Source organism: Anabrus simplex, chromosome X (assembly GCF_040414725.1).
Source record: "Anabrus simplex isolate iqAnaSimp1 chromosome X, ASM4041472v1, whole genome shotgun sequence".
Taxonomy (NCBI): Eukaryota; Metazoa; Arthropoda; class Insecta; order Orthoptera; family Tettigoniidae; genus Anabrus; species Anabrus simplex.
This window is the reverse complement of record NC_090279.1, coordinates 136,671,804-136,743,892: the sequence shown is the minus strand read 5'-3', so window position 1 is coordinate 136,743,892 and position 72,089 is coordinate 136,671,804. Positions and strand designations below refer to the sequence as shown.

The 72,089-nt window shown below is 40.0% G+C and overlaps 1 protein-coding gene across 1 annotated transcript; it reads left to right on the top strand.

The window, feature by feature from the left end:
* Positions 1-22,799: 22,799 nt before the first annotated feature.
* Positions 22,800-56,382, top strand: LOC137503048 (uncharacterized). The gene is made up of 4 exons (XM_068230456.1): positions 22,800-22,860; positions 23,759-23,888; positions 31,525-31,620; positions 55,947-56,382. The coding sequence occupies exons 2-4, from the start codon at positions 23,823-23,825 to the stop codon at positions 56,118-56,120; spliced, it is 336 nt and encodes a 111-aa protein (XP_068086557.1). The 5' UTR covers positions 22,800-22,860; positions 23,759-23,822; the 3' UTR covers positions 56,121-56,382.
* Positions 56,383-72,089: the final 15,707 nt, after the last annotated feature.

Genomic DNA, 72,089 nt, shown 5'->3' with positions numbered 1-72,089 from the left:
GTACACACCAACTTTCACTGAGAAGCTCTCCGAGACGTTGACAACGCAACATACACAACCTCTGGAGTTCGTGTATAACATCTTGATCCAAATTATAAGCATTTCTGGTACACCATGGTCACGAGTGCAGACCAGATCACACGGTGTGGAACACGGCCGAAAGTCATTTCAATATCAAGGAAGGCAATGTAGACTGCCTGCTGATGCTCTCAGTGCTCTTCAATTAGCATTCTGGCTTAATGAAGATGCACTGGTTAGCAATAATGCTGACGATTTCACCCAGTAAATAATGAAGGATACTTTCAAAGATCTTCTCATGTACAATTGGGGGCAAATTGGACGGTAATTTGCCCATTCTCCTGGATCGTCATTTTGCTTAAAATAGGTACAAGGGTGTTTGTAGCCCAATGACTGGGAACAGAGCCAGAGTAAACTCTGTCACTGAACAAGCTTGTCTGCCAGTTGATAACGAGTTCTTTAAATTGCTACAACTTCCAGAAGTATGCTGGATGGTCATCTGGTCCTGGCGCTCTTTGATTTCATACTCCTAATGGCAATGTCGTCTTCCTTTCATATGATGCATAAGATGGGATTACCATCTAGAATAGGGTGATGTGGGAATTCAATGCAGGAAATCTCTACAAATGTTTTACCAATGTTAGAGGATTTCTTGTTTGTCATGTAATCACTGGTCTTCTTTGCCTCGAATGCACACAGAGTGCTCAATACGTAAGTCAATTTTGGTCAGCTAGAAAATAGTTCTTTTCTCCTTCCTTTCAGTTCAGTGGTGTACAGTGTTTATCGGAACTATACAGACAAAAACAAGTATGCCCTTCGTGTTATGTTAGGAATAACGGTTCAATCAAGCTGGAGGGGAAAATGATTCTTTTTGAGAAAATGAGGTTAAAGTGTTACTTCCGGGTGCACGATTCAAACTGATGAGCTACTGCGGTATTTCACGGAAGACAAGGGTAGGAAGGGGCTGTGGAGTGTATGATGCAATTTCTTCATACGACTTCGATAGGATTGTCTCTAACAGGCAATATCCACAGTTCATTTATTAAATAGCCATAACTGCACATACAGTTAAAGAACACACTGTATTTAAGACACACTTGTCAGTCAAGGAAAGCACCAGATTGTTTCACCTCTCGTCTGTTTTTCGTAGTAATATTCGATATTAATTAACATGCTCGAAGGAGCAACGTTGACGCGTCGCGATTGTGTATCCTTCACTCACAACATTTTCTTTAAATAACGATATTTTTCGTGGCGCGACCTCTAGAGATCTTTTGCCACTACTTGCACCATATGATATGAAACCGCGTGTAATTGGAATTGCGGAAGTGTAGAGTGTTGAATGTGAGGAAAGAAACGTTCAGGACGACACAAACACCCAGTCCCCACGCCTGGGCTGTTAATCATTTACAATTAAAAATTCCTGACCCGGCCGGGAATCGAACCCGGGGTCGCCGGGTGACAGGCGGGCGCTTTGCATCCTACACCGCGGTTGCGGTCTTCACTCACAACATTGCAATTTCAATGAAATACTGAACGAAGGAATCAATACACCCAGTGGTTTGATTACAGTAGATGTTGAATTTGGCCCCCTCCTACTTTGGTGCATATTCTCAGTGGTGTAGTAGTGAGTGACTTTGGACTCTGTCCAGGATGTGTAATGTGTGGCGAACGGCTTTGAAAGCTGCCTGTTTTCTTGGTACAAGTATGTCTTCTCTTCCTATGGGGTTCACATAGTAGTCAATTTGTGTAGAAAAAATTGTACACTCCTACCGACGCCCAGAAGCGACTATGCGAAATGAACTTGTGCATTTGCATCGAGTATTACCTCTGCCTCCCAATTTTCATTTCCCCTCCCTTCCCTCTTCTGACGCACAGCGGCTGGCTCTCTGGCATAGCAAATACAGCAAGTTCGTCAATTTGATCTGCACGCCCTGAAGTAACAAGGTCACTTCATTTCTTCAAAATGAAACATTTCCCCGGCAATCTGACTGCACCATCATTCTCAACATCACATGAAGAGCATGTCTGCTTCCTTTGTAGGTATAGTTCTGATACATCTTGTACGCAGGTCATTAGAGTGAGCGCACCTCGATTCAACGACAGATTTCTTAGCCACACGTTCGGCAAAGACAATTATTTCCCTGTGTTCTGGAGTCTTTTGTGGAACCCAGTTTACATACAGTATGTCTTTGTCTTTTCCTACACCTTTTCTTGGATTGGAATCATCCATAAAAACGTTTGATTTTCAATACAGTACGAACTAGGTTATGTTGTACCCAAGTTTATTGTGAAGGTTGCAGTGAGAGATCTGTAGAATGTGTCCACATGTTGTCAATTGCATTCAGGGCAACGAGAGGAACATTTATGCTCTCTGCTAGGGTCTCCTTCTAGTGTTTAAGCTTCCACCATTTGATCTTCTCGGGGGCATTTATCCCTTCACCTCTACGATGCATTAAATCAGCTATGACTACCTATGACTACACATATGGCATGACATTCATACCCTTTCTTAGTCGGAGATCACGGTGCCGAACGATAAGGTCAGTTTGGTTTTTGCAATCACAAGTGCAGGTGATGAGGTGACTGATGCACTTTTGAAGAACGTATTATCAGAAACCAAGTCATTTGCCTCAGTGAAATCTAAAATGTGAGTTCCTCCATCATATCAGATACCATAGGCATTACCGCCATGGCAGCTATAACAATTCTTAGTGTGACCAACATGCGCATTAATATCACCACAGAGAAGTGGGAACTCATCTCTGGGACACGCTGAGACACGATCTCCTAGGTCCTGCCAATGCTGTTCCTTATCTACGTCATCACAGCCAGACTGTTACGGAGAAAACACACGTTCGAGAGTATGCAATGTCGACTGTAATTGACATAAGGCTGTCTGAATAGCGCCGAACCTCAGCAAATCATTCTTGCAGACTTGTGCAAACAATCAAGTCATCACCATTCTGCTGGATGTACCCTGGTAGATAAGTTCGTAGACATATCTGATATCATGAGTTATCTGACCTTTCCAAAGCAGGCAACTTACTATCTAATTTACATTATGTACATGATGCCTTCCAAATTCTGTCGTCGGGCGTGACCTAGGACGTCTCATCATCAGTGACTCCAAGAATAACACGTGACGTCCTAAATCTATCGTCGGGCGTCAAAGTGGGTCGTACCACGTCTCCCTTAACATATCAGGCGAACAACAATTTCAAACAAACTCTGATATTCAACACTAAATCTGGTCAGACAAATACCACACGACGGAACCAACGTCTCTATTATCAAAGGAATGCAAGTCGGAATACAGTAAATATCTACCTCTCGAAAAATACAGTAAGTGTCTACCTCATTATAATATGTGAATTCAAAAATAAATAGACGTGACGAACGATTCTCCACCTCGAGCACAATCTCAGCCTGTGCACTGAAGTGTTAGGGAAGCAAATGAAAATTCCCAACACACGTTTACCCTTTTAGTGGATGCCTTCAAAATAATAATAATCATCACCACCGCATTCGAAATTCTCAGATCGCCTATCATCAATTCCAACCATCTTATCAATGACTTCTCCAGTGAACAAATTCAATATAACCCAACCGTGTGTCCAAAGTGCTCTTCGATCCTGGAGATCGCACATTTTCTTAACGAAAGTCACTGGATGTTTACTACCCAGACCTTAACATTTACTAGAGTCGTTTTCACTTGGAATCGTTCTATAAATTTACAAGGCTTCACACCATGGTCGTCTCAAATTCGGATTGATTGCGGAAAACAATACAGCCTGTCTTAACACAGCCTGTTTCCTAAATACTTCCTCTACAAAAATACAGCTTGCCTCAACACACTTTCTCATCGCTTTATTCCAGCGGTATCACTTCTCTCTCATCTCCACGTACATAGAAATCCATCGCTCTCAATCCCTTTTCCTTCACGACCCTTTTTCATACTTCGATCCCCTGGTGAAAACGACAACCATTATTAAACACATCTCTTACTTTACTATTATTACAACTTTCGAACCTCGAGAGTCCAAGAGCACACATCGACCTTTCGCAACACTGGTATACACGATGTCTCAAAATTTCCTTCCCATTAATAACTGTGACTCTAACAAATTTTATTGACATTATCTAAATATGCTTACGATCCTTGTAAATATAACTGGTTAAATGCAATTTAACAGAGAAGAATTTCCTTATCCCGCGGTAAACATTATTATTATTATTATTATTATTATTATTATTATTATTATTATTATTATTATTATCGACAAACATTTATGAATGCAACTGACACCTGAGATTACGATATTCGCCACGACAAATTTACACTTATAACGTTCACAAATCCGCACTTTGAATGATATCTCATCTCAACACAAAAATTTAAGCATCGCATTTTACCGTTCTTGACATGAATTTTACACGCTGAAATTTTCACACGCTGACCAAAATTTACAACGCCTTTCGCCTGATAAATACGAATATCAACCCGACAAGCATCTGGAAAATTTGTTTAGTACAGACAGTAACTAACTAACTACAACATAATATAAATTAGACAGACCTGCACAATGGTGACATTCTCAGCATTCTGGTTACATCATCACCAGCAACCTCGTACTTAGCCACTCATTTTCACAGATAACATTTTCATCTTCAAAATATCACTCATCCAAACACTACCCTTCACACACACGATATTAAAATTACCATATAAATAATGCACTTTCTCTGTAACTTGCACCACGAACTTCCCTCGTCCTGCAGTCGACTACAACTGTCTGATGCTTTCTCAGAGTGGTTTCTCTCTCCGTTGTTTCAATAAGAACAGGTGTTCAACCGATAAAGGGAGCAGAACTCCTCTGCGTAGCTTCCCCCAGACCCTCTTCACTTACAAGAGTACATGAAATGATAAAATATAAAATCTGCTGTGTATATTATCCAGCCTACACCTTCTCAGTTCGTCTGCAAACGTTCAGAACTTCTCCAATCACTTTCTCTCCTTAACCAAATATATGGACCTTAGCCACGAACATGTATTTAGATATTTGTCGGTCAATCTGGCGCGAATTTCTAATGACGACGGGCACAAGCTCCCGCGGCTCGAAGTTCCAGATCGACACTGAAAAATCTACGGTGGGGGGTTTCTTTTATAATTTCCGGAAGGACGCTATCCCCTTTATGAGGCTTGGTTGTGTAATCTGCCAATTTTGCTTCTAATAACCCGATTTTGATAAGATTTGTCCCAGGACTCCGGACAGACTTGCACTTATGTTAGGTGTTAATTTTATAAATTTTCTACACTCACAACAGGAGAAATAAATTGTTTCTGCCCGTGCGTTTCGCGCGTTTTCTTCTGCCCATGACCTTGGCACGTGTAACTGGCTCGCTGGTCTCACGCTACCATGTACTTGGGCTTAACTGCACTTTAAAGTTTTCCCTGGTGTCACTACCTTCACAGAGGGTGTATGAATAATTTTGCTTATTAATTTCTTCATTTACTATATTGTCAAAATCCCTCGTTGTGCAGAATTCCATTAATTTAAAGAATGGTCGGGCACTCGAGTCCCACCGAGGTGTCCCGGCAATTCACGAGCTCGCCGTGAGGAAGATCCTTTCCACGCGACATCAGGCTCTTGGGAGCGCAAAAATGGCTGCCCTCAAACATACAGTAGTTTCTGAATACCAAATAAATATTTGAGAAAAATAAAAAATTTTCTCACCGTAGAATTATGGGTTCATAATCCACCTAGAACGACGAAATGTTTACCCAAAAAGGGGAAATATTTGAACAGATATATTCCTTCAAAATTCTGAATTGTACATGGGAATTTTGACACAAATGAACCATGATTCTACGTAAAATTTCCTAGCCGATCTCACTCTTGACGTAGGGCTCTGTTACTTTCACGTATTTCCCTGTTTTCTTCTTCCAACAATAGAATTGCGTTACAGATGTCATCAACAAAGTCTTCTCTTAAGAATGAACATTGTAAACATTTAGCGTCTTCCTCTTCTTTACTCCCGCTGCTTGCCTGTCCTTGGAGTGGTGCCTCTACATGTCTTCCTCTCGACGTGACGATCATATTCACGGGTTGTACTTCTTCTTCTCCTTCTTCGGTAACCATTTCCCCAGCTGGTAAGGCTGCGTCATCCTGTAATGGGATTCTTTCTTCGGCTCTATGATAAACCTTTAAGTTGGCTGCATTGAATATAGCTTCGCTGCTGCCATCCAGACTCTGAATTCTATAGGAATTATTCCTGAAACTTTTGACCACCTTGAAAGGCCCAACATACAAGGGAGCAAATTTAGCATATATGTTTTCCTGCGGTTTTGACATCATGGGTCTCCTAACAAGCACCAATTCGCCTTCCTCTAAGGGACGGTGGAATCTCCGGTTCCTCACCCTGCGCAGCCGGCGGTCTGCCTGCCGACGTAGATGTTCTGCCGTACTTTGAATGCATAATTCCTGTGACGGGCGGGGATCGATGGGACACTGGATGACACCATGCCAGGATCTCACAGGATACCTATTGAAGTGCACGATAGAGGGAATCCTCCCAATAGATTCGTGTATGGTGTTATTTACACAAGTTACTATCAGGGGTAGCACATCAACCCACTTGACATGTTCTTGGGCGCAATAAATTCTACAGAATTTTGCAATTACTTGCATTACTCTTTCGCTAGGATTTCCCTCAGGGTGTCTCACGCTGCTCAGGATGTGATGAATTTCCATATTCTGAAGGGCAGTTTTGAACTGTGCAGAGGTGAACTGGGGACAGTGATCTGTCAGGAGGAATTTCGGTGTGCCCATTTCCGGAATGATATTTCGGGAAATACATCTCAAAACTAGCTTGGTGTTAGCTTTTTGCATGGGAAACAGAGTCGTATACTTGGAGAAAACATCGATGGTTACCAGCACGAACTTGTTCCCCCGCTTTCCTTTCACGAGCGGCCCATAAATATCCATCGCGAACAGCTCTTTAGGTTGTGAAGGTAAGAGAGGAATAGGCGCCTGCCTGATCAGATAAGGGTTTGCCTTAACCCGTTGACATGTATCGCAGGTGATGATGATGTCTCTGACATTTTCCCTCAAATTCACCCAGGTGAACGTTTCTTGAATGGTTGACACAACCTTATCAATCCCTCCATGACCAATAACCCTGTGTACGTGCCAGATTAATCCCTTTCGAAGCTGCGGTGGTACCAAAATTCGGGATTTCACGTGATCGCTGTCCACGAATTTTACCAACATGTTATTCACGTACAAGTAGTTATTTGACAATTTCTGGATGGCAAAGTACCTTGGATCGTCAGCCGGAAGTGTCCCTCGGAGGAAAGAAATCATTTTTCCGCAGAAAGGATCTCTCAATTGCAAGTCTCCCAGTTGTCTCAACTCTGATAGGAAATCGTGGTCTTCCTGGACTAAGTCCAAATGATTCACGGCGTGTTCTTCCTCATTAGGATTTCGGCTTAACAGGTCTGCCAAGATGTTCGATTTTCCGGAACAGTGCTCAATTTCGAAGTCAAATTGTTGTATGAACAGGGCCCACCTAGCCACTCGTTCACTAGCGACAGCTGTTTTCATTATAAAGGTCAGCGCCTTATGGTCGGTTTTAATGATTATGTGAAAACCATAAATCATTTTCCTCCAATGTTGCAATGCCTGAACAATAGCCAACATTTCCAATTCGGTCACGCTGTATTTGACTTCGTGTGATCTCAACTTTCGGCTGTAGAAAGATAAATAATTTCTATTATGAGGCTGGTCCAAACATTCCTGATATAGGAGTGCCCCGATTCCTACGGTCGATGCATCAGTCTGTACGATAAAGGGTTTCTCGAAATCCGGATACCCTAGCTTAACGCTGTTTAGCAAGAGCTCTTTGGTCTTCCTGAAGGCCTCCTCGTGCTCGGGACTCCATTTCCACCTGTTCTTCTTGTGAAGCAAGCTCTGAAGTGGGGCTACAACCTCCGTGTAATTCATGCAATGGTGCGAAAAAAACTTGCACATTCCAAGGAATTGCCTGACATTCTTAATTTTGAGCGGTCTTGGGAACTTGTCTATGGCTTGGAGCTTCACCGGGTTAGGACGAACTCCTTCACCATCAATGACATGGCCGAGAAATAGGACTTCCTTTTGACAAAAATGTGATTTCTTCAAGTTGATTTTGAAACCTGATGCCCTCAAATTCTCCAGTAGTTTCCTCAAATCCCTGATATTTTCCTCAAAACTGGATGAAGCTAGCAAGATGTCATCGACATACCGAGTTGTAGCGGCTTTAACTTCATCGGTTAGACATCGATCTAGGGCGCGTATGAGAGCTGCACCGGCATTTTTCAACCCGAAGGGGAGACGGTTGAAAACATACGTCTGTTGGTCAAAAATGAAGCCAGTAAACAATTTAGACTTGAGTTCCAAACCAATATGATGATATGAGGATGTCAAATCTACGCTAATAAAACGTGATTTTCCTCTAAAACGTTTAATAACCTCTTTAATAGGAGGGGCATGGTCATGCTCGGGGACTAAGCGCTCGTTGAGAGCACGTGCGTCCAAACACACGCGCAGAGACCCGTCCGGTTTTTGAACCCCGACCAACGGATTCAGATATGGAGTGGGCTGCTTGGAAATTAGCCCGTTCTCCTCCATTTCCTTAATAATTTTTGCAGCTTGAGCATAATACTTGTCCGGTATAGGGTACGGTCTCCTCTTAAACGGTGTCCAATCCGTAACAGCTAGTGCATATGTGAAATTAGGGATTAGACCCGGTTTGGAATCGAACACAGATATAAATTCCATTAAGAGAGCTCTAAGTTTTTCCTTCTCCTCTACAGTACCAGGGCATTCCGCGACCTTTAACCCAATTAAGGCCTCGTAACCGGTGTCAACCTCAGCTTCCAAAACGTCATGCAACTCTTCATGATGAATCCCTTCGTCATCTACACTGTCAATTTCACCAGCGACTCCCTCTAATGAATTTACGCAGTCTACACATTGGGCCTCCTCTTCGCCATATTCTAATGTTCTATCTTCTCCCAATTCCTCGTTGAGTGTAACGACTTCTGCTCCCTCTTCTTTCCTGAACTTTATCTGGTTCCTGCTCAAATCAATAACTGCGTTGGTCTCACGGATAAAATCAGCCCCTAAAATTACATTGTAGTGCATTTTGGACATGACTACGAATGCATGAGCGAAAGTGGAATTTCCAATTTGTACGTCCAAATAAGTTTGTACCTTACAAACAGCAATTTTGTCAGGAATGACCCCTCGAATTTTTACATTTGACACCGGAATAATTGGCAATTTATTTCGTTGTCTCAAATCGTCAAAAAGAGCTTGGGAGATGATGCTGATACTGGCCCCGGTATCTACCAAACTTTTGACATGAAAATTACAGATGCGGACATTTATTAAAGGCAGTTTCTTTACTTGATTGCTCTCCTGTTTTAAATGGTCTTCCACCAAGTCATCAGAGGTAATGATCCACGAATCTATCTGTGCGACCACCCACTCATCTGACGTCTCTCCTTCAGAATCTGGGATGAAAGACTCTGAAAAACTTCCTACTGGGAATTTGAAGTTTTTTTTCTATCAAGAGTCGACATTGACTCTTGCTCGAAATTCGGCGCAAACGGGTTCAGACCGGAGTTTCGCTGGTCTTGCCTATGTGCCTTCTGGAATTCCAGACTTTCAGCCCCGAAACAATCGGTGTTGACGTCCTGGCGCTGTATAGCCCCCTGCCATTTTTCCCTTTCATGGTCCTTCCTTAACCCTTCGGTGTACTGAGCACGTTCGCGGTACCTTTCATCATCATCACGGCGGAGGTTCTGGGTTCGATTATTTCCCCAGTCCCTGCGGTTATTATGTCCATTTCTGAAATTCCTCTGGTTTTCTCTGTCCCCATCGTATCGCCTCCAGTAAGGGTTCCTCCTTTGTGGATAATTCCAATTACCCCTACGCCTTTTCCAATCCTCATTTCGTGGATGCGAGGGTTCCCAGTTATTGCGAAACTCACGCCTCCTCTCAGTCGGCTGTGGTTTCCCCTGCTCAGGTGCCTCTTGACTTCCCTCTGGAACCTGGCTAACAGTGTTTACATGTTGCTCGTGCGATCGTCCCCCTCTGGGTGCTATTTGATTATGGGTATGATCCAGTTGCCTAAGGATCATTTCTGCCTGCATGGGGGTCTCTACCTTTGATGCAATGAGCATCCTTTGTACTTCGGGAGGTAGCTGCTTTTGGATGGCCTGTACCAACTCTTGCTCCGAGGGTGGCGCCTCAAGTTCTCTGAACTTTACCATTTGTGCAATAAAGTACTCACTGAATTTAGTAGGGCCTATTGCAGTATAACGACGTGAGTATAGCTCTAATCTGAGACTCTGCTGAATTTCCGTACTCCAAAATTTATTTAGAAACGCCCTCTGGAATTCATCAAAGGTATCGAAGTGGTATCGGAAGCCTTTGAACCATAAAAGTGGTGCCCCCTCTAAATATCTTTCAGCTACCCTCAACTGACGTTCCTCAGGAATCTTGGCGTCCCGGATGTACTCCCTGAGATCCTTAAGAAATCCCTTCGGTGTGGTATGTGGACCTCCATTAAATTTCTTAGGCTGGTCCTCATGTAACTTGATCATGTTAATAACGTTTGTGACCCCTGAGCCTTGAGATCGACTGGTATCTACATTTGAGCTCTGACCGTTATTATTCACATGACTGATATTTGGCATTTGACCACTGAGGTCAGAGTTAACAGCTGTCGAGGTTTGACTCAAAACTTTGTCCACCTTGGACTGCATATCTACCACGCTGCTAATCCAACTGCTCACTTCGCTCTTAATGAACCCAACTTTCTTGTCTGTCTCTTCCTGGGCTGACGTGATTTCCCTTAAGTCCTGTTCTATACTAATTTGCCTGTCGTTGAATTCCCGGGTGCGTTCATTTTTCATTTCAACTAACTCCTCTTGAATTTCTTTAATTAAAACTTCGGAGTCCTCATTAGCCACTTGGAGTTTACTAATTGCTTCCTCATTAATTTGCAACAGTTTCTTCTCCATGGTTTCGGTTTTCGACAATACTTGACTCTCCAATTCCACACTAATTTTATCTACCTTGTTGTTCAATGACTGAATGTCCGCAGATAATATTTGACGTTGTTCTTCTATTATGGTTAGCGTTTTCCCCCTTTCCTTATCACTGGAGATCCGCATCTCTACGACCTGTTGTGTAATGTCGTCCTTAAATTCAACCTGACTGTCGATCAGCTGCTTGTGCGCTGCCTGGCTTTCCAGTAAATGCTTGTCAAGTTCCTTTCCCATCTCATCCTGACTATCACATAACCTACTGTACATGTCGTGGCTTTCGTCAAAACGCTTGTCCATATCGGTTTTTAAACTGTCATGGATTTTAGAAAACTGTTTGTCGAAATCGTTCTTTAAACTGACCTGCACTTCCGCAAATTGTTTATCAATCTCATTCCTAATTTCCACTTGGCTATCATCAAAACGCTGGTTGAGTTTACCTATCTCACCCCTAACTTCCTCTTTAAGTTCGGTGCAAATAGTGTATGTCTCCTGAACTACGTTCTTCAATCCAGCCTTCAACTCATCACTAGACTCTTTACACCTAGCCTGGGTATCCTCGATACTACTCTGTAACTCCTCGATCTTACCATCCAAACTTTCATTATGAGCCTTCATGTCCTCTCTCAAATTCTCACTCTGGACTTTCGTGTCCTCCCTCAAACTATTCAAACTGTCACTCTGAACTCTCACATCCTCCCTCAAATTCTCATTCTGGACTTTCGTGTCCTCCATCTTACTATCAAAACTTTCTAACATTTGCCCTTTCGTATCCTCCATCTTACTATCCAAACCGTCTATCTTACTATTCAAGTTCTCATTCTGGACTTTCATGTCCTCTATCATCTGCATCAACTTCTCCAAGGTCGGCTGACCTTCCATCTCACAATACCACAAAGAATACAATAATGAGTACGCTGGCTGTTGATGCAACCAGAATACTCCAAACTACCAAGGAAAGAATTCACTATCTACTGCGTTTTCACATACAAACGCTATTATAATTTAATACCGAAACTGACAACATTCCAACAGTTGTCTTATAAAATTTGGTTTACATGGCTGGTATCACAAAATTGTTTAATAAACAGAAAATCCTGAAGTTAATAAGTTATTCTGGATAAATATCCCAAATAGTTTCGCTTCCGTAAATTAATTAGACAAAGAACATGTTAACGCATAAACTTTGAATGTAATTCAGCATTACCACTTCCAAAATTTATATTGGCAACATGACATAAGCTTCAATAAAGCTTTAAGTATTGATTTCCTAGAATGCATTGTGACTGTTATTATCATTATTATCTACCAAGTAGTTACGCTCCTCGTTAAACGTGATAATATCTAGCACTCTCATTGTGCATAATTCGTTTAACTGTGGCTCAGCCATAGTTCTTACCCGCTTGTATTATTTATAATGTGGCTTAGGCCTCAACATTATTTTATATTTCCTAATATTTATTTTCAATGGATAATTTCATTATCGTTATCGTGGCATCGTATCGTTATCGTGACTTTGGGCTCCTCATCGTTATCGTGACATTAAGGCCCCACAGTTGATGGCGCCACTTCTTACTAAACCCTTGAACTTACCAATCCATCGTTGGTCGGCCACGGCTGCTACAGTAGAACAATTTAGAACTCTAAAATCATGGGTCGTTGCGGGAATAAATTCGGTCACGATCTTAACCAAACGATGGGGTTCAGAAGAAAGCCTAACTACTTGAAATGAGGAGCAAAAATGTGCTTACTAACTTTTATTAAACTGAAATAGCACGATAACATAATTAATTTAATAGGCATTCTTGCGGAAAAAAATATAAATTATTGGTTTTGAATGTTCCAAACACAGTCACATTACATAACGTCAATTTGTTTCTTACAATGCCGAAGATTTACTTCAGAGAAGCTATTATGTTAGTGGACAGCGAAACTGAAAAACTGAAAAGGGGAAGACCTGAAAACCGGGCACCTATTATTCCAAACGAGAACTGAGAGTTAATCCACACGATCCGTGGAAAATCTGACTTTCAACAAGTAGAACGCCTGATTTCCTCTCAATTAAGGTTATCCACCAGTCAAATACCCTTCACGGATACGGAACATCCGCCGAATGGACCCTTAATCGAACCAAACTGACTATCAGTTGCTTTGGATAGGTTGCGAAATATTATGGGAAAGCATGGTGTTCACTACAAGTTAACAGCATCATTCACAATTGAAATAAAATTCCACCATGTATTTGTCATTCATGACACCCTTAAGTGATAAGATAATCCCGATGCTAACTGTGCATCACCCCAAACAGCTGTTCGGAAGGAACCAACAACAACAACAGGATCCGGGAGGATCTTACGTTAGATCGTTCTAAAGGAACAAAACTGCGAAATGCAGGAAACAATTACTAATCATGCATTTAGAAGAAATGCCAAACACTCAAGTTAATCAAAAAGTGAAAGTCACTTGAAAATATTATTATTGAACCGATTTTCAGGTTAGAAATGGGTTTATTATGCCTAATAAAATTACCAGTCCACGCTAAAATTTACTACAATTTTAAGGAATTCTTTCCCTTGAAAACAATGCTACCAGTACAGATCTCTCTATCTACTGTCTGTCCCAACACACTACTTATAACGTGATTACTTACTTACTTTAATTATGAATAAGAATGAAAATACGACAAGATTAAAAATAAAATAAAATACTGGCTGACGAATCGAAACCGCATTCGCAACTCAAGTCTCACACTAATACCCTAAGTGTCAATATGCACACTATCAAACGAGAACGGACGTTAAAACGAGAAAACAATAGAGTCCGTAAAAATAAATTAACATCTCGAAGTCATTAACGCTTAACACGCACGACGAATTACAGTAAAAACATTTAATCTATGTCGAGCCGATATCCAACACTTGGACAGCCCTCACTTCTCTGATAGCAGTCCCGTTATCTCAATGGAGAGCTCCGCATTGACCCTCGTCATAAAATCATATCGTATTGTAAATGCTACCTTTCCCCAGGCCGCTTCAAGAAACAAAACAAAAGAAAAACATCTAAACTGAGACTTGAGTGTGTACAGCTACCATCCCAGACCTATCGTCGGGCTCACTTGAAATCTGTACACCCTAACCCTAATCATTATGTACATGATGCCTTCCAAATTCTGTCGTCGGGCGTGACCTAGGACGTCTCATCATCAGTGACTCCAAGAATAACACGTGACGTCCTAAATCTATCGTCGGGCGTCAAAGTGGGTCGTACCACGTCTCCCTTAACATATCAGGCGAACAACAATTTCAAACAAACTCTGATATTCAACACTAAATCTGGTCAGACAAATACCACACGACGGAACCAACGTCTCTATTATCAAAGGAATGCAAGTCGGAATACAGTAAATATCTACCTCTCGAAAAATACAGTAAGTGTCTACCTCATTATAATATGTGAATTCAAAAATAAATAGACGTGACGAACGATTCTCCACCTCGAGCACAATCTCAGCCTGTGCACTGAAGTGTTAGGGAAGCAAATGAAAATTCCCAACACACGTTTACCCTTTTAGTGGATGCCTTCAAAATAATAATAATCATCACCACCGCATTCGAAATTCTCAGATCGCCTATCATCAATTCCAACCATCTTATCAATGACTTCTCCAGTGAACAAATTCAATATAACCCAACCGTGTGTCCAAAGTGCTCTTCGATCCTGGAGATCGCACATTTTCTTAACGAAAGTCACTGGATGTTTACTACCCAGACCTTAACATTTACTAGAGTCGTTTTCACTTGGAATCGTTCTATAAATTTACAAGGCTTCACACCATGGTCGTCTCAAATTCGGATTGATTGCGGAAAACAATACAGCCTGTCTTAACACAGCCTGTTTTCTAAATACTTCCTCTACAAAAATACAGCTTGCCTCAACACACTTTCTCATCGCTTTATTCCAGCGGTATCACTTCTCTCTCATCTCCACGTACATAGAAATCCATCGCTCTCAATCCCTTTTCCTTCACGACCCTTTTTCATCCTTCGATCCCCTGGTGAAAACGACAACCATTATTAAACACATCTCTTACTTTACTATTATTACAACTTTCGAACCTCGAGAGTCCAAGAGCACACATCGACCTTTCGCAACACTGGTATACACGATGTCTCAAAATTTCCTTCCCATTAATAACTGTGACTCTAACAAATTTTATTGACATTATCTAAATATGCTTACGATCCTTGTAAATATAACTGGTTAAATGCAATTTAACAGAGAAGAATTTCCTTATCCCGCGGTAAACATTATTATTATTATTATTATTATTATTATTATTATTATTATTATTATTATTATTATTATTATCGACAAACATTTATGAATGCAACTGACACCTGAGATTACGATATTCGCCACGACAAATTTACACTTATAACGTTCACAAATCCGCACTTTGAATGATATCTCATCTCAACACAAAAATTTAAGCATCGCATTTTACCGTTCTTGACATGAATTTTACACGCTGAAATTTTCACACGCTGACCAAAATTTACAACGCCTTTCGCCTGATAAATACGAATATCAACCCGACAAGCATCTGGAAAATTTGTTTAGTACAGACAGTAACTAACTAACTACAACATAATATAAATTAGACAGACCTGCACAATGGTGACATTCTCAGCATTCTGGTTACATCATCACCAGCAACCTCGTACTTAGCCACTCATTTTCACAGATAACATTTTCATCTTCAAAATATCACTCATCCAAACACTACCCTTCACACACACGATATTAAAATTACCATATAAATAATGCACTTTCTCTGTAACTTGCACCACGAACTTCCCTCGTCCTGCAGTCGACTACAACTGTCTGATGCTTTCTCAGAGTGGTTTCTCTCTCCGTTGTTTCAATAAGAACAGGTGTTCAACCGATAAAGGGAGCAGAACTCCTCTGCGTAGCTTCCCCCAGACCCTCTTCACTTACAAGAGTACATGAAATGATAAAATATAAAATCTGCTGTGTATATTATCCAGCCTACACCTTCTCAGTTCGTCTGCAAACGTTCAGAACTTCTCCAATCACTTTCTCTCCTTAACCAAATATATGGACCTTAGCCACGAACATGTATTTAGATATTTGTCGGTCAATCTGGCGCGAATTTCTAATGACGACGGGCACAAGCTCCCGCGGCTCCAAGTTCCAGATCGACACTGAAAAATCTACGGTGGGGGGTTTCTTTTATAATTTCCGGAAGGACGCTATCCCCTCTATGAGGCTTGGTTGTGTAATCTGCCAATTTTGCTTCTAATAACCCGATTTTGATAAGATTTGTCCCAGGACTCCGGACAGACTTGCACTTATGTTAGGTGTTAATTTTATAAATTTTCTACACTCACAACAGGAGAAATAAATTGTTTCTGCCCGTGCGTTTCGCGCGTTTTCTTCTGCCCATGACCATGGCACGTGTAACTGGCTCGCTGGTCTCACGCTACCATGTACTTGGGCTTAACTGCACTTTAAAGTTTTCCCTGGTGTCACTACCTTCACAGAGGGTGTATGAATAATTTTGCTTATTAATTTCTTCATTTACTATATTGTCAAAATCCCTCGTTGTGCAGAATTCCATTAATTTAAAGAATGGTCGGGCACTCGAGTCCCACCGAGGTGTCCCGGCAATTCACGAGCTCGCCGTGAGGAAGAACCTTTCCACGCGACATCAGGCTCTTGGGAGCGCAAAAATGGCTGCCCTCAAACATACAGTAGTTTCTGAATACCAAATAAATATTTGAGAAAAATAAAAAATTTTCTCACCGTAGAATTACGGGTTCAATATCAAGGCTCTATTGTCATTACCTACAAGTCACAAAGATATAGCATCAGACCTTAGGAAGTTGAACAACCACTTAGTAAGCAATTTAAACGGTTTTCAGAATCTCAACCCTTCAGTGCCTTTACACGAAGCCTTACTCCAGCAGCTGATGATAGACAAGTTAGATCCCGCTACCCGTAAAGAGTTCGAAATGAAAGTTCCAAGCAATGATTTTCTGAGACTCGCTGAGGTATCCACCACTTCATAATCACAAGTGTTAGAATTGATGATGACAACACGGGAACAGAGGGGGAGCGCGGCAAATCCAGCTAAGCACCAGTATGTGAGAAACAATGAAAGCCAAATTCGAGTTAACTCATTCGTATCTACAAGGGGGAAGTGTGACTTTTGTGACTTAGATCATCCGTTACATCGGTGCGAAGGATTTCTGCAAGCTAACACAAGAGAACGGTATGAATTTGTCAAAAGAAAGGGTTTATGTTTTAACTGTTTTAGGCATCATAGTGTCAACGTGTGCAAATCTGATAGCTGTAAGACTTGCCAGCGTAGACATCCCACTTTGATTCACTTTGACAGTGCCACACACAATCAAACGACTACAAACAAGGATACCCAAGCTAGTAAAGGTACCGGTATTAGAGACGACGAACAGGGTCAGAGTAATGCTAGTTACTGCACACTAAAATTCAAGCCACAGTCTCAAGTAATGCTGTCCACTGCAATAGTAGTAGTTGCAGACAACAATGGTCGAATTCACCAGTGCCGAGCTCTACTTGACAATGGATCGCAATCACATTTCATAACCGAATCGCTTGCAAGTAAACTGAGGCTGCAACGACATAGAAACTGTACTCCAATTAGTGGTATAAATAACACTGCTGTCACCGCATCTCAAAGTGTTGACGTTCGTATCATTTCTAATGTGTCCAGATTCGAAACTGTTATAACGTGTTCTATACTCCCTCACATAACAGGTCATATTCCAGCGAACCATATTGATTGTAAATCGTGGAACCTGCCTGAGGATATCACATTGGCGGATCCTCACTTCAAGCCAGGACCAGTAGACATGCTCATCGGTGCGGAGATTTTTATGCAGTTGTTGCAAGAAGGGTGGCGGAAAAACTGCAATGAGTTACCCATCTTGAAAAATACTGTATTGGGATGGATACTGTCAGGTCCAATAAAGTCGCGGGCTCGGACTAGTGAGGGAGCAGAAACTCCACCCACTTCATCATTCTTCCTCAGACAGGACGATGACCTCATGTCGACAGGTTGATTCTTTGCACGGGAAGAGTCGTCCAGATACAAGTTCATGGCTTCTCAGACGCTTCTGAATGGGCCTACGCAGCGTGTGTGTATATCCGCAGTACCAATCAACACGGTGAAGTTTCGGTACATTTGGTATGTTCTAAATCCAGAGTTGCTCCTCTGAAACAACAGTCTGTACCTAGATTACAACTGTGTGGGGCTCTTTTATTGGCACGTCTGGTGGATAAGACTACCAAGACCCTGAATCTGAAAATTGACAATACTTTCTTGTGGACTGACTAGACCATAGTACTCTCGTGGCTTGCAGCTGAACCGACGAGATGGAAAACGTTCGTTGCAAATCGTGTCTCTGAGATACAGCAGTTGACTGGAAGAGCCGAGGTGGGTCATGTTATGTCAGAAGACAATCCGTCCGATGTTCTTTCAAGGGAAGAAGGACCAATCAGCCTACAACATAATGAACAATGGTGGCATGGGCCGGCATGGTTAGTGCAAGACGCAAGTACCTGGCCCACTAAGGATTCAAACAATTCTGCAGACGAACTTCCAGAAAGAAGGGATACGGTACAATGTTTACTTAGTGCCACTCTATCTGAGGAAGTCACGACACGGTCTCATCTCTCCGTCGTCTACAGAGGGTGATGGCTTATTGCAACAGATTTGTTTTCAATTCCAGAAGACACAACGTAAGAAGAACAGGACCATTATCTGCAGAAGAGCTAGCAATGGGACTTCAGTTATGTATCAAACTTGCTCAACGTGTGACATTCGCAAGGGAAATAGGCGAGTTGAAGTCGAACTCATCAGTTTCGCCGCAAAGTTAAATAAGAAATCTGGACCCATTCCTAGATGGGAACGATGTATTACGAGTAGGGAAACGCTTACAAAACTCTTTGAAATCATTTGCAGAAAGGCATCAAATCATATTACCTCAGCGTCATAATATAACCAAGTTGATTGTGGCTGACGAGCATATTCGGCTGCCACATGCTGGTGCGAATCATGTAATAGCCTCTCTTAGGTCCAGATATTGGGTAGTGAGCATAAAGAAAGTGGTACGGAGTGTCATTCACCAATGTGTGAAGTGTTTGACTACGAGCGTCAACAACAACGCAGCTCATGGGGCAGCTACCTTCTCCCCGAGTGACTCCATCGCGGCCATTCTTGAATACGGGAATTGACTACGCTGGCCCGTTGTACATTAAACAGGGTGCAACCAGGAGCAAGGTCAAGGTAAAATACTACGTAGCATTGTTCGTTTGCCTTTGCACCAAGGCAATACACTTGGAATTAGTTCGTGACTTGACCACACAGGCCTTTATTGCCGCCTTACGGAGATTCGCGGCCAGGAGGGGGAGGTGTACAAACCTATACAGTGACAATGCTACTAAATTTGTAGGAGCTAGAAATGAATTGTTGAAGGTGCACCGGTCGGAACAGTGGAAGACAGATATGCTGAACAACGCAGAGCAAGAGGGATTCACTTGGCATTTCATTCCTCCTGATTCGCCTCACTTCGGGGGGCTCTGGGAAGTTGGGGTGAAATCCATGAAACATAATTTGCGAAGAACCGCTGGCAATGCCTGCTTGACATACGACGAGATGTATACCCTACTTTGCCAAATAGAGGCATGCCTAAACTCAAGACCGCTCGTTAGACTCTCAGACGACCCTGATGAACCCTCATACCTGACTCCTGGCCACTTTCTGATCGGAGCCCCCCTGCTATCCTTCCCTGAACCTGACCTTAGTGATAGTGTGCACTGTTATACTTCCAGATGGCTCTACATTCAGGCGCTGCAGCAGAACTTTTGGAAACAGTGGTCTAATGACTATCTTAATAGCTTACAACAGCGGCAGAAATGGTTGACGAGTCAGCCTAACCTTAAGCCTGGAACTATCGTCTTAGTTAAGGACGACAACATTCCTCCTCTCTCTTGGCGACTTGCAACGGTCAAGGAAACTCATCCTGGGAAGGACGGACGAGTGCGTACGGTTACAATTCGCACCAGCAATGGAATTTTGAGGCGTTCTGTACATAAGTTATGTCCATTGCCAGCTCAAGACTGATACTTGCAAATACATTCAGTGTCTCATTTCGTGTTGGTGTTTAATTCTTTGCTCTTTTATTGTAAGATTTTAATTATGATCAGTGTCTTTTATTGTTTGTGTCTAGTGCTGTACTTTTTATTGTAGGATTTGAATTTGTTCATTTAGGTTTCATTATTTGAACATCTGTGTACATTTTTGCTCAGTTATTTTGGTTGAAGTGTTTCATATCGGCATATGTATTGATGGTGAAAGAACTTCATAATATGACTATGTGTTCAATTTAAATTCAACATTTCTTGTTATTGTTAAATGTGATACATTTAGGTGTGGCGGTATGTTTGTGATTGACCAGAGCGCCACTGCATTGGCGCTGCGAACTTCCTGCGGCTGTTTTTATGTCGGAAGTGTTCGGGCACCTTCGCGTGCCATCGACTGAGCGAGGGGTTGACGGGAAAGCAGCATGGCTGCCGGACTATGTTAAAATGTGCTATGCTGAAAAATTCTGTAAATATCTAAACGATCGCGTGAGCGACAGGTAAAACAAATGTATCACGATGTGTATATAGTGCAATAAACCTAGTATATGTATAATTAAGTACAGTTCATCTTTCTATGTGTATGAACCAGCATGTGGTTCCTAGCACCACGTGTTCTCAGGGACCTGTCCGTATGAGGTCGGAACATAGATCCTGATGCTACATATTTCTGTAAATTTATTAAAACTCCTCCCCTGCGGATGGACTGAAAGGAAGCATTATTTGTACCTCCTGCATGTTGTAAGAGGGAGCAATCACAGAATTTGTAAGCTCTCTCTTGTCTTTTAAACCTTCAAATATATTCATGATTCCATCCTTTTCCATGTAGCAGAAAAATTTTGATATATCCTACTGTCACATAAAATAGAACATTTTTTATTGTAAATAGTGTAGGTCAATGAATTCAAGGGATGCGTACAATTTTGTAGCTTGACATTGTTTACCATCTAAATGCAGATGACTGATTGTATGATATGTTGTGTTTTGGTGCAGTATGTAGGAACTGAGTATGTGCTATCATGTCTTGGTTTCTTCAAACACTACTCTGCCAGAGATTTGCCATCTTCTAGTAGATGCAAAAGAAGTACAAATCTCAATATTTTTCAGTGTGTGGCCCTAGTTGCCTCTTTTGACAGACTGAAAGATGTATCATATAGTAAGTTCCTTGGAAAAATACAAATGGTGTTGCTGAAAACTTTTGCAATATCTGTGCAACGTTAAACTGCAATAAGAGAGAAAAGTATGATGTTGTACCTTGTCAGTTCCAGTCTTTCTTTCATAAATGAATGATCTTGTATTTGTGTTGTATTGAATAGTTTTCTGGCTGATGAATATTAATTGATGATTAACACTGCTGAATATAATGTCATGAGATTATGATATACTATGATCACTAAAACTTTTGTTCAAATTTCTACACAATTTTGTACCTGTAACACTGTGGATAGTAGGTAGAATATAGCTCCATAAATCAAAAGATCATGTTTCATTTCAATTTACGTTTGAATCCTACAAACTCCCTCCTTAGGATATGAGTTTCCTTTCATCATTTTGGTTCCTGTGTATGGTTTTCTTTCTTACATTGTATTTACATTTTATTTCCTGCCTAAGTGTCATATCTTGATACTATTGACTGTTACAGTTGGCTTAAGTAGTGTTAAAGAGGACTGATGTACGAGGGGATGTTAGTGTCTATTTCTGTCATAGGTCTTAATCTGAGATAAGGATTGCCAATCCCACTCACCTTCAGGTCACTTCCTTCCTGCCTTTGTGAGTTAGCTTCCTTTTTCCTCAGCAGAAACAAACAAAAGCAGCACAGGCAAGGCCAGTCACTCCGATCCTTCAAGGCTTTGTGAATTAGTAAAAATAAAATATAGCTCCATAATTGAAATAATTATAATAAACAGCACAAGCTGGTAAGCTTATTTTCTCCAGCAAAAAAATTATTAATACTAATAATAAAGCACAGGCCAACCTCCAGGTGTATTGTTGTTCAGAATGCAGTATTTCAGAAAAAAGGTAACAGAAAGAAGGAAAGAAAGAAAAGGAAATGAAAGAAAAATATAAGAGAAATAAAAAAAGAAAAAATATATTTAATATAATATTTAAGAGTGGAGGGGGGACGAGAACCTGGGGACCCTCCGCGCGCTAAACGATTTAAATCACCCGCCCGGTAATTTTAGTTCAGCCCTGTTTACACTAGAGGCGCTGGTGTGCAATTCCTGGCGATCTTTGCGCAGCCGTTGCGTTCAGAAGTGAAAAATAACGTTGAGAGTCATCTCTTACTCATTCTCCTTGACCACGTGTAAAGCCCACTAGAGCAGGACTGTATTGATAGTTGATAGTTACAAATATAACGGGACATTGCACCCAGTGCTGTTTTCAAGAAGTGTCGTGTACTCTGGAGTTGTCACTGGTAATTCATCCTTTCCTAAATTCAGCCCGTTCTACTGACTGATAGAAATCAAATCCGTTCTTTAAGTGTTTGTTTTAAGTGATTACACTGAATTAAAATATCAGGTTTTGTCTCTAGGTGTGAGGTATGTGTTACATAAGACGCGTATTAGCCATTTGTACAGCCTATTCCGTTAATTTATTGTGCTACAGATTTTCTTCATTGAGAAATTGTGATTTCTATCATTTACACTGTGTCGACAATCTCTATTGTCGGTAAGGTTCAAGTTCTATAATTTACTCTTGCGAAAATTATAGATCTCAATTGGGAACAGTATGAAGTTAATACTAATCTTTCTCAGCTTCAGCATTCTACATATTTTTAACATTTAATATTTTTAATTTTCTTAAATTTTATTTCTACTTAAGCATTAAAACTGTATACGCATATTACTGGCATTCTTTTTGAAAACTCCTGGCCTTTGTGTCACAAGTGCCAGCAAATCTGTTCCTCGTGTGTTGTAGCAATATAACGTAACTTACCTTAACTATCAAAATTTTTTGGAGTGAAGAATTTTTCTGAAGGGCTACGCAGATGCAGGATAGCGGATATTAGTTTTAGAAAGAAATTACAATATGTAGTGCATAATTTTAATTATTGTGTTGCTGTGTTATTTACCTATGTTAGCAATTTAATAGTGACGCTGTGAATGTTGAGTTGTTCTTTACACTGTAGGCTGCGACATATGATAGTAGGGTTCGAAATTTTGAGAGGTTTCCGTTTAGGATATCATATGTAGAATTCTTGTTATGGTTATCAGTGTTGTTATGGAGATTCTTCTGCATAGTATCAGTCATAGAAAACTTGAGGTCCAATAGGTATGATCACAATATTAACAGTCATGTAAAATTTTGAGTCTTTTTGGTATGTTCATAATATTGACGGTCATGTAAAATTTCAAGCATAATGCTTAGTCTGTTGACAGATAACCTAAGTAGCAATGACAGCAATAAGGTAATATATTTCTCTGGCCTATGTTTTAGTGTAAAATCATTGGAAGTAATCAAGAACCCCAGTACCTTCTAACTACTTCAGTTGCAGTGTGAAATGGACCTGCAAGTAAAAATCAAAGAGGAACCAGCCTGGCTTGAGAGAACAACAAATGCATCACTTGTGAGTCTCATGGCAAATAACTTTAGAGAGGTCAGAATTTAACCCTTAGTAGCTGAATAAGTTTGGCAGGGGCATAATTTACTATGTGCTTCCCCAATATTAACCCCAGCAGTCGCCATTTGCTACATGGGCATCTAGAAAAAGTATGTCTCTCTTTTGTTTCTTTGTCTGGGAGTATGTGATAACGTGCTACGCAAGGCAGCCAACTCTTAGGAAGTACAAACAACAGTATTTATATACATCTATAGGTCCAACTAGTGACAGAAACTTTGTTCATGGGGCAAAGAAAGGGGTTCTGGTGGCACATGCCGCCAGATTATGGTCGCCAAGTGGACAATTGGCCTCTAGCATTTACTAGGGAGATGGCAGTGCATGCTATGTTTGATAGTAGCAAAAAGCTAAATTAAAGTTGTGGACTTGATAGTGAAGGAAACTTGGTTAGGTCCAGCTACCAATGAAGTTGTGACAGGCAGCGTTTCAAGATCGAGGCATCAGGACATTTCATGAGCTAAGTACCCATCAAGTGACTGTTTATTGTTTATTGATTACCTCTGGCGTTTATTGAAATGGATTTCTGTAGGTTGAATGGTTATGTTTTTATTCTCCATGGTTTGGTAATGGTATCGTTGTGGGATTGACATCAGCTCCTATCATACATTATCCAAATTTAGTGCTAGTAGCTGCTGAACTGAAGGACAATTGTGGGTGCTGGATTTAATTCGGTTATGGCCAGTAGGTCTTTGAATCTCATAGTGAACATATTTTTTCTCCAAAATAAATTCCAGGTAAGATTTGCATCATTTAAATTTCTTCACAATGTTACTAATTTTGGGTGATCTCATAGTAAAACTCTGCCTTGGCGGAGAAGCTGTGAAATAATTTTGGAGAAGAAGCGACTTATTGTCATCATCTTTCCTTGCTCCGTCGGTTGCTACTGTAAACACAGTCCATTGTAATCTTCTGAATGTGTGGCTTACAGTTCAGTCTCTCTTCATCTGATAGCTTACATGGTGATGTGATAACATTCTACTTTCATGTTGGCGAGTGTAATTTGGGTCCATTCTAGAGGTATTTGATGAAGCTGAATATCCCAGCACACATCTGTAGTTATACTGGCATAAAAGTGAATTCCTGCACATCATTCTTGCACCTCAGAGTCTTTGAAAACCTTGAGAGTTGGAAGAGGGATATTCAATGAATAATTGTGACTCGACAGCAAAAATCTACTCCCAACACTGTGAACTGCTAATTTATAGATGTGATATTGTCCAGGAGTTGCTTAAAGGTGAAATTCTGCAGCTTATGCACACTGTTCTCTGAATAAATGTGTGCCGGTTGAGTTCTAAATTACAGACACTACAGAAGAGAACTGTGTCTGAACATATGTGAGATGCGAGTGCACTGCTATTCAAGATCTATACTCTTGACACTTCTTGTTATGTTCTATTCTTGGGTATATAGAAAAAAAAAAAAAAATAGCTGTCATCAACAACAACGGAATTCAAGAACTACAATGTGACCCTACAAATAAATTTCAAAACAAAATAAAACAAGCTATCCAGCAAACAGACTTTATTCTCACAGAACAAGAAAAAGAAAGCCTCACTATCAAAAAATCCCAAACTCCCCACAGTAAGAGCCATCCCCAAAATACACAAAAACTCATGTCCCATTAGACCAATAGTAAATTATGATGTGCCAATTTACAATTTAAGCTAACAACTGAAAAAATCCTAAAAGAGAAAATCTCACTTAAAGAAGACAGATAAATTAAAACCAGCCTAGAACTAATCAACCCCTTCCCGCCCAAAAGCGCCCGACTGTTCACTTTGCCTTACAGTCCGTATTGCCCGAAAATACCCAGCTGCATTATCTGCATACGTGTGCAATCTATGCAATAGTTTTGTATTTTTTGGTTGTGAATTGTTTATTAGGCTTTGATGAACATGCAGTACAATATACAAGGCTTAGGAAATAAAAGAAGAGTGAGAATTTGTCTTGAAGTTGTCTAGGCAACGGTCTTGAACTTCCGCGAATGCTGGTCAGCTGTTTAGTTCGTAAACATGACGGGATTGAATACTGCGGATATTGAGACTGAGCTGAATAACGGCATAAGAAATGACACAGAATTGTTGAGCAGGTGTGGAGGTAAATTTATAGTGAGTAAATAACATATCAACAAAGATAATTTTACTGATAACTTTGATATAAGTGAAAACGGATATCTAGAAATCGGACCTGATGATGATGCGGCTGCAATTCAGGTAACACAAACATTTTGTTTCATTACTCAATGATTATATGGATGATGTTGAACCTATCAATAATTTCAAAAGAGTATTATGAGAAATAGGTTATATTTTTACATATGTTAGGCGGAGACAATCTATTCATTGACATTACCGATTGCGTATATATCAATGCAGCAATCAAACAGGCGCATTTCAGTAAAATAGAAACAGAATGGGAAGACACTTGCTAGAGGAAATGAAAGTTGATATACAAGGTCACCATTACACTTTCAAAATCTCATCTTTATTGGCTTAGGGGGATTTAGACAACATAAGAATATAACAAATACAGCCTACCTCAGTGTTGAGTATCTCCAGCACGGGTGGGGGTTTGAACCGACAAACTTATGACTCAATGAATAGAGAAATGGACATGATGGTATGTTAAATGTTGTAAATGATGGCATATTTTCTAATATTATTGAAAATGCAAATAAATTGTGATCAATATTTTTTATAATATTTAACCTTTTTGGGAAACGGTGTGCTCTGCTTGAATGTTTCCTAATTAATAGGTTGAAACGTGGGGATAAGCGGAGCAAATATGTGGGTGGTAAAGGGTTAAAGATACCCTTTGACATCACTAACATGTACACCAACGTAACAATAAATGAATCCATTAAAATTACCGAAAATCTTCATAAAGAAAATACTTCACTGCAGGAAACCAAAGAAATAATTAGCCTTATTAGAACAATGCTACACCAAAATTGCTTTGTATTCACTGACAAGATCTGTTGCCACAAAGAAGGGTTAGCCATGGGCTCAGCCTTATAAGGTATAATAGCAAACGTTTTTTAATAACTTTGAAAACATCTTCTAAACGTATCAGCATTCAAAAGGAATATTATACTGGAGCAGGTATGTAGGTGACATCATGTGCATATGATAATGACTTCACTAATGCACACCAGTTATTAAACACACTAAATTATGTACAAAATTCCACCAGCTTCACAATGGAGCAAGAATCTAATAAGAAAATAACACCACAATCAGCAGGAATAATGGCAACCTGTCTTACAAAGTGTACAGCAAGCCCACTCAGGTGTTGCATGCTATTGACGAATCTAACCATGCATACACACTAAAAATAGCAGGATTGAATACAATGATACACAGAGCTGTTTCCATACCAATGAGCACAATGGATTTCAATGAAGAGGCACGAATTGTTAAACAAATCATGAAAGAAGACAACCACCCTCCAGGCACAGTAGATAAAATATTAAACAAACAAAAGAAAAGTCCCTGGAAAACCACCACACTTGGTTCTCAACTACATTAATAATAACACATAAAAAGTAGGTTATATCTTTAGGAAACAGGGTTTTAATTAACCTTTAGGATGAACAACACACTGCAGAGACACATCAACAAGTGCACCTAAACAAAAAAGACCCTTTCTCAAAGTCATGAGTCTATGAACTCAAGTGCCAAGAACTTAACTGCAATGCCACCTATATAGGTCAGACAAAACAAAATTTCCACACAAGATTCAAAGAACACAATAAACGATCAGATATAATCAGCATTGAGCCTTTGGGGAGCACATATACGACAGTTCACACTATTTCACAGACATCAACACAGATCTAAAAATTTTACACATGGAAAATTAAATCAAATCTTTGAATATGAGGGAAGCAATCGAGATCTACATCGCAAAAAGTGCTAACGTAACCAACTTAAATGACCATACACACTTAAAAAATTCCCCGCACATCGCTCTACTCACATAATATCTGGACCATACTTACTCATTAAATTGGCATTTATCACAATAATATCCTATAGATATTCTCTATTTCAATTCCGTACATTATTCATCTAAAATCATTCAGTTGCATTCATCCATCTTACATAAAAGTACATTATAACATGAAGTAGGTTAATAACCTTCTCTCCCCTCTCCAGTGTGGAAAGAGTATTCCACAGTGCTCCACTCGTTCCATCCTACTTCCCCCTCTCCTCTCCATGGTACAGTGTACTAGATTGTAACATCCAGTAGGAGGGATCCACAATGTTCGGCACTCCCCTCTCATGCTTCCCTTCCCCTCTCCGTAAGGTTTGTGCTATACTCAAAACTTTCCATTTACCTCTCCATGACCACAGTCCTGAAATAGTATTTGGTGACAACAAAGTTGATATTGGCAGTCTAGATAAGTTCAGGAGTTTTCTCGATATATTAATACTTGTAAATTTCTTATTTGTCAGTACTGGCTCATATTATCACTGAACTCTCTATCATTGACAGGTTTATGCAACGTAAACAATGCTGTACATATATGCATATTTTATGTGATTTCGTAGAATCTGAGGATGTTCTTGTAGAATGAAACATGTCATTCTTTGTATAATAGAGTGTTTATTTTTTATGGGTATGTTTATAGTGTAATAATTTATGTTAAAATTGTATGTTTGACAAACTAGAAAGTTTTTTGTTACATTTAACTAAGTCTACTATGGAAAGTATGGCTTCGTCTTTAACAAACTCTCCATTTTGTGCGTCATTTTATCTTCCTTTCCTTAGTTCAGCTACTGTTCAATTTCTTCTGTATTAAATGGGATAAGTGAGTATATTCTGGAATTTTATACTTTAATTCGCTTTTATTAGTAAACTAACTTGTAATAGAATGTAAGCTTTATATCACAGTCCCTCCTGCACCCCTGTAGTGTCAAAATGTTTCATGAATCCATGTGAAAAATTTAAAGGTCTCGTAGTACGAGGGCCATCCGATAAATAGGTTTCCCTATTTTACAAAAAATACAAGCAGGCTATTTACACTTGTGCTGGCCCTGCAGTGTGGGGGTAGCATGCCTGCCTCTTACCCAGAGGCCCCGGGTTCAATTCCTGGCCAGGTCAGGGATTTTTACCTGCATCTGAGGGCTGGTTGGAGGTCTACTCAGCCTATGTGATTAAAATTGAGGAGCTATCTGACAATGAGATGGTGGCCCTGGTCTAGGAAGTCTAGAATAACGACGGAGAGGATTGTTCGTGCTCACCATATGACACCTTGTAATCTGTAGGCCTTTGGGCTGAGCAGTGGTCACTTGGTAAGCCATGGCCCTACGGGGGCTGTTGCCGCATGGTGCTTGGTTTTATTTACCTTTGAGAAATATTTAATTTTAATTCTACAACTCGTACACTACTTTTCCACATAGTCACTATTTCAGTCCAAACATTTTGTCATCTTGGCAGCAGTTTCTGGATACCTTCATCATACCGGGTCGGGTCCCATCTCTGTAGACAGCGGTGCACTTCCTCTTCCACCTCTTCATCAGTTGCAAACCGCTTACCTCCAACGTGCAACTTGAGTTGTGGATAGAGATGGAAATCACTCGTGGCAAGTTCCGCAGAATAAGGTGGATGGGGAAAAAGGTCCCTTTTGAAGTTCTGCAGCAAATCCTGCATCCTTTGAGCTGAATGGGCAATATTTTCTGAGACAAGACCAGAACGTTTTCGTTGGATTTCAACTCTGAGCTTCGTGAGGACCATGCAGGACCTCTCATGTGTGACCACAGTGCATTGGGGCAGTCAGTCAACCAATACAACATCATTACAGTCCCAAAAGGCAGTAGCCAAAACTATGCCTACAGAGGCTGAGGTCTAACTGGGCAAGTTGGCCATGCGGTTAAGGCCGCGCAGCTGTGAGCTTGCATCTGGGAGATAGTGCGTTCGAACCCCACTGTCGGCAGCCCTGAAGATGGTTTTCCGTGGTTTCCCATTTTCATACCAGGTAAGTATTGGGAATGTACCTTAATTAACGCCACAGCTGCTTCCTTCCCACTCCTAGGCTCTTCCTCTCCAATTGTCAACATAAGACCTATTTTTTGTCGGTGCGATGTAAAGTAAATTGTAAAAAGAGTGAGTTCTTGGCCCTTTTTTATGAGCACGTTCACCAAGTTTCTTCCATAGCATGCTTTGTGATTTTGTTTTTAGAGTTGAATAATGCGCCCTGCTCTCATCTCCAGTAACAATGCGGGAAAACATTTGATCTCCCTCTCTTTGAAGCATTTGCTGGAAAGCTCAGGCTACCTCGTTCTGTTATTGCTTATGAACATCAGTAAGAAAACTTGGGACCCGTCTTGCACAGACTTTTCAATACTGCAAGACATTCAACAATATCATTGCAATAAAGGACTGCCCACTTTCCGTGCCGGGAGGCAGTAGATTCATTATCTCATCAGTGCTGACGCATTAATCTTTGTCCACCACATTCTGACCAACAGTGGCTGTAATGGGCCTGGCGCTGCGCTTGTCATCATGTACATCTTGCTGCCGTTCCAGCAACCATGAATGCCAGCATGCATTTTTCACTATGAACTCACACCAAATGGCAATGGATATTGGTAGCCATTTAATTTTTTGCCGTGGAAAAGCGAATAACAGAACAGAGTTCACAAGTGGAAACGCTTTCAAGTGGTTGCTCCATGGCAGGTAGCGCCGTACTGGTGAACACAGAGCAAGCACGTGCGGTTGAAGATCACCTTACCCCAGCCATACGCCAGTGGAAGTTCCTACAGTACCAACTTAATTCTAAAACATGTGGTTTGCAGAGAAAAAATAAGGAAACTTATTTATTGGATGACCTTTGTAGATCATGAAAGAGCTTCTGTAACTGCAGATGTACACTCCAACACTCATGGTGTTCTCATCCCCACAGTTTTTCACAGAACACTGCATTAGTAGTAAAACATCTCATTTGTAGTCATCTTTCCCTGGTCTATGACTGTGATAAGCCTGCTTCTTTCATGTTCGTTTTTTATTTTTACACTTGGATGAACAGAACTGTCTCAATGCAGTGTTTATCCCCTGTGAGCTTGGCAAAACCAGATTATAGAAAGTGATTAAAATGTTTCAAGGGATTTTGATCTGTCTGTCTAAACAAAATGTATGTTAAGAGCATAGTATTAATATTTCTCACTGTATGGCAAAAGATTTAGGACATTTTTAATACTTGGATGTGATTCAAACAACCTCAATGATTTGATAGACGTAATTGGATACATAAAATCAATTAATATAATTTAGTGTTTATGTCTGTGGCAGATTCCTTCCAATTTCCATCTCTGGTAGGATATCTTCTGATATGGCTAGAAAATGCTTCTCACTTTATATTTGGTTCTCAGTCTCATGCTTTCTCTGACATTAGGTTTGAACAAGGATGATAACACCATTTTCAGTGCAGCCTCCTCTGCTGGTAGAAATCTCTCTTAAACAGTAGTAAAATTTTGAAAGTAACTGTAACACTTGGAAGTAGTAAATTATCACGCTCATTTGTTGGTGACAGTATTTGTAAATGTGTGTAACGTGCATAACTTATGTATCTTATTTTCCACAGGAAAATATTGAAAATGTATCAGAAATGATACCACTGAATAAAGAAGCCAAATCAGAGTTAACAGAGCCAGGGCCAATGCAGGAAAACTCACTTGAGGTAATATACATAATTTGATAAGCCATTCTTAGGTACTGAAAATAGAAAATTGCTGAACAGATATCAATGGTTGACCCTTCATTTCAATACATATGATGGATACACTTTTTTATGAGATTGACTGTTTACTTACCTAATTTTCACCTTTCCTTCATGTTCTTTAAGATCTTGCATTATATATCACGCAGCAGTTGGGGTAGATCCAAAGATCTCTACTGTATATCATTTGGTAGGTGGTATCATTGCTACTAATATTTTTGACTTAGTGAATATTTTCAAACACGGAGTTGCTATAAGGAGCACTTTTTTGTTACTGTTCCTGGGTATTTTACTAGTTGTTCCAAATGAAACACCATTGTAATCTTGTTGATTTTATTAATTATTGACTTCTAGATAATACAATTATTTGTAGATACAAGTTGCAGGTGATTGCTTGCTTACTGTCAGAATTCACTTACGTACTACACACATTGTAGTCATCTTGTGGCAAGTAGAAAACATTCTTATCCTTCCTAATGTGGTCTGTGATGATACTAGTCTATGGTGACTTATAATATTACTTAAACTTTCAATGAATAAATGAGCCCTTCAAGAGTGATCTTGCCTTTCTGTTTCATATGTGGTAAAGGACAGTGTTTGTGAATAGGCTTTGTATGTTCCCCATTACTCACCTGAACATTTGTTACATGAATTAGGATCACTGCCATCGCCCACTGCATAGCATGTGTTTCTTTCAGTGTGACTATGTTGTTATGGGCTATTTATTGGGATATTTAATTGACAATCTCTTTCAGGAATTCTGGGTTGGCTGCTGAATATACAGCCATCTGGATAATGAGAGAGGAAGTATAATCATGATCAGGGAGTGTAGTATTTTTCTCTCCTACAAGGAAATTGGATGTAGTTAGGTAAGAAGTGTCAAAAGGGTCGTCATTTAACTTTAGTGAGGAGATGTGAGTATGTGTTGTAAGAGTGGTCCATTCTTTGTTGGTCAAGAAATAAGAATTCATCACTCTTCTAAGGTGATATATCAGACTGTTGACAGCTGCTTCTCGTTTTCTATCAAAGTGTAGTGCTGCAGGAGGGATGGAATGCTGTATCAGTCCCATGCCTGCAGTTGCAGGGAAGAGCTGGTTTTTCTCAGGATTGTTTTTCAGAAAGGCCTTGATTTCCTTAGCTGCTCTGAAGTAGTTTGTGCCATTATCACTGTAAATGTTCAGGGGGCGACCTCTGTGAAAATAAGTGAACAAAGAGAGGCGAGCAATGTAGTTGTTGTAAGATCAGGTATCATGTCTTTGTAGAGAGACTTGGTAGCTAGGCAGTCTGGTCTTGTTCCATCTCACGCCAGTGTTTATGAGAATTGAGCCAGCAAATTGTCTATTCAAGTGTTAAGAAATGCGTACACGCACACTTTGTGTATTTCGCGTTAATTGTTCAGATGTATCTGCATTAACTTAGGACCCTTGAGACGTGCATAATTGTTGCTTCTTTGCCGCCCCCCTTGCTGATGGGATCCGAAACTTGCCTCTCAGAGATGTGATTAAGGGTTGAGTGCCATGATGAAGTAGTAGAAGTTGTTCCGCAATGATAATTAGATTAGTGAGATGATGATATATATACAGAATGATCTAATATTTCCTCCCCACTAGAATTAAGATATTGTGCAGTCTTCTTTCGACAAGGAGATGGCTTCTTGATCTATGATTATTGTTATAATCAATATGATTTAATATTTTCTGCAGAACATTTATGCAACATTTGAGTGGAGGGTTCAACTCCGATGTGAACAGTGGACTTGAATTTCACTCTTGTTTATAACAATCTGAGCTAAATCAAAAACAATATGCAGCTACTCTCTGTACCTTTTTTAATCTTGAAACTTTTGTTATAAGTCATCATCAAGTCTCTAAGAGGCATTTGTGGCATTTTTTGATCTGGGAGATTAATTCGAACATCACGTTTTCATTTATTCCTACTCAAAGGATCTTGATTCAACCATCCAGAACTATGCCAACAAACTGTATTGTTGACAATTGTGTTCATTTGTGGTCGTCTGGACACTAAGTCAGCGGGTTTCTCTTTGGACGGTACATGGTGCCACTCATTTGTATCTTTAGCTACTTCAAACTGGGAGCCTTTAATGTTTTCTTTGAATAGTCTTGTCAAGAGAAAGGCTCCGCAAATCTCAGACTTTGAAGGGAGAGTTATGAAAAACCAATTTTTTTTAAAGCTTTGCTGCCTTGCATTTTACACAGAGCAACATTTTATTGCTAAACAATCTGACATACACACGTAAATGCTATTTGTTGAGCCCACAGTCAGATGATTATAGTGAAGAGAAGTTCTTGAGTGGATGACCCTTCATGGTGTATGTAGTTGAGACTAATGCCATTGTCAGTCTTGACTGAAGCGTTTATTTTAACAAGTGTTTTTGCTGTTTTACTTGAATGATTTATGACAGGGTAATGTGGAATTTAATAGTGATTTTCTTCCTGCAGGTTTTCACATTCCTCTCAAATTATCAAGTGATTTGAATTCTAACATGAATTTAATATATTCCTGGCAAAACTTCTTATTTTTCAGACGTTTCTTTCCAGGGACAGGACATGCTTAATTTCCATTTGTTTAGATCAACCAAGTTTTAAAGCATTTCTTCACAGGGAGTTATACAGTGTATCTAACTGACGTGTCTGTCATCATGTGTTGCTGGAAGTTTGCTTCATGCTGTTTTTCCATTGGTGTTGTTCTCTTATGTTATCCAAAATAGTGAATTTTGTTTTGTAGGTTGCATACGAGTAGAGATTGATGAGGCATAGGTTTTATCTTGTCAACTCACCTCTGCCGCATTCGTCATTTACCACTGCTTTCTTCCTGGCATTTCACATGTGCACACTGCTGCAGTTACGGGACTGCAGTCAGCCGATTACCTGCATCAAACATGGATGGCATAATCGGTTTTAGATTGTACACTCTACACTCTTCATGGATGTTTTCGGTGTTTCTAGTGCCATATGTCATGACGTTTCCTCTACCTCCCCTCTTCATGTCGTCTATATAAGTATTTGTCTTTACCTGTTACCTTGATGCACTCTTTGGCTGTTGGACAGAGGGCAAAATCTTTGTCTTATGTTGATGTAAATTTTCACACTAATATGGGACTTATTTTTGACCATAAGGTATTGTAAACTGCGCTTGATTCTCGAGTGAGCCGATGACCCTAGATGTTAGGCCCCTTTAAACAACAATCATCATCATCATCATCATCATCATCATCATTATCAAGACTCTTAAGTGGTAATATTTGATTATGTATCCATAAAGGTGCAGCTGCATGTGTAATTCCTTTATTTGGAATGCTTTTGTAATTTATGTGAAAATGAACTTTCTGTGTGTCAATTCTCTCAAAAATCCTGGAATTAAAAATTTGTTTACATTCCTGAACTGCATAATAGTCTTATCTTGAACTTGCTTTGCTCATATTTTCTAGTCATTTCAATTCTTACTGTATGCCCAGATTTTGTAATTGAAAATGCTGATCCTTTATTCAGTCACCTGTTCTTATTTTTTTTCTATAGAGACACTAAGTCAGCGGGTTTCTCTTTGGACGGCACATGGTGCCACTCATTTCTATCTTTAGCAACTTCAAACTGGGAGCCTTTAATGTTTTCTTTGAATAGTCTTGTCAAGAGAAAGGCTGTTGGTTAGGAAATGTCTGTTCTGTTTAATGTAACTAATTGTAAATGTTGGTGACACTCTCACTGATCTTTGTAGTATTTCCTTTTTGTTTGGTTGAGAATTACCTTTTGATTTTTTTGTGTCGTACTGTTTGTAAGTTGTTGTGCCTTGGCTTTCAATGTATCTGAAGTAGCCAGTTCTTGTTCATGCACTAGTGTCCTTGTATTTTCCTGACTGCTTGTGCATTATTTATATCTTACCCCTGTGTACAATCCATAGTATCATCTTTCTTGGCCAGCTCGTGCATATGTCTCTTTGATGTTCACCTTTTATCTTTCGTAAGTAATTGTACTAACCTGTCCATCAGAGATTCATATCAATTTTGTGTTTTGGAGAACTGGTTAGTTTTTATGAGTTTGCTGATACATTATTAAATGGTGTATGAAAATTTGAGTTCTTATGAATAGGTCCATTTGAGGAGTATGAAAAATGGGATCAGCAAGTGTTAAGTCTCTAGGAATGTTCCAGTAGGAAATTGGCATTGTTGAAATTGTGGTTCTTTTTCAGAAGCTCACTAGCCAGGGTAAAGTCGGTGATGAAATTGTCTGTAGTGACGTTTCTCCCTGTTCCCTCAATATCTTTGACAAGTCTCAATACCACATTCCTTCCATTGTTCACTTCTCTCTCTCTGTTTACTGATGTAGCATTGTCAACTGCAGAGGTGCACACATAAACCGTGTCCAAATCCGAGAGGAGGCATAATTTTGTTCCATATTTTCCTCTTGGTTTGGTAGATAAATACTGCTTAAAGAGGCATTTTCCCTAAAGGAAGCCAGATGTTCATCCACAGTATTATTTTCAAATGGAACAAACACTTTAGGTAGTTCTGAAACGAACATGTCATGAACATCTCTTATTGCTGTTAACTTGCCATTACATCTATGGGCTGGTCTCTCTTCCTTATTATCGAAGCTCAAAACTGGGTTATCATTTGGGACCGTTGAAGAGATATTATAGCTCGAAGGATAGGGTGACCGTCTGCTTCATTCCATACTTCTCGAAGTGATTTGCCCACTGATTTGTAGACTCCAGCAAAATCAAGCCTGCAAATATAGATAACTGCATTTTATTGTTCATTGTGATTATTAGCAGTTAACAAAAGACAGAAACTGCTATTGTTTCCAAATTGTGTAAACCGTACATATCTAGAAATGCTTCAAACTCTATCAAAGAAATGGGCTTGTAGCTTTCCTTTTATCTGCAAATATCCTCTTCATTTCAAAATTTGTTTCCCATAAAGTGGTTTCCAGCATTTTATAAATGATGAATAACTTCATTGCCAACATCTGGGATCACCTCTCCTCTGAAGAGCATATCTCGTGGGTCCAGGTGCAATTCTCATTATGTTACTCAATTTGGAATACGCATAATTGAAATTTACGTTTCTCTGACGTATTATTAATATAAACAACTAAAATATTGAAGAGCATATAGGCCTATGGATATAGGTCCATGATGTAAATGAAGCAATAGCATTGTTCGTATTACAGTGCAACCACAGTTTTGTGTGACCTCGATTTAGCATAAACCCGCATTTAATGGAAGAAATTTCAGGTCCTGAAAATTATTCCATAAGAGCAATGCAATTTTATATTCAATTTTACATAATTCAAAATACTGTAGGGCAAAACTCGCATTTAGCGTTAAGGAAATGTTAAAATTTTTCTATATTTCTATTCATTTTGGTTATGGGACATTAAGAACCACTGCAAAAGGCGTCATAAGCTTGCTAAGTATGATTCAAGGCAGAAGAGGAATTTGGAGCATGGGCACTTAGAGCTAAAATGAGATGTCTGACTCTCATTGACATCTGTTCGCGGCCGATGTAGTAGAACAGAACCCCCGTTTTAATGACAATGTTATTATAATCTATGAAAATTCTTGTATTAATCTGTGCAATATCCTTTAGTTATAATACAATGAGAATCCTTTTACCGTTTCATCCATTGTCACAGGCAAATTCCGGCATGTTAGTTTTCATCCATTACCAGTATTCATACACTCTACTCCAGGGTTTATATTGAATGCGATCAATTGTCTTCTGTGTTGATTCATTGCTACGCATGAGTGAATTGATCTTGAGTGAGTCTGAGGTTTTCTCACAACAGACTGGTGTATTAAACATCGGGATAACATATTTTTGCAATAAGTGCAATGACATTACTTGTTAAGTCTTAGAAATAAAAGCTGAAGTAAAAGATTCCTTAATTTACTATTTTCTGAAATTAAATAGGAATGTGATACTTCTCAAGATACAGTGGTGTGCATAAGTAATTTCAGAGGATAGGTTATGTACTTGCGCATCTTGTTAAATTTCAGAATGGCTGTTCCCTTGTATGTTTATAGTAAAATTGTTATTATTCTACAGGGAGCTTGAAATTTATTTTTATAAAATGTGGACGGTAAACCTATGTTACAAAGAAACAATAACAATAAAAATTCCCACCTATTTGATATTTATATTTGCATTAAGCAAATCAATCAATCATACACAGTACATGTTTCATTCCATTTTGGAACATCTTCAGCTGTATTACGTTGCTTAGGTGAAAACACTAAGTTTTTATCTTTTTAAGAATATCTCAAACAGATACCTTGTTTTTCTTAAAATCTACATAAATTTAAAATTTGCAATAAATTAAAATGAATGTGGATGGTTGAATGGGGTCGAAGGCTGCATTAGCTGTGCTCCTCCAAGGACATAGTAGATTTTAGCAACAAGATTATGGGGAAGCTCTTTTATTAATAGTAAAACAGCAATCAGGTTCAGGGATCCTGAACTAACTGAATTCAAGAGATATTTTTGTAAATTTAAAACAAATAGCAATCACCTTTGAAGGAGCAAACGAAGAGAACACCTTGTAATATTCAGGACGGTGACAAAGGAAAGTTATATTTTCAAAAAAACTTTTTATTAGAAGACAAGCAGAATATTTTGGTGATAAAAGTGCTGGAAACATTTTTTACAACATCTGTTCAAGTGAATAGATTTTTTTAAAATAGGCTAACCATAAACAGATCCATTTCCCTCTCATTTCACCACCCCATTCAACCATCCACATACATTTTAATTTATTTCAAATTTTAAATTTATGTAGATTTTAAGAAAAACAAGGTACCTGTTTGAGATGTTCTTAAACTGATAAATACTTAATGTTTTCACCTAAGCAATGTAATACAGCTGAAGATGTTTCAAAATGGAATGAAACATGTACTGTGTGTGATTAATTGATTTGCTTAATGCAAATATAAGTATCAAATAGGTGGACATTTTTACTGTTACTGTTTCTTTGTAAATAGGATTTGATACGGGAAATGAAGCTGATTTCTTGCAATTGATACCTAGGTTAGGTGATGCCGCTTGAAATAGGAAACTGGCAATTTTTGCAACAATCCTTTGGACTGATGCTATTGCAGTTCTTAAGAAGGACATGTAATATGGGTGTTCAGTCTATTGGAATTAGAAAATACATGCTAATGAGTCGGCTGCTGCTTGGAAAACATCCGCAATAATGTTCAAACAAACTGATTGCTGTTCTGTAGTAATTTTAATGGGTTTGTATGAGTTCAGTATCTTTCCTGCCTTTTATGAAAAATCATGCATAACCTTATAAGAAAAACCTTAAACTGAAGAGATTTGCTTTCACCAACAAAAATTGTCAAAATGAAGCACCAACTGTAACTACAGTACAGTGTATAATGTAGATATCTCCTTCTTTTATTGCTGTCATTGTGTAAATAACATATGATGGCACAATGTATGTTAACCCCCATTTAACAATAAAAATTCAGGTCCCTGTAAAAACGTTAAATAGGGGTTCTGCTGAATGTGGAACGTACCTTACACCTGATTGTCAATATGGTTGTTTTCTCCATTCCGTCCCATTTCGAGATATGTACACTTCTTTTTGTACAGAGTCAATGTCATCTTGTAGTTTATAACCAGATACTTGGAGCTCGTCATTTTCTTCTCCCTCCAGAGAAACGTGATCGTCATCGGTTTTTTTGGAAAACATAAATTCAGGATCAGCCAATGCATCATCAGCTTCCTCTTCATGTTTACTCTCACTAATTTCATATAGATTTCTCATTAACCGCTGATGACCAGCCATATTTGATCACAGAAACAATGCAGCACTCCCTAGTCGTGGAGGTAGTCCAACATGGTTTGTGTAGTGACCAGCAGGTAGGGCAGCATTGATATTAATGGATATGTCCATTTGATCCATTCATCATATATGTAATTTTTTGAACTGGTAGAGTAGTCACCAACTGAAAAATATTTTTAAATCATGTCAATACCTACTAAAGGAGATGAACAAATACACAAGTTTTTTGGCATATACAGTTCATATTTTGTCAGTTACAAGCAATTGAATATAAAATCTGGGTCGATGCAACCCATTCAGATTAGAAGGATTAAATGGGGTAGGGACGAGCCTTAATGAACTGTCGAGATGCTGATAATAATGTCTAACTTCATTATAATGCTACAAGTGGGGCAGAGCTTATTTGTACATTCAATGATGAGCTTCGCATACTCTAATGCAATCAGCTTAGGGCAGTGGTAGTGGTTATGAATTAAGTTCTACAGTATGGTTATATTTGGTTCAATCATGGCAATGTTTTTCTAGGGTTTTCTTTGTCTAAACTTTCAGGGACAAGGTGATATTTTGAAACTTTTGATTCCTTTTAGGCCTTAATTTCTAGTGATTTTATTTAAAAAATTGCCCTTGAAGTGTAGTCACAACATTATGTCTCTGTCGAAACTTGGTAATTTCAATTTTTGGAAGGCAGACCTTTGTCTGTCTGACCAGTTCTCTTGATTTAAATAAATCATTGCTTCAGTTTCATTATTATTAGCTACTGGTTTTAGGGAGGTTATCATTTTTGATTCCAGTAAGTCGTTAAAGAATTTGAAATCTTTTTCATATCTGTCATGTCCATGTCAGTGAAACACCCCATCTTTTAGAGAATGGTTATATAGTTGTACTTAAATAGTGATTTTCTTGATACTGAAACGTTATTTGGGGTATATTCCAAGGAGCTCCCACAAGGAAGGGTGGAATATTACGATCAATTTTCCAAGAATTAGTTTACCCCAAAATAATAATAATAACGTCCACGACACAGGGTAGGAAAATATGCCAACAGGGAGACAAAAATGCCGAAATTAATTAAAAGAAAAACAGGTTAAACAACTCACAATACTAATTTCATAACAGGGAAATCAATTCATTTCCACCAACATCCATCAACAATCAACATCACCATCAATTAACATAATATTCCCATGGCCACGAAAACACGCTAGGTAGTTAAGGAAAATGGCCAATAATAGGCCACCAGACAATAGGCATGTACATATTGAGAGACAAAAGAAAAACAGGACGTAGAAAAATCACGAAAATACCAAACAAATTAATTTAATAATATAACCCAGAAGTAGGAAAATTAAGATGGAAAACGAACGTTTGTTCCACATCCTTGCAGAAACTCACTTGGTTAATAACCCTGCCAAAACATTGCATTAACCCCTACTTATTAGGGCTAGAAAGCCGCTACCAAACATTGAGTATTAAATTTACAATTTCCAAGAATAAAAATTAATATTAATTCACAGCGGGTGCAAGTCCCTGGTAAACAAAAGTAGTTTATATATAAGTTTTTTGACTCGAATAACGTTCAAACACCGCAGGGCTAAAACGTAGAGTTAAGTTGATGCAAAGTTTCATCCTGTCGTGGTACGCACTTCACATTTTGAAATATTCAGTTCACCAGTTGGGACATATTAAAGATGAGTTGAAAAAACACTTACAGTGTAGTATCTTACCATAGTCGTGAGTTCGCTTCGGCGTCATATCCTTACTTACGTATGGTAAAGGTAATCCTTAGAGTGCACTCAAAATTTCCAGGCGAGGTACATTAAATGGTACTAAAATTTAAAATTAACTTTCACAGTTGAAGAGTGCATAAGCCGTATCAAGCGAACGTCACCCTGGGTCCATGATAATCACTCTATCCATCCCGGCAAGTGGAGAAGCACGCCGTCCTTCCATCACAGCTCACTAGCAAAACCTTAATGGCGACTGGCCAGAAGCCTACATGTCAGACCACAGTTGCAATTTTTACGCGCGCATACTCGCTCGGTGGAGGGGAGGAGTGGCGAGATGGTTCATACCGACGACACTAGAATGCAGGCTAATACTGGAAAAGGCACTGTCTGGCCATACACCACAGATGGGCACATTAATTTCTTTAAAGCCGGTGGAAGTTAATGTTTATAAATATTGAAAACCACGGTATCTGTGACCATGAATCACTTGATGATTAACGCAGCAGCAAACCACATTAAAGAGTGGAATTTCAATGGCCATGCAGCCAGCGCTAAAGTATTCACAGAGAGGTATAAATTCTTAATCCGGAAATAGTCTCCCTCCACGAAGCTCCACATATACAACATATAATGACTTTCATAAGGTAGTGGTCTGGATACAAGCTGAGTTTTTGACGGAATAGTCCGAATAAGAAAATGACCACCGATCACATGTCCCAGTTTATGCACCACCAGCAAGATGAATCCAATAGTCAATTAGTAACCAAAACATATATGAATTGAGTAAAAAACAATTGAGTGCATTTAAATGACACTAGCTGTCCAGTTACTTTCAATCATGAAGAAGTCCCATGCATTACAGGGGTGCTACACGCAAGTCGCAGGTAAATCTGTTAATGTTCTAGATAAATGGTGACACTCATGCTCCAGATCATTTGCTAAGTTTTAATTCCAATAAACAAGTCTCGCAAGTTCATATGTATCAACTGTTCAAAGATTTCGTTACTTTGTGGTACGCACACACAACTGAACAACTTCCTAAATGTTCGCTGGTAGAATAATAAACCTTCTTAGATTTAAATGCACGCGATTATACACCCAAATTGAGATTATCACATGTTAGACATTCATTTTAGTATTGTTTATCGGACTTGCGTAAGTTAAGAAACGCCTTCATTTGGTTTCCATTTTATTATTATTGCCAGGGTGGCATAAACCAATTTAACAAATTAAAAACGCCCAGAAGGGCAAGGAAAAGAAATGAACAAATATAGGAAAACAAAATTGGTGAGCAAGTAATAAGATCACAAGATCCAACAGGTAAATCCTTTACATAATCTTAAATTGGATTAACTTGACTTAAGACTACAGTATGGCATTGGATACAACTACTAGTAAGAGCAAAAGGAGAACAAGATTACAATAGAATACAATAATTACCTAAACAACCCTTGAGCAGGTACTAGGAAGTATATAACCATAAATATATCATGCTAAAGTTAAATATATCGTCAGAAATTTTATGCAGAACATATAAGGAAAAGAATTAACTTGAAAATTAAAGATAGTCATCTCCTCAAATTAGTTTTCTGTGCACGTCAGCAACCCTATCGGAATGCCACATAATAAAGACACCACCAGCAACAATGAAAACGAGAAGCTACCGTTGCATAGACATACAACTTCAAACATACACAATACACAGAAATAAGTTAAGCTTAGGAAAGAAAATACTGACAGAATACAACAAACCACAAACAGGGTAAGTTCAATAAGTCCTGACATCAATCAAGTAAGAACACGCTACAGATCACAACACCTGATCCAGCAATGCATGATAACACAGCAAGAAACACATCAAATTATCGAACACAGCCACACCGACAGTACTCTTCATATAGATGACCTACCCAGAGATGTCAAATCATTTCCCGAATTGAAATACTAAGAGAACAGCAATCCACACATAATTTCAAAATAACCAGACGTTGACCAAGGGAGAACATGTTGCGAAGCAATAACACATTACACAGTAATCCAAGTTAATTAAAATTACAATTAATTTTTTAAATCAGTGGAGTAGCCAATAAATAAATTTTTAAACCCATTAAATACACGACCAAAATCTAGAAATTATGTTATGCAATTAATCAATTGTAATGCTACGTATACACTCCATGCATAACCCGTCTAAAGAAGAGATAAGATCAGATATAGTTATACTCACAAATAAGGGAAACTCTGAGAAACTGGATATGAGAAAAAGATCAATATCCATGGGTTACGGTGAATAATTACTCAAGGCAAAATGAATATAGTTAGCTGCAGTTCGAGACTTCAAGATCTTTCAGATGGTGGATACGCGTATCAGCAACACCAAGTCAAGAATAGTATTAGGATATAGGAACTCATAATAACACAATCATTAACACCATGGTGGAGCAGGACAGAAAATGGCAGAAAGAAATTCCGAAGTGTCACCCAATCTTAAATTATATTCCTCACAACTTCACCGAATTTTCAAACATATACATCAACAATGGAATACTCATTTAAATAAATGGTTTAGAAATACCCCTCAATTAAGTGGCCAATTTGGAAATGAGAGCAGAGACCTGACACGATTCCCTACCGGTTATCCACAAGGGATCTCGGACAAATCCGGAATAGTAACAAGTGACATCCATAGACTCACACGGTAGCCACACAGCCACAGGTACCGTGCGAAATATATACGAAACAAGGTAAATAAAATTTAAATGGTAGATCATGAACTAGGACGACGGAAAACTGTCAATAGAACGGTGAAGAAGGAGAAAAAACCACGAAAAGACCCGATCATCGAATAGTGGGAGGCTTCAATACCACCTATGAAGCACTAGTTAATCCCATACTCAACTGGCGCCCCGCAGAACGACAAGATGACCAAAAATTAATAGCAACGGATACTAACACTCGGGAGAGAAAAGGACCAATAGACTGGCAGGTTAATCCAAAATGAACTTTATAGTACAGGATAAATACATGATGACGTCAGATTACCTGGGTATGCAGAGAATTAAAACAAAACAAGAACAGACTAGGTCATACAGGAATCACAAAGTACATGCAAGCAGACCAGGTTTTTCTAAGAAGAGTGGTAAACCCATGCCGGGATTTATTTCCCAATCTACGGGCACACAGGGGTAAATTAAATGCAATATCGACCATACCGAAGTGTTATAACCATTTCATTATACAACACAATAACAATACATCCTTAATGAATCTCAATGGACATGCGTTAGAAAAAAAGGGGGGAAGGGAGCACTAACTATCCTCAACGACATGCCGTGAAGCCATCATGCCACCTCACAATGCAAGCTTTAAACAAAATCACGTACCGTTACAACATAACTAACTCAGGACCAAAACCATTACCTACTAGGTTCGAAAGGAGAAGATCCATTGGTGCAATTTGTGAAAAATAACACCACCATAACAAGTAGACGAGGTAGGACGACATGGACGTTACAACTCAATAGATTAACACACTTCATGAATAATACACCAATTTAGAGACAGAAAACAGGCATGTAAGGTCTGTAGAAGAATGCAGAATTAATACCACATGCACCCCGAAAATACAACAAATAACAACGTAGTTAACCACCATTACCAGAAAGAAAAACCCAGATGCCTAATTTTGAGAAGGTAGATAGGGTAAAATTTTACTCACCAGAAAATCAAAAGGACAGGAATGACTAGAAATAGATCACTCAGTTAACGGGTAATTCACAACTGATTACAGAAATGATTAAAAGTTGGGCATGAGACCAATCGGAAATTAGGAAATCGTACCACCAGAAGTTGTAGACCGAAAGCAGTGAAGACAGTTAAGTCCATGCCGTAAAGGCAAACAGCCAACCACTACCAAGTCCGATCGACAGAGTTCCGCAATAACCAATATCCACAGGCAAACCCAAAACTCAACAAATAGGATCTAACACCGGGTACTATCCAGTTCCTAGTCAACCCCCCAAATAAAGAAACTAACCTAACAGATTACTCGGTTCGTTTAATGCACACCTAACAATACCACAACCGGAATAGACAGTTATATCACCAAATTAAAGTCGGATAACAAGACATAGGCAATAGAATACTAGAACAGTTAAAGATAAATACAGGTTAGGACACCTTAACAGTTTTCATACCAGTGAACAACAATGCACAGACCTAATATTATGTACAATTTTCCAAAATTTGCTACAAGACAAAGGCTACTACATAATACATAATTAAATTAATGATCAAAATTTAATAATCTTCAATGATCAGGATAGAATCAATTTTAATGGACAGAGCAGGCATACACCCAAACCAAAGGAGCAATGAGATATTAACGATTAAATAAATAGGTGCCAATAGCGCAAGTGAAAGGATCCACACGCCACGAACCACAATCACATTTTAAAATACAATGGTAACAAGTACACGGTAGTAAGCTACTACACAGTGATATTAAGATATACATGAGACATGAATGCAGAAGATTTGGTGCAGAAAATCATAACACGTTGTAATTAATTCGCACACTACTAAACAACAACTTTTGGAGATAAAAAGGTCATACGGTCAGGAAGCAATACTCAAAACAAAAATACTATACATGGAAAAGTTACTAAATAAAATTCACACGCAACCAGAATAGTTACAAAATAATCTAAAGATAATTAAACAAATTTTCTCACTGAAATGTAGGCCTCATCCGCAGGTCCGAACTACATACCATACGTATTATCAAGAAGCCCTTAAGAGAGAAGAGGGATCACACATAACGTGATTATAACGGGGAAAATTGAACTCGCCTAATCCTCTTGGTGATGGGGTCACTCCCCAGTACCGATACTGGAGACAAAAACTGTAAAATAGTACAGGGACTTTGATACCTAGGAGCAAGCTTAGCATAAAATTTGTTAATTTCTTTACTAATGGTATAGGACCTGACAACAACTTGATCACCAACTTTCAACCTAGTTGACTTTCTACATTCGTTGTACTTATCTCTGCCTGTCTTACAGGATACCGACAATTTCTTCTTCTGAACATAGTTGGGTTTAGACAGGTCGGGAAGATTATCAATACCACGTTCGTTGGACATAGGAGAATACGGGGTGTAACAGAACATAAGGAACATGGGAGTTTTACTATGAGATTCGTGTGTGGCAGAATTGAAGGCATGGGCTAACCAGTGTTGGCAAGAATCCTACTTGGATTGGTTATTGTGATGATATGCAATCAGGGAAGATTTCAGGTTCCTGTTCATTCTCTCGGCGTAAGATGGGTTTGGATAGTTTGGAGTTGTAGTAGCATGGGAAATGCTCAACTCGAATAGGTACTTCTTAAACAAGTGGCCAGTGAATGCACTGGCATTGTCATAAACCAGAAACTTGGGAGGACCAAAGGATGCGAAGATAGAATTAAGGCAACTTAATAGACGTACGAGAAGTCATAAATCTAGTGGGAATAATCCCGGAAAACCGAGTACGCATCAATACACACAAAGATATGAATGTTTCCCAAGCGAGGGAGCGGACCTACAAAATCGATGAACGACCTTTCCATCTGCCGAGAGGCTTCTGAAGATGAAAATAAACCAACACGGTTCTTCAGGTTGGGTTTACTGATAGCACAAGTTTTACAGGACTTAACCATTTTCCAAATGAAGAATTTTCTAATTTTCTGCCTAGTTTTAAATGTTCCTAAGTGACCACCAATGCGTCAACAGTGATAATATTTGAAGATGATTGGCACTAGGACCTTGGGAACAACAATAATGAAATTAGCATCAATTCGACCTTTTCAACATAGAACACCCTTCACCAGAGAATAAGGTTTTACTACCATTCCGTCACTAATCTTGTCGGTGATTTCATTCAACTCAGGATCAGCTTTTTGATCGCCAAAATTATGGTATAACAAAGGTAGATCCGGAAGAATGGCGCCCACACTAACAATATTAGTTTCGTCAATTTCTTCAACTTCAGATTTTACATCAAGGCCAAAGCTCCCGTCAAACATTCTACTTAAGCTGCTAGCGGTGACATTCTCCGAACCTCTGATACGCTTAACCTGAAAACTAAAAGCGGGTATCCTAAGTGCCCATCTAGTGATTCTGACCGTTCTTTTGGGTCGGTTCAAGGTCGAAATTTACATGTTCAATAAAGGGTCTGAATTTCTCAAGTGCAAACAGCACGCCCAAACATTCCAACTCATAGATTGAGTACTTACTCTCCAGATTATTGAGTATCCTAAACACATAGGCAACGAGTCTACGACCGTCCTCATGGTCCTGAAAGAGTGCACCAGCAACAGCTTCTCCAGAGGCATCAGTTTGTGCAATGAAACGTTTACTGAAGTCGGGTATGGCCAACAAGGAGCATTCGATATGGCAAGTTTCAGAGTTTCAAAGGCTTCTTGCTGGGAGGGACCCAGATGAACTCGACATCCTTACGCCTCTGATAGTTAAGGGGTGAGGTACCACAGCAAAATTCGGGATAAACTTGCGGAAGAAATTTACCGTACCCACAAAGCGTGCAACACCTTTTACGTCCTTAGGTGGTTGGAATTCCCTGATAGCCTGGGTCCTAGATTGATCAACGGAGACTCCGTCGGGCGACACGACATTGCCAAGAAAGGATATATATAGCTTGGCGAAGGTTACCTTGGATAGTTTCACAGTAAGACCAGCCTATTTCAAACGCTCAACGACTTCCGTGACATGATCCACGCGTTCTTCAAAGGTATTCGAGAAGATCACAAGTCTTCAAGGTAATTGAAAACAAACTTAAACTTGATATCCCCTTGAATAGAATGCAGAAATCTAGTTAAATCAGCTGCTCCGCAAGATAGGCGAACGTCAACCTGAGGTACTCATAAATATTCCAGTCCGTGATGAAGGCGGTTCAGGGACATAAGGTTTAGAGAGCGGAATCTGATAATAGGATTGATTTAGATCTAACACGGTAAAGAACTTGGGCGGAGAACCACCCAAAACATGTAAATCTGGCAAAGGAATAGATTGCAGGATGATTGTGCGATTAAGGGATCTGTAATCGATAACGACACGGTATCCTCCAGAGGGTATAGGTACCAGATAAACCAGAGAGGCATAAGGAGAAATGGACGGTCTGATGACACCATTGGCAAGCATTTGGTCGATAATCCTTTTGAGTTCTAGCATGCGAGGAGGTGAAAGAGGTAAGGAGGAGTTCTAACAAGTTGGTTGTCAGACAGTTCAGTATCGTACTCCAATACATCCGTCAGTCCTAACTTGTTGGTAAATACCTCAGGAAATTGATGGCGAAAGTTACGGACTTCATTAGCTTGTTGATAATCCAAATGATCAAGATCCAACTGATCGATTTCATTGTTCTTCCCTGGTAGCGGCCAACCTACACAAGAAATTCTGAAGGTACCCAAAGGAGCATCAATAATATCCACGTTACAATTTGAGGAAAATTTAAAGTAGAATTGTCTAGCCTGGAGGTCTAAAACGAATCCGGTCCTTGACAAGAAGTCAGTGCCTAAAATAATACTACAAGCTAGCTTCGGAGATACCAAGCAATGAACCTTCCAAGTAAAATTAACAATACGCAATATCACGTCAACAGATCCAAAAAATTCCATATTATCCTTATTAGCCGTGACACATGCAATTTTGACATTGTGCAACTCAGGCAGTTTACAAGAGCACCTTATTTCATCATACCAACTGGCATCAATTAAAGTGGGCTGTTGACCTTCGATGTGAGGAGGTGAAACACGGTAAGCACCGAGCTCGATAGCTTCAGTCGCTTAAGTGCGGCCAGTATCCAGTAATTGGGAGATAGTGGGTTCGAGCCCCACTGTCGCCAGCCCTGAGAATGGTTTTCCGTGGTTTCCCATTTTTTCACCAGGCAAATGCTGGAGCTGTACCTTAATTAAGGCCACGGCCACTTCCACTTCCTAGACCTTTCCTATCCCATCGTCGCCATAAGACATATCTCTGTCGGTGCGACGTTAAGCAAATAGAAAAAAACAACAAGCATCATCATATATTAAAGTGACAACGTTACCTGAGTCATTTAAAGCAACAATCGGTTCATTATTCAGCTCTGCCTTCGCGAAGGTACTTTTAGACTCAACCAAATCGGAGATTTTATTACATTCCTGCCGACAAATAACACTCTCTGAATCCACAGAAAATTCAGGGGCAAGATTCACAAGTATTACTATTAACCTTTAGTCTTTTTTTGCGTTTTTTTAAAGAGGTTGGGCAATTATGCTTAATATGCTGCCTCGACCCACACAAATAAGAACAAGGACCAGTACTACGCTTTATTGACGGGCGAGCATTCCGAAGGTGGTCACGTAATCCACAATTATACCATTTTTAAGATTTCCACTATCCCTAGATTGAGGCGAGGCCGGGTTAAAAGGAGGAGGGTGGCAGATCGGTCTGGCCACGTCCCCGTGCTTGACATATTCAGCAAAGGTACAAGCAGCCTCTAATTCCACAAAATTAGTCGGACTCTTCCTGAGGAAGAGGTAGGATCGTTTGGAGGGAGGAAAACTTTTCAGAATATGTGCCACCATTTCTTCTTCTTGCACCGAAATTCGAAATATCTTGCAATAAAACCTCGAGTCTAAGATATAGTTGAGTCCTAAAACAATATTGAGGAAACAAATTTTGCAGTGCTAAAGAAGGAATAAATTTTGATAGTACAAGCTCATAAAATTCCGTAATCCTTATATTCTTCGAAATAGCTTCAGAAATTTCACGTTTCAGGATTCCCTCACAATGGCGGAACAAGGCATTTAGAAATATTCAGTTCACCAGTTGGAACAAGTTAACGATGAGTTGAAAAAAAAACCACTTACAGTGTAGTATCTTGCCGTAGTCGTCAGTACGCTTCAGCATAATATCCTTACTTACGTATGGTAAAGGTAACCCTTAGAGTGCACTCAAAAATTCCAGGCGAGGTGCATTAAATGATAACAAAATTTGAAATTAAATTGCAAAGTTGACGAGGGCGTAAGCCCTATCAAACCAACTTCACCCTGGGTCTATCCACCCCGCCAAGCGGAGAAGCACGCCGTCCTTCCATCACAGAACCTTATTGGCGACAACCCGGAAGCCAGAAGTCAGACCACAGTCGCGATGTTTACGTGCGCATACTCGCTCGGTGGAGGGGGAGAGTGGCGAGATAGTTCATACCGACGACACTAGAATGCAGAAGAATACTGGAAAAGGCACTGTCTGGCCATACACCACAGATGGGCTCATTAATAACTTTAAAGCCGGTGGAAGTTAATGTTTATAAATATTGAAAACCATAGTATCTGTGACCATGAATCACTTGATGAATAACGCAGCGGTAAACCACATTAAAGACACGAATTTCAATGGCCATGCCGCCAGCACTGAAGTATTCACAGAGAGGATATACATTATTACTCCGGTAATAAGAGGATAAATAAAATAGCTAGTCATTGTTGAAATAGGGATCAGCAGAAAGGAAAAAGGAAGCAAGGAATAGTATTGGGTAATATTTTGGAGATAGTATTTATTATTAATACTATTATTTATTTATTTTCCTAAAATTGTACATGTACAAATACACGGAAGTGCCTCCATCCCCGTATGTATGTGTGCATATTCTCCGCTGAATATTCACAAATATATAGGTAATTTTAAATGTACATATTTACAAATGTTCCGTTCTTTCTACGCTAAGTTGTCTACTGCTATCCTACAGTGTGTTGCTTTTCACATTCATATCTCTTATCAGTTGTCTAAAAAGCAGTGGCGAAAGGACTTGGGTTAAGACGCAGCAGGTCGCTATGCAAGTTAGGTTCCAAAAAGTATAAGAAAATAAAATATATAAATGCAACGTAAATTTTAATCTAATAGCAGTTGTATATTATTGTTTGAAATAACTCCACATGTTGTATATTAGTTGATAATGTTTTTAAATACAGAGGATATTATGAGTAAAATTTCCACGAACCTACTACGCTGGCGTAGCAGGGGGAGAAGTGATACTCCCACGGTGCGCGTCCCAGGTGGCGGATAGGGGGTCCTAAGCGGCTTGCTGGCGGACTTGAGGGAAATAAAATACCTCTCGCGGACCAAACACACAACCCCCCCTGTGGGTTGGGGGACGCAGACCAAGAATACACCCACGTTATTCCCTGCCTGTCGTAAGGGGCGACCAAGGAACTCCGAAACTACTTGTGATTAGTACCACCATGCGGAGAACATCATGGTTCGCTTTTACTTGCGCGTAGTACCACTATATTAGGTACCAAATAGGTTTGTGATTAGTATCATAGGAGCACCGTGCGATCGGCTTCTGCAGTACCTGTGATTAGTACCACCATATGAGCGGGACCATGAGATGATAGCTACCATGGTCCTGCCTTGTCTGTTATTAGTACCCACTCTATGAGGAACACCGCAGGATAGTGCAGGTCCCTGTGGCCAGTACTCTTATGTGATGAACACCATAGGTTTGCGTTGCCTGTAAATGGCGCTGCAAGGTGAGAAAACCCATAGGTCTATATTGCATGTCGAATTTCATAACCTGTGTGTAGTACCATAATGTGTGGAATACCGCAAGTCTTTGCTACTTTTGATTAGTACCGCAACATAACATATACCATGTTCTACCTTCCTAGAGATAAGTAGCGTTATGCGGGGCCGATAACTTATATTTTCGACCCTCTTTAGACTGCAAGCATCATCCATTCAGTGTTACGCTATAGCAACAGTCCCTTGGTCAGTAATCCTATTGTTTTACGTCAGTTTCTGTGAATGTAAGGCATTGCGGGTCGCATCCACTGATTGCTTTAAATTCATGTCCATCCATTCATTCTTCGTCCTCACGTATTGAGTTCTGGTCAGTGGAGAATTTTGGACTTAATTTGTCATACCATTTCGTACCATTAGGGGCCGATGACCTCGATGTTAGGCCCCTTTAAACAACAAGCATCATCATCATCATTAGTTAAATTTTGCAAATATTGTAAATTTATTAATGATGAGCTGTGTGTTTAAAAGAAAAAAGTTAGTGTAAATTGTATTATGCTGTATTTTAGGAAATTGTCTTCCTGTCTGTTCATTGACAATTTAATGCTTGATAATAAGGTATTTTTCTGTGCCATTTGCCACCAAGGTAGACACCTCCATTGCATTTGAAGTGATTTTGATTTGATTGTTCATTTCCGCTCTTATATTTTTTTAAATGGGACATAAATTAATTATACTCTCCTGTCTCATACATCTTACACACTAAATGGAATAACCTTGCCATGCTGGTTTCTGCTAAGGTAGTCAGTAATTCAGAGGGAATGTCATCAATTCCAGGAGCCTTGTTCCTATTTATTACTCACAGATCTGTCAAACTCTGACCTCAAAATTCGGTCTCCCATTTCATCAGCATCAACAGCCTCTTCCTGTTCCCGAACCAAATCATCTACATCTTTACCTTGATACAACTGTTGGATATGCTCTTGCCATCTTTCTGCTTTGTCTTCTTTTCTTAGAAGTGGCTTTCCATCTGAGCTCTTAATATTCATACACCTAGATTTCCTTTCTATAAAGGTTTCCTTAATTTTCCTGTATGCAGCACCTACCTTCCCTAGGACCATACAACCTTCGACATCCTTGCACTTCTCCTTCAGCCATTCTTCCTTAGCTACCTTGCACTTTCTATCCACTTCATTCTTTAATCGCTTGTATTCTCTTCTGCCTTCTTCATTTCTAGCATTTTCGTATTTTCGTCGTTCATCAATCAGGTCTAGGATCTCCTGAGTTATCCATTGATTGTTACTTGATCTTTTCTTCCTTCCAAACATTTCTTCAGCAGCCCTACTGACTTCTTTTTTCATGACTATCCACTCTTCCTCTATAATGTTTCCTTCAGCCTTTTCATTTAATCCTTTTTGCAAAATGTTCCTTGAAAGAATCCCTCACATTCTTTTCTTTCAACATGTCTAGATCCCATCCCCTTGCATTCCTTCCTTTCTTCAGTTTCTTCAACTTCAGATGGCATTTAATGACCGACAAGTTGTGGTCGGAGTCCACTTCTGCTCCTAGGAAAGTGTTGCAACCCAACACCGGGTTTCTGAATCACTGCCTAATCATAATGAAGGCTATTTGATACCTTGCAGTGTCTCCAGCTCTCGTCCACGTATACAGCCGTCGTTTGTGGTGTTTGAGCCAAGTATTAGCAAGGACTAAATTATGATCAGTGCAGAATTCACCCAGCAAACTTCCTCTTTCGTTCCTTTGTCCCAATCCGAATTCTCCTACTATATTACTTTATCCTCCTTTGCATACCACTATATTCCAGTCTCCCATCACAATTAGATTCTCGTCACCTTTACACATTGTATTAAATCTTTTATCTCTTTATATTGTACCGGTAACGGCGGTACAAAACTAAGTCTCCGTAATAGAAATCTTTAAAAATACTTACGCGTTACGCTCCGGGCCGGCTACGAAAGACTGACTGGACGGCGAGCGTGTGACGTAGAGAGCGGGTGACGTCACAGCATGCCTCACCACAACACAGAGCCTAGAATGATGTGGAATGTTCTTCGAGGTTCTATGGGTAATAACTTTCCCCACAATAATAATTAAACAAATTTAACAAACTTACCACAATGTGTTTTCAATAGTTACCACTGGTCTTATGTGTTTACTACAAAATTGTAGACAGACAGTTCAGAGAGAAGATTTGGTGTCTACAGGAGATTGAGTGGTTGCACTTCTAATGCCTCTGTGGAATGAATTCTTGAGTCTGAAAGAAAGATCAAACTGTTAGGTGTATTAAAGATGAGGTCTGCAAAACTTCGTGAATTTTCTTTGACAGACTTTGCTCATAATGTTTATATCAATAGCCATGATACAGTTATTGATAATTTAGATGGGTTAGAGCTTGCATTAGAAGAAGTAGTTCATATCAGAGTTCCCCTTGAAACACAATGGATTTTAGTCTGCATTGCCAGCTACACCAGTTTGCAAGTGATTAAAATATCATTTAAAAAGTGTGATGTCTGCATTAAAATGTTGCAGGCTGAAAAGAAATTGCTTGTGGATAGTGACAGGGAAATGGTGATGTATTCCAAAGTAGTGTAGAGAGGTGGTTTGAAGTGTCCATCATTGATGGTCATGTCCTGTGTGGCGGCCGTACCTTATGTGCTGAAGTGCTGCAGCACATTGCCTATTGGAAAAATAAATTAGTTTTAAAATGTTATCTACAATCAAATACAGTGCATTGGAAAAGGCGTCAGCAAAAGAATAAGAAATTATTCAACTCCCCTCACAACCAGGTAACTACTGGTGCGCTGCACGCTGAGTGCTGTGTGGTCACAGCTCAGCGAGATCTAAGCTTTTAGCCAGAAACTAGGAACTCTGCCTTTTGCGCATGCGTGCCCAACTTTTTCGATACAAAGAGAATGTGTTCCGACAGGCTGTGGAAACAACAGCCAAGACATCACTTCACAGCAATTCTTCGTTCGACCACAGAGAGGCAGCACTTGCATTACGACCGATATGAGAACGTGGCAGCTGGCACCCTCTTGACTCAGCGATAGTTTTTAAGAGGGGATCGCTCAAAGCAAACGGGAACACAAAATGCTGTAGAGCTGTTCACGCCAGGTCTTCTAATACCACAGAGGATAGAATACCACCAACTTTCCTATTTCATAGCCACATTTGTAAATCGATGAACTATAAAAATTGTACTTTTTATGTTGTCAGAATAAGGACATGATATTGTGATTTTCTTTAATAAGAAATCTCTAGTTTATAAATGTCAATATAACATGTAATTTTGCATTACGACGTTGCTGGTTTTATTTCAATGATGTTGGTAACATTAAGAAGTTACGTTTTTGCGCTCTCACCCCAAGTGTTTGAGTTGGTGAATATTTTGCCATTGCAGGTGTTATTGTGTGTTTAATTATATAGGTTTATAGTGTTCTATGAGGAATGTGTATATGTGTTGGGGTTGTTTGCGTGTTTGTTCACTGTGGAAAACTCAGTGGAGAGCCCCTTGAAAACCACATACCACCGAGCGAATTCGCCGTGCGGTTAGAAGCGCGCAGCTGTGAGCTCTCATCCGGGAGGTAGTGGGTTCGTATCCCACTGTCGGCAGCTCTGAAGGTGGTTTTACGTGGTTTCCCATTTTCACACCAGGCAAATGCTGGGGCTGTACCTTAATCTACGCCACGGCCGCTTCCTTCCCATTTCTAGACCCTTCCTGTCCCATCGTAGCCATAAGACCTATCTGTGTCGGTGCGACGTAAGGCAAATGGCAAAGAAAGAAAACCACACACCGGTATGTTTCTAAATATTTGTATTTTTTGGAGTGGGGATGGGTTACAGCCGCCACTGTGCAAACTATGTGTTCATTGGTTACAGTTACAAACCAGAATTTCCTAAGTTACAGAATCAAAGAGAGGCGGTGCTAGTGTTAGGATTTCTGCTAATTGAGAGCAGTTTTTGTAACCTTGATAAGTGTTATTGCAGTATGAATTTGAAAGCGATGATTGAAATGTGCATTAAGGTGTTAGCAAATTGTTTATCAATAATTATGATTTTCTTATAAATTTGTTGGGAATGTTATTTCATTGTCCTATGTAATTTGTGTTTTTTCTTGTAATATGATGTGCATTGATGTGGTTTACCAACGAATCTTGGTTTAATTTTTCATTTTCAAAGGTGGTGCTACTGCAGTTGTTAATGAACGGGGACAACACTTTAGATCAAAACCAACGTCTAGACAAACAGCGTACGACGTACGAAATAGTTTTGAAGAACATGGATCTGTTATGGATGCACCGGGATCTGACCGCCCAAGAACAGTCACAATTGAGGAAAATGAATTGCGTCTAAGTTTAGCTGTGAACCGAAGTCCGCGAAAATCAACCAGACGATTAGCAAGTGAGCTGAATTTATCACGAGGGTCAGTGCAAAGAATGTTACACAAACAGAAGTTTAAAATTAACATACCACGTTTACGACATGGGATACTTCAAGACGATCCTTATCATCTTAAGTTTTGTGAATTGATGCTTGGCGAACAAAAAGATGATCCTAACCCATTCAATAGCATTCTGTAGTCTGATGACGCCAATTTTAAGTTAACGGACATAAATGCACGTACTGGTATACTGAGAATCAGACTCCTGCAGCCAGACCCACCGCGCAGCACTTCGAACCCACGGGCTCCGGCAGCCCAGCCCGTGCAGTGCCTTTCTCTTTCTGACGCGGCAGCGTACTGGCCCACAGCACTGGGCTTATACGGCCCACCGCAGTCCACCGCACTGGGCGGGCTCCAGGGAATAACCTTGAGTAGTTCTCCACAATAACATGTGCGCTGTGCACAACGAAATGTTCACGTCACGCTACTATGCGGATCATTCACTGTACGAATTCCGTACGCTACTAACATATTGCAAAGTAGGCTAATCGCATTTTGAAATTAAACGGTAGATATTTCTCCTGCACTATAATAATAATAATAATAATAATAATAATAATAATAATAATAATAATAATAATAATAATAATAATTGAAAACAAACACAAACTTTATTTTAAACTAATATTCATCTGCAATTGATAACAAGTTAACTGAAAATGAATCTAAATAACACGAAGCATGGGGCCTCATTTGCGTGTAACTTATACTACAATACAAACTGAAATGACGTGCAATATGCCAACGACAAAAACAAACCTGAACATTACTTTTAATTAGTGTGAGTAGTTTATTGGTCACTGATAATTGGTGGCGGAATTGCTGTGAATGAAAAGGAGGGCATCAACATTGTCGGGGTGTAGATGAGACCGTCGTGCGTTGAGAATGAAGCCCGCTGAACTGAAATTCCTCTCTGAAGCTGAACTTGACGCTTGTATACATAATACCTTTTTAGCGATCTGGTGAAGTTTCGGATAGTTTTGTCCATTTGTTCTCCAGTAGGATGCTATATCTTCTTCCATTCCACAATTTTGCCTTAAATATCTTTCCAGCTCATCTGTTGGAGTAGGACCATCATCAACGTCAGCCCACGAAGCAAACTTCTTTACTTTGGCAGGTTGTGGCATAGTCGTGGAGTTTGATGACCCCGGAAGATTAGAATGGTCGTCATTCATGAACGTCTCGTCCATCATAAGGCTTTTTACCTAAAAAAAGGAAGAGAAAAATCAAATAAGTCGCTATATAAGTCGGCATCTCGTTTTGTTTTTACCATTTGCTTTACGTCGCACCGACACAGATAGGTCTTATGGTGACGATGGGATAGGAAAGGCCTAGGAATCGGAAGGAAGCGGGCGTGGCCTTAATTAAGGTACATTTGCCTGGTGTGAAAATGGGAAACCACGGAAAACCATATTCAGGGCTGCCGACAGTGGGACTCGAACCCACTATCTCCCGATTACTGGATACTGGCCGCACTTAAGCGACTGCAGCTATCGAGCTCGGTAAGTCGGCATCAGAGGGCGTTGTATGAGGTAAAAATATTACGCAAACAGTGGCTGCTAGTAGGTGAGAAGGTGTAGGAATTGGTACGTATTGTATCAACTCTTACGCTATTTGCACGCAAGAAATGTGGAATTAGTTAGAATCAAAGAAAGTACTTATACATCTGATTTTTGAACAAACTACTATCCTGAAGAACACATAGGTTAATATTCAAATTAGTGCATCACGTGCCTTACCTCCGCTGTTACATCACACCTTTCATTGTCAGGCATCATTTTCAGATGGCGAAATGGTGCCCACAGAAACGTTGCTACCTTATGGTACTTGTGAATGATGAACTTCTCTTCCATATACAATTTGATGTGGTTCCGCAAAAGTTCTATTTCAGAAGCCTCCCCGGCATTAGGTTCCTGAGTCAGATGCTGTAGGAGCGTCATTTTCCATGGTAAGACAAGGTGCAGTGTGGGTGACTTCTCGCATTCCAATTCTTTTGATGCTTCCTTGAAGGGCTGTAAAATAGGCTTACATAAGATGTGTAATAAATTCACCAAATGGAAAAAATTTAAACTGCCCGGTATTACTAATGGCAAATCAAAAAAATGTAGAAGGCTACATAACAAAATACATACCTGAAGGAGTGCGATCACGTCGTTCAACAGCTTGATATCGATTCCATCCATATGATTTGTCTGTCCTTTTTCAGCTAGTTTTTCCCACAAAGCCGAATACTGACATTGCACAGATTCTAGCATAGTTAAACGAGTGTTCCAGCGAGTGTCGTTGGATTGTTGCAATGATTTTTCAAGAGCGTTCAATAGGCCACTTTGTTTTACGTATGTAACAAGTCCTTTCGTCGCAGACATAAGGGTATCAATGTGAGGGCAACGAACTGATATAAACTGAGGATTGAACGCATTTCGTAGCACCGTGTTGAGCATATGACAGGCGCAATTCAGCCTCGTATAATCACGCAGTGCGGCAATTATGTTGGCACCCTGATCAGTTGTAAAAGGCACGTCTTTAAGAACGGTCTCGGTGACACCTAGGACCCTAAATCGTCTCACCAATTCTCTTTTAATATTATCACCTGTTTTAGGCTCGTCTGGAAACCTGGTCGTGAACAAGACACGAGACTTGAGTTCCCATTGAACAAAATAAGAAATCGTGCACGTTAAGTAATGGTTCCTTTTTGTGCTACATGTCCACATATCTGTGGTGGCTGCGCATTCCCTTCTACTTATAAGGTCGAGTACCTCCGGCATAATTGAATCCCGTAGACGTTTAGCACTTTCTGCTATGTGTCGGGAGACGGTTGTTGGATGAGGTATGATATCTGTTACGGATACCTTTCCATACACCGATCCAGTGTCAACCAATGTCTGAGCGAGATCCAGAAAGCCATCACCTCCGACTGTCTCATACGACCTTAAGTCTCGAGCACACAAAGCAACACATTTAGCAACAATCAAGTCCTGGGCAGGTTTAGGAAGACGATGTTCTTGTACGGGAGCTGATTTGTTGTTAGATACACACTGATGACGGGAAATGTGTGACGTGCCTGTCAACCCTTTAGTGTGTACATACAGTTCACCGCAGATCGTGCAGCACACAAAATTAACGTCTCTTCCATCACTGTCAACAACAGGCTTGAATACCGACCAAATACGACTTCTAAGGTTAGGGTCCGGTTCAGAAGTCTTGTATTGTCCGGTTTCTAGTTTTTCTTTCACTTCACGTTTTCTTGCCACGGTTTCTTTTCGTTTGGAACCACACTCCGCACTCATTTCCAATAACAGGATAGACGGGCGAAGTCGAACAGAAAAGCACAGCAGACCTGATCGTCTCCACTCGAACGTAAGACAACACACTCCGCTAACACGCAGTACACTGTACACATCGAAGCAGTCAGCCCATAGTACTACCACAGCGCTGCCCTTGGCTCACCGCGTACGCACGACATAGCGCTGCCCAGCCCGGCCCGTGCGATGACGTCACGGGCTTCGTATGTTCGAGCTTTGGAAAGCCCATTGCCGTTTATCACCGAAGCAGCTCATGGGTTGGGCCGCTCCGCAGGACTCTGCTGAGAATAAGCATCTTTTCTTAGAAGAACAAGTAAATCAACCTGGTGTGAGTGTCTGGGGGCAATATCACTATTTGGCGTATTTGGACCATATTTTTTGACGGAACAGTTACAGTGGATAAGTATTTGGACATGCTTCAGAATTATCTGTTACCAGGACTTACAGCGTGTGCTGAAAACTTTCAAGAAAATAACCTTCAACATGGTTGGGCACCACCACATTATGCCACTGCCGTCCGCGATTATTTAAATGAAACTTTCCATAGAAAAGTGATTGGTCGAAGGGTGACATGCCTCAATGTTCACCAGATATCACGTGCATGGATTTTTTCCTACGTGATGTCGTCAAGGACTCTGTTTATTTTTAAAATCCTCAGACCATTGCTGAAATAAAAGACTATATACACGGCGCATTTCATGATTTCGACAGTGATAGAACACTATGTCATACAGTATGTAAATGTTCCAAAGACTTGGAAGATGTAGTCATGCAGACAGAATACAGTTAGCATTGTTTGTATTTGTAATGAAACAGAAATTCAATCTTTTGTTTAAATCAGTGTCCAGTGATTTTTGCGCCACCCTGTGTAGGGTATTTATTTCGAGCTCTTCAGAATTGAATGAGGAATAGTATATTGTGTGAATCTAAAACATACTTAGTAGTGGTGTTTAAATAACATTTACAATATCATTTTAGTGGGGCATGATTTCTGGATAACATTGCCATTGGTTGGTTATCGAGGAGGTTTGGATTTAAAGTCTGAGCAATGAAAAATGGTTTCCTCAAGAAAGAAATTTTTTTTACAGCTTATGGAACGAGATGTGTTATGTTAACTTGCGAGATCTTGATTGTTTTGTGACAGAGAGATTATGTGATTTTGTGCTAATCTTAGTTCATTTTGTATTTTAGAGATGCCATGAGTAGAATTTTTCTTCTGTTTCTTTTATATGTTGCAAATTAATAGTAATAAACATGAATTGAAAGAGTGTTATTGTCTAAATCACAAAATGTATGAGGCATTCTCCTTTCTCAGTCCTAGCCAAACCCTCTTTGCATTTTTCAGATCAACGTCTGTGATTTTCCATACTTCTGCACTGATATGACTGGTGATCAACACGATAATAATCGTGTAGAGGAATGTTTCCCTTGTGATGTGTTGTGTCTCAATATTGCTAATGTGTTCTGGGGAAGCCACAAATGTCTATCTTGGAACTAATACTCTTGATACCGCATTCCACATGCCGGATCAAGTCACCAATAGCACATGTGAGGCCTGTACCTCCTTATCTAGACCTCAGCAACTCCAAGTGAAACTTCTGGGAAATGCAAACTTCTCGATAACTTACCTGCTCTTTTGGCCCTAGTCATCCAAGACCAATAGCTTTCTAATCTGCACAGGGGAGTGTACCGTCACAAGCCAATAAAAGGGAAGATTGCCCAATGTTGTCGAACGGTGAACGCAGGTCAGTGCTCACCCAGGTCTCAATGGAGACGTTTCCGTTAAGCCAGTATTGAATAGCTCTAGTTCCATGCTTTGTCACTATGCTCTAGGGATAGGAAACAAGAGGACATCTCTCAAGTTTCTCGTGAGCCTCTCAGTGCTTTTTCTCACAAAAGCATGCCTCACGAGGCTCTCGAGGACATAAGCACGCACCTTACACCACAGTTACGTGGCACACTGAGAACGACAGGCTTTGACAGCGTGCGCAACGGGACAACAGGTTGTGTCGTGAATGGAAGTTTGGCCTTCTGTAAGTAGGTTTGCAACATCACACTTAACGTACGAGTAAAAGTCAGTCATTTAATTTAAGCCTAATCATTTGACTGCGATGCAGTTGTTAGAGTGCATATTGATAGGTACCAAGAGGAAATCATGGGCCCGTGAATATTTCAGAGATAACCCAGAAAATAAACTGCAATGCCCTGTTAAAGAAGTGTATGTTCATGTTACTTTCATTACATCCTGTATTCAGAGCTACGCTATTAACAATCTAACACGTTTATGACAGACAAAACTTGACTCTGGTAGTCGCAGCAAGATCACGTTGCCTGATTCGTCCAGTCAACATTAATGTATGATTCAATGTTTATGTTGCTCACTGTGTACATCTGTAAAGTGAATTATTTACAATAAATGGGGATAGTGGGAGTATCTTCGAGCGAGTGTGAAGCGGACATCTGATTTTATGACATCTGCTCCAGAAATACACTGAAGAAAATGGAAATTGCAACACCCAGAAGGAGTGATGATACATTGCTGCAATTGAACATGCAGGACGAGTGTTCGGTTGTGATTCGATTATTACACTTTCAGGTCCCTCTGACCGCAAGTTTGGACAACAATCAATACAGGATGTGCCTACCAAGAGCTGCAATACGTTGACGAATTCCTCGAGGCATGGATCGCTTCCTGAAGAATTGCGAACCATGCTTGCTGCACTGCACGGGTCAATCGTTCCAGAGTTGTGGGTGGCTGAGGACGGTTGTCCAGTTGTCGACCCATCATGTTCCACACATGCTCAATAGGACTGTGGTCCGGGGATCTGGTGGGCCATTCTAAGGTTGTGATGTCGTGGAGAGCTTCTCTGGAGATGCGTGCAGTGTGACCCCGGGCATTGTCCTGCTGAATCATCCCATTAGCAATGTTCGTTATCATAGGGACAACCACTGGATTGAGTACCCTATCAACGTACTGTCGAGCAGTCATAGTGCCCTCAACAAGCACTAATTGTGATTTCACATTAAAGCCAATAGCTCCCCAGACCATAATGCTGGGTGTTGGCCCTGTGTGCCTCTCGACAATAAGATCTGGGCGGCCCCTCTCCTCGGTACGTCGGCGCACACGATTCCGGCGATCATTGCGGGCAAGAGAGAAGCGCGATTCATCACTAAAGACGACCCTATGCCATTCGTCGACCCACGTCGATCTTTCTCGACACCAGGCCAGCCTTACACGTCGCTGTTGTGGGGTCAATGGAACACCTTCTGCAGGGACCCGGGCTCGTAAGCCAGCTGCACGCAGGCGATTACCAACTGTTTGTTGTGTAACGTGGGGTGCAACAGCTGCTCGAATTCGCGCTGCTGTTCCGTGGGGTTCCATCCGGGCCATCCGAATGATGCGGCGATCCTCTCTCACAGTTGTCTGTCGCACTGGGCCTGTGCCAGGTCTACGAGTGTAGGTACATTCATTTGACCACTGCTGCCATACACGTTGTACCGTAGATGCCTGTCGGCCAACACGTGCAGCGACAGTCCTTAGCGATAATCCAGCCTCACACAGCCCAATTATCCGAGCCCTCTCAAACGGCGACAGTTGTTGATAGCGTGCTCTTCTCTGACGTCGAGCCATGTTTTACGGGGAACACTTCACTGCACAGACTGCAAGTCAACTACGCCACACCAGAGTCCATATACTGGAGTTGATTCCTCCGCGACCAATCACGTGGGGAGACTTGTAGCAATAATCCAATGGGTCTGAAACTTTAATCGGTTATATACCTACATGGCATCGTTCCATATCTTGAAAATCAACACAAACGACTCTATGCGTTCATGGTGTTGCAATTTCCATTTTCTAAAAAGTACATACTAATTAACTACCATTGCATATGTTCGAGAAATTTACATTTCATAATAAATATTACGTCTTTAAAATAATGTAAAAGGATGTTCCACTAATTCACAGCCCATGAAACCATTGCGAAAGTTTTATTTTTATTTTTGTGTTCATTTCTAACGATCATCTAAAGTAAGTTATTTTCTATGTCATTCCTTTATGTGTTCATATAAACTTAAATATAAGATCAAAAGAAATAATCCAAGTGTTCCAGGACAGATCAACAAAAAATGCCGTTGTTTAAAATAACTCGAATGCCGCACTTTGAACTAGAAGTTCTAACACCAACATTTTGTTGCAATTCGCCAAGGTGCTCAAGGAAATGTGGCACCATTACATTTATTTCGAGATGCTTTGAGATTCTCCACATTTTAGCCATTTTTCTCTAGACTCTCGAGGAAAAGAATGTCTCGTCCGTACTGTGCACAGCTCGGTAAGAACGAGGTATGTACTGGCGGGAAAGGTGCCTAATTAGCTGTGCTGTCTGCTTTTGCATGCCGAATGTTGAACTGTCTCGTGCGATATTTTAGCTGACGCCGTTGATTTAATGTATTGTATTCCTTCGGAAGTGTATTGTCTCCGTATGTTAGGTGATGGCAAGTCCTAAAACAAGGTTGTTCATAGGGAATGTAATTGCTTTTCGTGGTTAAGAAACGAGTGCAATTTCCTTTAGCTTGCGTTTCTTTCAAGCAAGTAAACGAGCTTCATTGGTAAGGAAACATCAGACATTTATTAAGAAAATCAGAAGGGAGGTGATAATGGGATGAAGCTATCCACTCTGGGTAAAATGGAGCAGTGAATAATGAAAACTTACTAGATGATACAGGTAAGTGCATCATCAGACGGAATTAGGCGATCTGCAGTTTATAAATCTCATATTCGCTGTCCTGTATTGACAACAGTATACGCATTGGTGTTGAATAAGGTTGATCCAGAATCATTTCGTTTCAAGATTGCTGTATTACAAGGCGAGTCGCAAACGTCTGAGGTAAGTATTGCTTTCAATAGAACATGGAAGAAACTAAATTCTGCTTAAGAGATTGGTGTGCTTGAGAACTTTAGCAGAGAAAGACAAGAGATCGGTCCTTTTTTTTTTTTTGATGAAACGTTTTTCCGTCCATCCTATACTGTAATGAAGTTTTGGGAGTATAATTCACTAGACATTCTATCTTTGGACAGTGCAGGTGATATGCAGATAGTGAGAACCGGTTTGTACCTGCGCATTCTGCATGTTCAAATCGAAAACGGAATGTTATTACCATGATGAAATGAAGGTATATAACTTCATGACTTGAAGTTGGTACCAAACATATCAAGTGTGACAACGTGTTGTACTACACCCATCAGATTAATGAAGTACCTTCAACATCTGGCAATAAATACGAATTAAGAGTACTAGCTAATGACATATTGGAGTACTGTGAAGCAACTAATTGCTGACACAAATATGTACCAGGTACTCAGGGATAAAGAGTGCATCACCACAGTGCTTTTGCAGCCGTTATAAGAAAGGAATGGAATGAGTATGAACTTGCATACAGGCTAAGAGTTGAGTACTGGATGAGGAAAGTGTAGCTCGGAGAACTCATCATACATGTTGGCAGTGACAGGAATAGCGATTCAATCTCTGAACATGATAGTTCAGTGCACAATGGTAGAGAGTTCTACTCTGCTGGCAACTTAATTGCATTGTGAGATCACATCTGAACTGGATATTCATTGTTTAATATGATGACTTAGAATCACTGCTTTTAGAAGTGAATTTTTACAGTAAATTTTTCTGGCTATGACCGTTGCGCTTCACTACATCGGTAACGTTGCGTTCACAGCATCCCCTCTCATGCTCGCACAGCTGTCACACTAGTACTTAAATCACTTAGCTTCAACTTGTGCTATACATGGCAGGTATCCAAATTTACATCACGAAACACACTGCTGGGGGAATACTTAGAAGATTTTCCCTTGCCTGCTAAATCCTACTTGACTGGCGAGGTGTATATCCAGTTCATCAGTCTGTGAAGGTATTTTCTCACCCTTAAACATAGTGAGGAGTAGGATTACATTGTTTGTAAGGTTCTCCTGAAACGGAAAGTCAGATGCCTTGTAATCAAACTAAGTGGAAATTCCTCCACGCAGAATAGTTCTACCACTCTGTCAGGGAGTCGGATTATTTTCCACTACCCGACACTCGGCGTAGAGTTGTTGGCCGTATGGTCTGTTCCATTACCATAGGGAGAAACCCATCTCATCCTGTGCGTATAAAATGGTTATGAAATTTAAAATATTATGGTATGAAAATGAATCAAATATATCATTTGGCCTCGAAGTGATGGCATTTGTTACAGTGCGGTTTGTCTGGAAACAGTCGGAAACTGGTCACAACATGTTGTTGGGTAGAGAAGGAGCGAGCCCACCTCAAGTTAACTCCAACTCAGGATGCCTCTGACCTAATGGCTGGGATGCCTAAAGCACTTGTAACGCCAATACGACACATATTAGGTTAAGTTAAAAAGATAAATTTAACAATTGTTAGTTTCACAAATCGCTCACCGTTTGTTGTATTACTCTAATTTATTTCAGGATAACGCACACCATTCAACGTGAATGAGCACACTCTCTCAGTTGGACAGGGTGCTCTCACCTCACACAGAAGTTGGCTGGGTTTGAATGAAGGAACGACACACGATGATCGGTCCTTAGTTCATCTCCAGAGAAATTCCACAATCGCAAATAGAGGAGCTAAGCCGGTCCCACAACCACGAAGGGTCTCCCCTTGGGTTAGAACCAGCATTGTTCCCCTACTAGGGGTCAATTACCCCTGGTATATTAGGGGTACAATTGCGATTTTGCGGATTTAGCATAAGAGAGCGAGCCTAACAACACAGTCGTCACCTTGAGGGGGCCTAACTTCACTTTAACAGCTAGTTGCCCTTCCCGTCGCCTAAGAGAACAAGCCTGACCTCACGGAGGGGCCTAACCTTAGTTTTACGGCTAGATGCTCTTCCTGACGTAGACAGTCGTTATCTTGGAGGGGCTTAACATTAAAGGACGTAGTTTTACGGCGAGATACCCTTCCCGAAGCTATCTTGAGTAGTAGGACAATGATGATTCTCGCGACGCTATCTTATGTAGTAGGGCAATGTAGAATCGCATAAGAGAGCACAAGTAACTACATGGAGGAGTCTAACTACACAGGACTATAGTTTCACGGCCAGGTGCCCTTCCCGACGTGAATTGCACAAAATGGTGGCTATACACAGGTTCTTATGAGACTAATTCCTAGAACCTGGGTTAGAGGTTACTGTGGAAGATGCCGGTTATACATAGGCATTATAAGACTTCCCAGGGGCGCTTGCGCAAGATGGCAGCTATACATAGACTCTTACAGAGAAAGATGACGGCTATGGACGATTACGCAAGATGGCGGTTATACATGGGCTCTTATAGAAAAAGATGCCGGTCATAGGCGATTGTAAAAGATCGCGGCTATACGTGGGCCATAACAGAGAAAGGTGACGGCCATGGCGATTGCACAAGGTGGCGGCTTTACATGGGCTCTTATAGAGAAAGGTGCCGGTCATAGGCGATTGTAAAAGATCGCGGCTATACGTGGACCATTATAGAGAAAGATGACGGACATAGGCGATTGTACAATATGGCGGCTATACATGGGCTCTTATAGCATCCTCCTCCTCTGACGGGACACAGCCGCCCTCCTCCTCCTCATCTGTATAGCAAAAGGGCAAAAGGCACGGGTCGCAGCCACCCTCCTCCTCCTCATCTGTATAGCAAAAGGCAAAATGGCACGGGACAAAGCCGCCCTCCTCCTCCCCCTTATCCGTATAGCAAAAGGGCAAAAGGGCACGGGAAACAGCCGCCCTCCTCCTCCCCCTTATCCGTATAGCAAAAGGGCAATAGGGATCCTCTTCCTTGCAAAAGGGAAAATGGGTAAAAGGACAACTCTTCTTTATCTGTAGGGCAAAAGGGCTAAATGGTTCCTCTTCCTGGCAAAAGGGCAAAAGTGTTTCTCTTCATTATCTGTTTGGCTAAAGGCTAAAAGGGCTTCCTCCTCCTAACAAAAGGGGAAAAAGGCACCTTTTTCTGGCAAAAAGGGCAAAAGTGCTCCTCCTCCTTACAAAAGGGCTCCTCTGTCTAGCAAAATGGCCACTGTTCCTGGGAAAAGGCCAACTCTTCCTCCTTACATTTACTGAGGTTAGCTCAATCCCTCTTCCTACGGACAGATGCCTTCCTGTACAAATAGAATTGAACGTCACATACTCACGTTATTAAACTCATATAGCGTTATCCTATTGTTCTCGTCGCATAAGTTTTTACTCTTTTCGATTGAGGAGGGAGCGGTAGGAGGATGGTGCGGTAGGGAGAAGGTAATATTTTTTCGATTGCAATTAGCATGCAAAAATATAGAATTGAATGTAGGATAGGCAAACGCTGTATGTTACTGTCCGACAAGGCAAAAGAGGTTCGATAGAGCTACAGAATGCAATTAGGAGAAATACAGAATTGACAAGCTAGTGCTGTATGTCTTCATCCAACGAGAGAAAATATGTTGACTATTAAACAGAAAAACTTATAACGCAAATATCATAATTACTGTGCTGTGTGTGTCTATTCGACAAGACAAGTTTAATCCTATTACAATTAGCACACACTAGAATTGATTGTAGAAGAAACAAATGTTGAATGCCTTTATCCGACATAACAAAACATGTTGACAATTAGTGTTGAGAACAGAAAAACTTTTAACGCTACTGTGCTGTATGTTTGTATTCGGCAAGACAAGTTACAATTAGCACACGCTAGAATTGATTGTAGAACAAGACAAAGTGTTTAGAACAGAAAAACTTTTAACGCTACTGTGCTGTATGTTTGTAATCGGCAAGACAAGTTACAATTAGCACACGCTAGAATTGATTGTAGAACAAGACGAAACATGTTTAAAATTAGTGTTTAGAACAGAAAAACTTATAACGCAAAATATTATGAGATTTAAAATCTACGTTATAGGATTAATCTTTCTGTTAATACAAACGCACTTCTATCCAATCAGCGAGCACACTTGAATTGTAAATATTGTATCTCTCTATCCGATGTACAGTTGTACATCTTCTTAATTACTGCAGATGAAATGATTCCCACATAGCAGGGGATACCTTTGTTCTAAGGAAATCGATTTTGCGGGATTCGAACACATGCAACAGAGAAACAAATCTGTATAGCGATTTAGTTACCGTAACAGAATAAGAAATAATACTACTGTGCAGAGAAAATGATTTTACTGCTTACCAGGGGGTACCTTTGTCCTACATCATATTGTGTTAAGGAGATAATTTATGGATTTAAACCCTGTTGTAACACTTTAAAAGATTTTTGGGAATGAAACTTTGTTTAGAAGGGAGAGGAATAGATGTGTACTTCCTTTTAATAAACAATCGCTTCTATTATGGAGATAAAATGAGCTGTGAGAGGGATCGGTAATGTATATTGTTAACTCACCTTCATTTTAGGGACGGCTTAGTGTTTAGAATAGAAACAATTATAACGCGAAACATTATGAGATTTGAACTCTGCATTATGAGATTAATCTCTCTATTGATAAAATGGCACTTCCATTTATTCAGCGCGCACGCACGCGTACACGCACACACACACAAACACACACACACACACACACACACACACACTACATTGAATTGCAAATGTTGTATAACTCCGTTCGACATACTTCTTCTTAATCACTGCAGATAAAATGTATGGATTTCGAAGTCTGATTTAGTTACAATAGAAGAAAACATGGATTCAACCCCTATTCCCTTATCGCAAATAACATAGAGAAAGAAAAATTAATTATAGGATTCGACCTTAGATCCCAGGGAGAGAGGAATTGATGTACTTCCTCATAAATCAATAATCACTACCACTATGCAGATAAAATAGTGCAAGAAAATGCGATTTTCTGCAACTATATCTTCTGTCGATATTCATATTAGAATTTAAAAACATCACAACAGGCTATACTTACCATCTTCTTGTAATCCCGGGAATCGAAAACGTGATTAATTAATTGTGCAACGATAACGCTGTAATCATTGACAGAAGGGCAACTCCAAGTGAGCGGGACGATATAAATAGTGGAGAGATGTACTTCCTCATAAAACAAGAAACACTACAATCACTAATCGAGCCCCAGCCATACAGTAGGACGGTCTCGACACTTACAGCACATGCTTAGAACACACAATGTTTAAAATCGATCTACAAAAATACAGAATTAAACGTTACTTTTATCTTAAATCTACAATCACCACTACCACGATTAACATTACAGTTTGAACCGAATATCTTACGATCCGGAGGCTAACACATCGTCAACCCAAAAGTCTAAAATTGATTACAGCTAAGATACAACTTACATTATTTACCTGGTGCAAAAATTAGAAACAACGGAAACGCATCTTCAAACCTGCTAGCTCCAAGCTGATAGTTACATGCAGTAGCGTGTGAATAAACGGTAAAACAATAATCACTGCCTACTGTTACTCTGCATCGTAAAACTACACATGCCTACACAAAAAGCATCCTGTTTTCGAAGGCGTTGACGTGTAAATTATCAGCACTGCACAGTAGAAAAGCACACACTTTCCTGGGATTAACAATACTTACATATTGAAATGGAAAAGAACAGATCTGCATTTAACACACAGTACATTCAAAGTAAATATTTCCATGCAGCGAGCTGGCTGGCTCGCGACCGGAAATAACCGTTAAATTACTAATGACATTGCAGTGTGCGTCGACTGCATGTCGTGGCTCACAGAGGAATATTGTACAGAGTTAAGATTACGTGGATTTTAAATTGCCTGCCACCACATGCATAAAGTGGCAACAGTGAGGTTTAGCCTCGTCATGATGGCAGCAGTGAGGTTAGCGATGTTCTTTTGTTTAAAATACTGCACCAACGTGGTTAAAGATGGCAGCTGTTATCTTGACAGCTGTTAGAAAAGCACATGGATTTTGAATTCCTGGCCACCACGTGCACAACTTAAGAGCAATGAGGTTTAGCACCGTGAATATGGTAGCAGTGAGGTTAGCGATAATATATTGTCCTTAAAAATGAGGTTAGGGTCCGCCAAGATGTGAGCTTTCAAAAAACGAAACGTGGCCAAGCACGTGGCTTTGTTTACAAACAAGAGCACGTGGTCGTGATGTCACAGTCACGTGGTATTCTGCGTCGGCACCCGAAATTCAAAATCGACGCCAATGTCGTTAGAACTTGTCAAAAAGCCTGCAGATTTTAAATTTCGTGCGCCTACGTCGTTAAGATGACACCTGCTATCTTAGCAACGTCCTACCTATATGCACTAATTTAACTACGTAGAGCGAGGTTTTGAAATCCACTAAATCGGAGTTCGAAATCGATACAGACTTTTTCTGTTGCATGTGTTCGAATCCCGCAAAAATCCATACCCTTAGGCAAAAGATTTTTCATAGTATCCCCTGCTTGTAGTAAACCATTTTATCTGCAGTGATTAAGAAGAAGTACGTCGGATGGAGATATACAACATTTGCAATTCCATGTGTGTATGTGTGTGCGCGCGCGCGCTGATTGCATAGAAGTGCGTTTGTATCAGTACAGAGATTAATCTCATAATGCAGAGTTCAAATCTCATAATGTTTCGCGTTATAATTGTTTCTGTTCTAAACACTACGCCGTCTCTAAAATGAAGGTAAGTTAACAATATACATTACCGATCCCTCTCACAGCTCATTTTATCTCCATAATAGTAGCGATTTTTGATTTAAGAGGAAGTACACTTCTATTCCTCTCCCTTGTAAACAAGGTTTCAATCCCAAAAATCTTTTATAGTGTTACAACAGGGTTTAAATCCATAAATTTTATCCTTAACACAATATGATGTAGGACAAAGGTACCCCCTGGTAAGTACTATAATCGTTTTATCTGCACAATAGAATGAATTTTTATTCTGTTAGGTAACTAAATCGCTATACAGATTTGTTTCTCTATTGCATGTGTTCGAATCCCGCAAAATAAATCTCCTTAGAACATAGGTATCCCCTGCTATGTAGTAATCATTTCATCTGCGGTAATTAAGATGATGTACAACTGTTCGTCGGATAGAGATATACAACATTTGCAGTTCTATGTGTGCAGTCTGACTGCATAGAAGTGCGCTTGTGTCAACACACATTAATCCTATAACCCCTCAGCGTCGCAGCCATTTAAATAGCTTCCTACCCCGCGGCCGGATGAGATTTCAACTACACGCGACTGAAATACATCGATTCACTTAAAGCGTTACTACAAGTATAAGTGTAGCCCGATTTTCACGAAATTTGGAATTCCTTATGACAGAACTATGTACATGCAGATAATTACATAATTCTTTCACATTTCCTTAGTAATTTAGTTCCCTGTGATAGAGTTCGGAGCACTCTTTGAGACAGGGACTCAAGTCACACTCCTGGCAGCAGTACACTGACGTCTTCTTTCCGCCGTGTTTTGAACACAGGATACAATGTCTCTGAGGTTTGGGTTTCCAACTCTTGGGTGCTAATTTCCTGATAAAATGTCTTTCGTGCAACCTTGGAACCGTATTGTCTGATGCGCGCCGGCCTTGAATATTTCGTTCCCCTCCCGTATT

What these genes read in the sequence shown, in the direction of transcription:
- LOC137503048 (XM_068230456.1), top strand. Translation starts at nt 23,823, where the DNA reads ATGGACCTGCAAGTAAAAATCAAAGAGGAACCAGCCTGGCTTGAGAGA. An exon ending in GAACAACAAATGCATCACTT is followed by an intron (nt 23,889 to 31,524) that starts GTGAGTCTCATG and finishes TATTTTCCACAG; the next exon opens with GAAAATATTGAAAATGTATC. An exon ending in TGCAGGAAAACTCACTTGAG is followed by an intron (nt 31,621 to 55,946) that starts GTAATATACATA and finishes TCATTTTCAAAG; the next exon opens with GTGGTGCTACTGCAGTTGTT.